This window comes from Dipodomys ordii, unplaced genomic scaffold (assembly GCF_000151885.1).
Source record: "Dipodomys ordii isolate 6190 unplaced genomic scaffold, Dord_2.0 Scaffold46, whole genome shotgun sequence".
In the NCBI taxonomy this organism is placed as follows: Eukaryota; Metazoa; Chordata; class Mammalia; order Rodentia; family Heteromyidae; genus Dipodomys; species Dipodomys ordii.
Window position 1 is genome coordinate 220,940 of NW_012267262.1, and position 71,929 is coordinate 292,868.

Below are 71,929 nucleotides of genomic sequence, written 5' to 3' on the forward strand. Positions count from 1 at the left end.
TCCTAGGATTTGGGAGGTGGAGACTGGGGATCCCCGTTCTAGGCCAGCTGGCCAAAAAAAAGTTTGCAAGACTTCATCTCAAATAGTGGCAGGTAAGCCGGGCGCTGGTGGCTCATGCCTGTAATCCTAGCTACTCAGGAGGCTGAGATCTGAGGATCGAGGTTCAAAGCCAGCGTGGGCAGGAGAGACCGTGAGACTCCTATCTCCAATAAAACCACCAGAAAACCGGAAGTGGCGCTGTAGCTCAAATGGTAGAGTGCTCGCCTTGAGCTGAAGAGCTGAGGGACAGCGCCCAGGCCGAGTTCAAGCCCACGACCGACCAAAAAAAAAAAATAGTGGCAGGTGTATCAGGGAAACACAATGGCTGGCTGCAGTGGCACATACGGGAATAAGTAAGAGATAATAGCCCAGGCAAGCCTGTTCATAAAGTGAGATTCTTCCCTGAAAATAAGCAATGCAAAAAGGGGCTGGAGAGAGGGACAATAAAAGGAGTGACTCAGTTCCTCCAGTAGAAAAGGAATATTGCCTCATCATATAGCGAGAGGCAGGGGAGAGAGCAGAATGAAAAACAGTTGTAATGGAGGAAAGTATGCGTATTGGTATGGTAAGCATGCTCTCCTTTATATTCTATATCCCAGAACCTATCATAGTAGTAGTGGGCACATAGTGTGTGTGTGTGTAAATACTTTGAGACTGTTATGGCATAAAAAATATGAATTCTTACTAAATAAACTGCTCTTTGAGAACATCCACAATTTTCTCAACATCCACACTTACCTTGATACATCACAGGAATAGTGCCAGTAAAATTCAGTAGGTCTTTCTGAGAACTATCTTTAAAAACTAGAAAGAAAAAACAATACCAAAATGTCAATCTTAAATAGATTGCATGAGTGGATGAGTGCATGCATGCATGTACATACACATACATACATACATACAAACATATATATATATGTACCTCACAATCTCTAAATACCAGGATCAATATAAAGGTCAGCAAGAGGAAATCACTAGAGAGCACTTACTTAGAAAACAAAATAGTGGAAAGAACAGAGAATTTTGACACTGAAGTTCTAAGTCATCTTCTCTTAAAAGGAATGTGACTTGCAGTTAATCTATTTCATCTTCAGTTTAATCATTTATAAAATAAAGATAATTGCTTTAGAGTTGTTATAGGAGCAAATGAGACATGAAAGCCCTTAATAATAAATAAACATCATACAATAAAGGAAGTTTTGCTTGTTTGCTCGTTTTTTTTTTTTTTATGACAGTTCTGGGGCTTGAACTCAGGGCTTGGATGCTGTCCCTGAGCTTTTTTGCTCAAGGTTGGTTTTCTACCACTTGAGCCACTCCTCTACTTCCAACTCTTTGGTGATTGTTAGAGATAAGAATCTCACAGATTTTCCTGCCCAGGCTGGCTTCCAACTGTGATTCTAAGATCTCATGTAGGATTATAGGTGTAAGCACTGGTGCCCAGCCAAGGAACATCATTTAGTAACTGTCCCATGTAAATAATTGGTTATATTTATATATAACCAGAAGACAAAATGTTCAAATTTTCTTTAAGCAACCTTCTAGAAAGAACCTTTTTGATTTCTTAACTAATATCTTGGTCATTTTTCAAAGTTTATGTTCTTGAGATTTTAATTTTTCCATCAATAGCTGGGTCATGATGGTGGAGAATCAGGACTGAGTACAATAAACACTACCACTGGTTTCACACAAACTGCCTAGGAATGCAGAAATTTTTTGTGTGTGCTGGTACTGGGCCTTAAACTCAGGACCTTGCACTCTTGCTTGGCTTTTTTGCTCAAGGCTGATGTGCTACCACTTCAGCCACACCTCCACTTAGGTAGGACTTTGATAACCTGGTAGAAAGTAAAGAAAGGACACTAGGCTATGTTATTTTCTCAGGCAGCTATAATTAAACACCATAAGGGGTTTTTTTTTTTTTTGGTCCAGTCGTGGGGCCTGAACTCAGGGCTTGGGCACTGTCCCTAAGCTTCTTTTGCTCAAGGCTAGCACTCTACCACTTGAGCCACAGCACTACTTCTGGCTTTTTCTGTTTATATGATATTGAGGAATGGAACCCAGGGCTTCATACATGCTAGGCAAGCACTCTACCACTAAGCCACATCCCGAGTTCGTAACATTTTGCTTTTGTCTGTCACGGTGCTTGAACTCTGGGCCTGAGCATTGTCCCTCAGCTCTTCAGCTCAAGGCAAACACTCTACCACTTGAGCCACAACACTACTTCTGGTTTTCTGAGTGGTTAAATGGAGAGCAGAGTCTTATGGACTTTCCTGCCCAGGCTGGCTTTGAACTGCGATCCTCAGATCTCAGCCTTCTGAGTAGTTGGATTACAGGCCTGAGCCACTGGTGCCCTGCTAAATTTGTATTTTTAAGGCACAAAATTTGAAGTAGTTTATTCCAGTAGTAATTAGCAAAACTAACATTAAAAAAATACTTAAATTTCCCCAGAAACTGGAAGTAGTTACAGGTAGCTAGATAGCAGACATAAGAAAGAAATAATAAATGATCATTTTTCAGGTTTCTAGGGCCAAACAATAATCATTCAAATAATGCAAGAAAGACTACACAATATCATTCTTACCATAGGTGTCCATGGAGTATCTGAAATGTGGGAAAAATGTATTTACATTCTTCAGTTCTTCTACAGTTAGATCCCTAAACTTGTACTGAAAAAATAAAAATAAGGAATAAAAGCTAAGCTATGAACAACAAAATAATTACAGTAACATCTAAGTGATATTTATTGAATGTTAGGCCCTAGAGCTTTACAAACATGAAGAGTATTTGATTTTTTATTTTTTTTATTTTTATTGCCGGTCGTGGGGCTTGAACTCTGGGTCTGGAAACTGTTCCTCAGTTCTTCGGCTCAAGGTGAGTGCTTTAACACTTGATCCACCAGGCCACTTCCGGTTTTCTAGTGGTTCATTGGAGATAAGTGTCTCACAGACTTTCCTGACCAGGCTGGCTTTGAACCTTGTTCCTCGGATCTCAGCCTCCTGAGAAGCTAGGATTACAGGCCTGAGCCACCGGTGCCCGGTTTTTGTTTGTTTTTGGTTTTGTTTTTTTTTGGCCAGTCCTGGGGCCTGAACTCAGGGCCTGGGCACTTTCCCTCAGCTTCTTTTGCTCAAGGTTAGCACTCGGCCACTTGAGCCACACCACCACTTCCAGCTTCTTCTGTTTATGTGGCACTGGTGAATCGAACCCAGGGTTTCATACATGCTAGGTGGAAGTAGAGCTGTGGCTCAAGAGGCAGAGTGCTATCCTTAAGCAAAAAAAGCAAAAAGGATGTGTCCAGGCCTTGAGTTCAAGTCAGTAAAGGCCAGGGAGGAGCATGCACAGCTTTGGTTTGCCTGGAATTCAAGTTCCAGTACACACACACGCACGCACACTCACATACACACTACCCATTGGTGAGGTGGAAATTGTGCGGGTGGGGGTGATGGGAAAACCCAGACTAAGAAGCAGGAAGGTAGCTTCCCTTTAGACACTGAAGCTAGTCGGATCTCAGAAATGTAGATCAGACATCTGGGTCAGCAACTCCAATCTTTAATCTACCAACACGGAGAGGCAATCATGGGGTTTCAAGTTCCGCATTCATTCCTAAATCTAGTCTGCTCTTTCAGTGATTTAGCACCGATTTGGTCAGGCACAGTGCTGCTGCAATGGCATACAAAAAAGCAAGGGCAGTCACTACCTTCAAAAGAGCCCACAGCAGGGGGAAGGTTAGTAAATAGCCACCTCCCCAAAGTGACCGCGGATGATTTTTAAGGCAGTGGAGGGGGGAAGGGGGAGCTTCGAGTCTTCCAAGGAGTGTCTCAAGAGTCCAGAGAGAGGTGGAGAAGAGGATTTGATCCTAGCTGGACGCCAATGGTTCACGCCTGTAATCCTGACTACGGAGGCTGAGATCGCGGTTCGCAGACTGTGGTTCTAGAACAACCCGGGCAGAAAAAGTCCGCAACACTCGGATCTCCACCTGAGAGGTGGAGCACTAGCCTGGAGCCAAATAGCTCTCGCCTAGGCCCGGAGTTCAAGCCCCAGGACAGATAGACTCACAGACACCCAGACACACAGACTTACACACACACGTCCATTCCAAGAGCCAAGGGCGTGGGCTCGGAGGCGGCAGGGCCGGGAGGGCGCTGCCAGCGGCGGCGAAGGCCGTGGCGGGGGAAGCCCGCGGCCTTGGGGCTGTGGGCCGCCGCCCAGCCCGGCCCGGCCTCTCCGCAGAGCCGCCCCGCTCGGCCGGCCGGAGGAACGCGAGGAGGCGGCAGCCCGTCCTCCCACCCCGAGTCCCCGAGCCCCCAGACAAGCCCAGCCGTCAGATCGCACCTTGCCAAGCAGCCGCCTCACGCCTTCGCAGTCGAACTCCATCACTAGGTAGGTTCTGGAGTCAGATTCCCAGACTCCAGACCTGAGGCCTTCTTCCGGACCAGTCTCTGCACGGAAGCCGCGGAGGGCCAAATGCCGGGAGCGGCCCAAAGCCCCGCCCCTTTCCCGGACTAGAAATTCCAGCCCTGTAGCCCGCTGGGGCATCAGCGGGGGCTCCGCCCGGCGCCCGCGCGCATGCGCGCCTCCAGCAAACCACTCCAGAGAGCTACAGGCTTGGGGCTCTGTTCGAAATGCGTTGGCGGCTGAGGGACCCTCTACCCAGGCTTGCTGGAAGGACACTCGACAGTCCTAAAGGGAAGAATGGGAAGGACCTGTGTAGTAGCAGTAAAGGAGGTAGAAGCAACATGGAAGTTTCTAGAAAGGTGTATTAAATGTAGCATCGTATGGGTAAAAATGGAGGCCATAAGCTTTGGGTAGCAAAACTATAGGGGAAACAGGGTCAAGAGGAACATTGTTAGCTTCGAGGGGAAAGACAGTTGTATAAAGGCTGTGCCCTATAGTGGAGAGGGCTTGTTTCTAAGGAGAGTTGTAACCGGTGGTGGTTGCTTGGGCCTGGTGTGGTGGCTCAAGTGGTGATCTCAACTATGTAGAGGCTATAGGTAGGGTCCCAGGCCCTAGGCCAGGCCAAAACCTGGGGACTCCTATTTGAAAAGTAACCTAAAAAGAAAATTTAAAAAGGTTGGTGGAGCCGGGCGCTGGTGGCTCACGCCTGTAATCCTAGCTACTCAGGAGGCTGAGATCTGAGGATCGCGGTTCAAAGCCAGCCCGGGCAGGAAAGACCGTGAGACTCCTATCTCCGATAAACCACCAGAAAACCGGAAGTGGCGCTGTAGCTCAAGTGGTAGAGTGCTCGCCTTGAGCTGAAGAGCTGAGGGACAGCGCCCAGGCCCAGAGTTCAAGCCCCATGACCGACAAAAAATAAAAAGGTTGGTGGAGTGTCTTAAGTGGTAGAGAGTGCCTAGAGAGCATAGGACCTTGAGTTCAAACCCCAGTGCCACCAACAGTTGAAACAGATAGTAGGTTGGTTTTGTGGATAAGGTCATCTGGAGAAAGAAGATGATTAAGAGATAAAGGATAGGGTTAATTTTGTTTTGTCTCAGACTTGTGAAGCTAGCTATTCACCTTACTCTATGTCCATGGCATTAAGAAGGTGCAAGAGCTCTCATGAAGTTGGTCATTCAAGATGGTGATTGTATGTATAGAAGGAACCAAAGGCAGTGAGGTTGTAACTCAATTGGAAAGAAAGTAAAACACTGGAAGGCACATTCATTTATCCCCCAAAACTTGTTGAGCATCCACTATTTTCCTAGGTCTGAGAATATAGCATGGAACAACAACAAAAAAGGCAAAACATAACTGTTCTTACCTGTAATTCTTAGAAGAGGGAGGACAAAACAGTAAACACTGCAAGTGAAATATATAGCCCGTTTGAAGGTTATAGAAATCCAGCTGTGTTCCGTTCTAAATTACAGTAGCTTTTAGGCTGTGTGTTGCCCTGAGTGACTCCATTTTATAAAATGACACTTTGTTCCATTCTGAATGCAAATGTCTACCTCTTGTTTGGGCAAGTGAACAATCGCCATCTGTCCATCCCAAACCATGAGACACAAACCAATTAAATAATGTTTATGCAAATATAATAGTGCCACAGATGAATTTACCAAATAAAATTAGGAATACTCAGGTATATCATAACCATAGCAGAAAAGCCAGACTGGTGAGCATAATTAACATAGCAGATAGAGGGATACTTCAACCTTCTCACCTGGATCATGTAAAAGGAAAGGCTTCCAACATTGGAGTGCAGGTGGCACTTTCCAGTGCATGTGCATCAAGGATGGACAAGTCATGAACTTGCCTATGAACTCCCAACTCTATCCCCACAGCTGTCTATCAGCAGGGCTTCAGCTCAGCATGATTTTCCTACTTAATCCACTTCAGTTGTTATTTTCTACACTCAGTAAATATGGAACTCACTCTGTGCTTTGACACCTCTGTACCACAAATCCATTACTTGAGGTTATGTTAGAAAATTGTCTTGAGTTAACCATTTGTTTCTGTAGCAGCTGTCTGCTCTTGCTGTTAGTAAGGTCTCTCTGAACCCTACATCTGCTTTAGCTCATTCTTTGCCATTTTGTTTTGTTTTGTTTTGTCGTGGTGCCTAAACTCTGGGCCTGGGCGCTGTCCCTCTTCAGCTCAAGGCTAACACTCTACCACTTGAGCCATAGCACCACTTCTGGCTTTTTTCTGCTTATGTGGTGCTGAGGAATCGAACCCAGGGCCTCATGCATGCCAGGCAAGCACTGTACCACTGAGCCACCTTCCCAGCCCCCTTTGCCATTTTGTAACCTATACTATATTATGTGAAGTGCAATATGTGATCTTGGAATAAAAGTACCTGTGATTATAAGTCACTTTAGCTACTAGATGAAATCAGTAGTACTTGGAGAATTATCACCAACAAAATTGATGTAGCTTCTTTATTTGTTGTCACTCAACAAATTCTAACATTGTAGAAAGACATAAACATGTTTGTCTATGTTTCTGACAGCTTATGATATGAAGAATATTTTTTTTTTTGGTCCGGTCATGGGGCCTGAACTCTCGGCCTGGGCGCTGTCCCTTAGCTCTTCAGCTCAAGGCTAGTGCTCTACCACTTGAGCCACAGCGCCACTTCCGGCTTTTTTCTTTTTGTTTATGTGGTGCTGAGGAATCAAACCCAGGGCCTCAGGCATGCAAGGCAAGCGCTGTACATTGAGCCACCCTCCCAGCCCCGAAGAATTTTTTTTTTTTTTGTCAGGTCGTGGGGCCTGAACTCTGGGCCTGGACGCTGTCCCTCAGCTCTTCAGCTCAAGGCTAGCGCTCTACCACTTGAGCCACAGTGCCACTTCCGGTTTTTTTCTTTTTTGCTTATGTAGTGCTGAGGAATCGAACCCAGGGCCTCATGCACGCGAGGCAAGCGCTCTACCACTGAGCCACCTTCTCAGCCCATGAAGAATATTTTTTTAAATTTTAAGGGGATCAGGATAGATTTCAGAGTTGAGAGAGTAAGTACGCAAATTAAAGAGCAATCATAGCAAAGTCCCAAGATTCCAACCAAGCCCATGCTTGGAGGGGCTCAAACAGCGAGGAGGAGGAGACCAGAGAATAAGAAAGAAGTGAGGGGCTGGGAAGGTGGCTCAGTAGTAGAGGGCTTGCCTTGCTTGCATGAGGCCCTAGGTTCGATTCCCCAGCACCACATAAGCAAAAAGGAAGCCAGAAGTGGCACTGTGGCTCAAGTGGTAGAGCGCTAGCCTTGAGCTGAAGAGCTGAGGGACAGCGCCCAGGCCCAGAGTTCAGGCCCACGACCGGACCCAAAAAAAAAAAAAAAAGAAGTGAGCAAGTAGAAATAGGGGGGCAAAGTCACAGAAGGAAACAAAGGAATAGATGGTTTACAACACTGATTCTTCCAGTGTAGTTTCCAAAACTACAACCTCAGCATTGCCTAGAACTTGTTAGAAAAGCAGATTCGTTTAAAACATGAATTGTATTGAGACAAAATTATATGTTTATTGTTTGCAGCTTGATTTTTTGAAACATACATACATTTTAGAATGACTAACTTGAGTTAATTAACAGAAATGTAGATCCTAATATCCCACCCCAGCCTTGTTCTATCAGAAGTTCTGGAGATGGGCCCAGTATTTCAGATGATTCAAGGGTAATGAAGTCAGAGCCAAGTATGACACCATGTAGATAATTTTAAGGACTTTTTTGTGAGTGCCCTTCAGCCTCAAACTGGAATAATAAGCTCATATAAAAAATACAAAAGGGGGGCTGGGAAGGTGGCTCAATGGTAGAGCGTTTGCCTTGCATGCCTGAGGCCCTGGGTTCCATTCCTCAGCACCACATAAGCAAAAAAGAAAAAAGCTGGAAGTGGCGCTGTGGCTCAAGTGGTAGAGCACTAGCCCTGAGCTGAAGAGCTGAGGGACAGCACCCAGGCCCAGAGTTCAGGCTCCACGACCGGACCCCAAAAGAAAAAAAATACAAAAGGGCTGGGAAGGTGACTCAATGGTAGAGCACTTGCCTTGCATGCATGAAGCCCTGGGTTCCATTCCTCAGCACCACATACGCAAAAAGAAAAAAGCTGGAAGTGGCGCTGTGGCTCAAGTGGTAGAGTGCTAACCCTGAGCTGAAGAGCTGAAGGACAGCGCCCAGGCCCAGAGTTCAGGCCCCATAACCGGACCGAATAAAAAAAAATACAAGAACACATCTGTATTTAACAAATTATTATTCCTATAGTGAGGGAACTGGTACTGTTACCACTGAGCCAGTTCAGTGAGTGTTAGGATTCTATTAAAGGACTTAGATGAGTTAGAGGAGGCTATGAGGAAACAGGCCTTCACTCTGGATTGTATGCTGTCATGAAGTAGACATTTTGGTGACTAGCTAGCTATAAATATGATAAATACTATAAATATCACTATAAATATTATCAGTGTATACAAGTTTTGAGCCAGGAGTCTAATCCTAGCACTAAGAAGGTGAAGGCAAGAGGATGATAAGTTCAAGGCCATCCTCATCTTTCAGCTATACTATAAGACCCTGTTTTTTCTTTTCTTTTTTTTTTTCTAAACTAGAGTGAAGATGAAAGTATAATTGACCAAAGAAGTAGCAGAGGGGAAGATATTTTGTATTTTATGCCTTATCCAATGACCTTGATCTTATCTCTGTTTAGACAGAATTATACAGTGACCCTGTTGCTTCACACATTTTTAGTCAGAGTGACCTTGTTTTGTAAGATTGCTTTATGTCTAACAGAATAACCTGACCAGCATCTAACAACACTGAGGTCAAGCTATGTCAGACATCTCCCTGATCTCAGGACTTGCTTTTTTCCTTTCTCAGGCTATTACTGTGAAAGAAAAAGAAGCTGAGAGAAGAGGTAGAGGGATCGTGATGGAGGTAAGTGAACATGAATTGAAATACATTTATACATTTGCAGTAACGTCACAATGATTTCCTCCCTTTTATAGATAAAGTATGCTAATAAAACAGAAAGGAAGAAAAGAAGGAGAAGCCATTGTAAGGTTTGGAATAGAAAGTGACGTGATTTCTCTGATGATGGAGATTGAACCCAGAACCATTTGCATGTTAGGTGAGCAGTCTCCCATTGAACTACATCCCTAGCACTTGTGATTGAGTGTTAAAAAGAATCATTCTAAATGCTGTGTAGTAAAGAGATGATAGGGCTTAGTGTGAGGCAAGAGCAAAAGCTGGGAGAAAAGGTAGGAGGAAAACTATAGAGACAAGTTGAAAGATAAGATGTCTATTAAGTGTACTTTACCCAAATCTGAGAAACCTTGGAAACAAGTAGGACATCTAGTGGCTCCAAGATCTGATACTTTTTTTTTTTTTTTTCTTTTGGTCAGGCCTGGGCACTATCCCTAAGCTTCTTTTGCTCAAGGCTAGCACTCTACTACTTTAGCCTCAGGGCCACTTCTGGCTTTTTCTGTTTATGTGGTACTGAGGAATGGAACCCAGGGCTTCATGCTTGCTAAGCAAGCACTCTACCACGAAGCCACATTCCCAGACACAGATACTATTTCGTTAGCCAGAAATCTATTAATCAAGGAAAAGGTGTGAAGCTTTCAGTGCAACCTAAACAAGTTTTACATTTTATTAAAGAGACTCTTATGGAAGAGGCCTTCCATCCAAACCACTTAAGTCTAAGCATTATACTTTTTGCATGTGTGTATATATGTGACCTTGCTAAAAGTTTTACAAGCTTTAACCTTTATAAAATTTTATTGATAGAATTATTACCTATAATCTGTTTTCTTGTTTCTGAGATACTGTTTAATGTGTATTAATAATAGTTTTTAGGACATAGAAAAAGTCTATAAAAGTAAATAGTCATACTTATTTTAATGTGAGTACTTGTTTAAAAATACACTTGAATGTGTGGGCTGGCATAGTGATTCAAATGGTGAAGCACCGGGCTGGGAAGGTGGCTCAGTGGTAGAGCGCTTGCCTTGCATGCCTGAGGCCCTGGGTTTGATTCCTCAGCACCACATAAGCAAAAAGAAAAAAGCCGGAAGTGGCGCTGTGGCTCAAGTGGTAGAGCTCTAGCCTTGAGCTGAAGAGCTGAGGGACACTGCCCAGGCCCAGAGTTCAAGCCCCACGACCTGACCCAAAAAAAAAAATGGTGAAGCACCTGTCCAGCAGACATGAAGCCCTGAGTTCAAACCCTATGTAGTATAATTGACTCCATCTTATAGAGAAAAGAAAGAATCAGAGAGCTTAAATTATTGTAGGTAGTATCAGAAACCATTTTCCTAACCTATATGTTATATTGCCTCTCAATATGTATGAAATTGTGATAAAACTTTGTGGTTAATAATAATAATATTTTACAATATTTGCCTGGTATGATGAGGGTACTGGATTTGATTTCTAGCATGGACTACAAATAATAAGTCAGGCACTAGTGGCTCACCCCTATAATCCTAGCTACTCAGGAGGATGAAATCTGAGGATTGAAGTTCAGAGCTAGCCTGGACTGAAAAACTCAAGAGACTCTTCTCTCCAATTAACCAACAGAATACTAGAACTGAAGGCATGGCTCAAGTGGTAGAATACCAACCATGAGCAAAAAAGCTTAGTAGTAGTGAGAAAATAATTTATGAAGTCAGAATTCTGTGTCTATATGTCTTACAATACAAGGAAGGTGAGTAATAAAAACACTGAGTTTTTAATGCTTTCTTAACATCTAGTTTGGCAACCTTTTTCTCTTAAAATGGATATAAAGGATGACGCATTCTCTTTTTCTCTGAGCACTGTGCTTACCCATGATTCAGTGCCTACACATTCTGTATTGTACTGGATACCTTTCTACTTTCTACCTTTCTGTTCCACCTAAGGTCCTGGAGTAAAAAGGTCAAGTCCCATTCATTTTTATTGCCAATGCTGTATATTCTTGAACCTGTGCATTTATTCATTCTACTAATATTTAATAAATGGGATACAAAGAGGACTTAAATAGAAAGTTTACTGAATGAATGACTATATAAGTGTAAGGTGACCAAAGCCTTAGAGGGAAGAAGATATAGTGGATTGGGTCTTTGCTTTGTCTGGGTTTTACACTTTTAATAAAATCCATTGGAAAGTATAGGCTTGCCCTAGACAAAATGCCTATTCCTAAGTATTTAGTCCATATTTTGTGTCCAATCTGAAAAATGTTCATGGATTCATGGATACTGAAGCCCACTGGACCATTTTATTGGTAGTTGGTGGGGGCAGAATTTGCTTACAACCTTTGGTCAAAGTAACCTGACCTACCTTAACCCCACAATCCCATTTTTGGGAATATTTGTCACAAATAAAAATACCTAGGATATATGTACCAAGGTGTTTATTATGTTAAAGGAGGGGTGGGGGGAGAAACGTTCCCAAACTAAGAACATCATGTGTGTGCATGTACCTGCCTATGCCATTTCTAAGGCTTGAATTCAGAACCTGACAGTTGTCCCTGAACTTTTTTGCTCAAGGCTAGCCAAGCCACATCTTCCCCTTGAGCCCAGGGCCTCATGCATACAAGGCAAACGCTCTACCACTAAGCCACCTTCCCAGCTGTGGCTCAAGTGGTAGAGAGCTAGCCTTAATTGGATCCAAAAAAACAAAAACAAAAAAGAAAATATGCTTCTTATTGATCTATGCTTCTTAGATGGGTGGAGCATATTAGGTTTTTTTTTTAATTGACCAAAAATTGGCAAAAATCTGTAGCGTAGAGTGCTTGCCTTGCATGCATGAGGCCCTGGGTTTGATTCCTCAGCACCACATAAGCAGAAAAAGCTGGAAGTGTCGCTATGGCTCAAGTGGTAAAGCGCTCACCTTGAGCTGAAGAGCTCAGGGACAGCACCCAGGACCAGAGTTCAGGCCCCATGACCAACAAAAAAGAAAAAAAAAAGTAACTATCACATAGCTTAAAATATACCTCAGAAGTATCAAATGCCTCCGAAGTAATTTAATTGTGTTTTAGAATAAAATGCAATGCCCTTGGGGGAGGGGGGAGGCTGGGAAGGGATGGGAAGGGTAAACAAAGGAGGAGGCTGCAATGCTTGGTAAGAAATGTACGCATTATCCTGCCCATGCAATTGTAACCCCTCTGTACAGTATGTTCACAAATAAAATAAAATTAAAAAAAATGCAATGCCCTTATAAAGAACACAATAAAATGCGGCACTGGACATTAAAAAAATTCACCAGCTTCAACATCTGCTCTGAAGTTATTAGGCACTTAAAGAAACAGCAAGTAGCACCCACAACAAATTAAAATACCAAAGAAAAATGTAGAATTTACAAAATACTTAGAAATTCAAACACCACAACAATGCTTGATAAGAAATGTACTCATGGGGCTGGGAAGGAGGCTCAGTAGTAAAGTGCTTGCCTTGCAAGCATGAGGCCCTGGGTTCGATTCCTCAGCACCACATAAGCAGGAAAAAAAAAGCCGGAAGTGGCGCTGTGGCTCAAGTGGTACAGCGCTAGCCTTGAGTTGAAGAGCTGAGGGACAGTGCCCAGGGCCTGAGTTCAGGCCCCATGACTGGACCCCCCCCCCAAAAAAAAAGAAATGTACTCATTACCTTGCTCATGTAATAGTAACCCCTCTGTATGGTATTTTTACAATTAAAAAAAAAAGATTAAAACACCAAGGAAGATCAAAGCACCTAGAAATTGCAAAGATAGTAGATTTGCAGACAAGTTCCTTAAAATGTTTATTATAAATTTTATCAATTTCTCAGAGGTATAAAATAACACAATCTGGAGAGCATGAAAGCTAAAATAAAAAGCACAAATTGTGCTTCTGGAGATTAAAAATATATCACTTTGTGTGGGTTTACAGAAGTCAGAAACTAGGGAAAAGATGAGTGAACTTGAAGAGAAGTAGTTAAAACACGACAAAGACTGAAAAATATACAGGACTTTGGTATAGTAGTAACTGTTCATATAAACACAAGGGAAATCTTGAGGTGAGAAAAAAATTGAGGAAATAATAGCTAAAAGTTTTTCCACCTAGGCATTGCTGGCTCACACCTGCAATCTTAGCTACTCAGGAAGCTGAGATCTGAGGATCACAGTTCAAAGCCAGCCCAGGCAGGAAAGTCTGTGATACGCTTATCTCCAGTTCACCACCAGAAAACTGGAAGTGGCTTTGTGGCTCAAGTGGTAGATAAAGCACTTGTCTTGAGCTGAAGAGCTGAGGGACAGTGCCCAGGCCCAGAGTTTAAGCCCCATCATTGCCACACAAAAAAAGGTTTTCCAGCTTGATCCAAGGAATTTACTGGACTCCATATCGAGGAATCATGCAAAAGATACACCAAGGCACATCAAAATCAAGTTGCTGGAGACTACCTCTAAAGAGCATTCAGGGTGGGAATGTGGCTTATTGGTATGCTTGAAGCCTTGGTAAAACATAAACAGAAAAAGCCAGAAGTGGCATATGGCTCAAGTGTAGAGTGCTAGCCTTGATCAAAAGAAGCTCAGGGACAGTGCCCAGGCCCTGAATTCAAGCCCCAGGACTGGCAAGAAGAAAAAAAGAAAGGAAGGAAGGAAAAAAAGGAGGAAGAAAGCTAGCTGGGTGCTAGTGACTGATACCCATAGGCCTAGCTACTTAGGAAGCTAAGATCTGAGGACTGTGGATTTAAGCTGGCCCGAGAAAGACAGTCCGAGAGACTCTCATCTCTAATTAGGCACCAGAAAACTGGAAGTAGAGCTGTGGCTCAACGTGGCAGAATACTAGCCTGGAGCAAAAGAGACAGGGACAATACCCAGGCCCTGAGTTCAAGCCCCAAGACTGACAAAAACAAACAAAAAACCACCCTCATCAACTGTACACTAAGGAGTTTTATATGTAAATTATAATTCAATAGAGTTTAGTATTAAAAACATATGTAAGAATTTTTATTTAATTCAGATGTCAATGACATTGTTACAGGTGTAAAAGCAAGTTATATAGTAACAAGTAATATGATCTCCTTTAATAAAACAACACCTTCAATAAAATTGAGAGCTGGGCCAGGCACTGGTGGCTCATGCCTGTAATCCTAGCTACTCGGGAGGCTGAGATCTGAGGATCACGGTTCAAAGACAGCCCAGCCTGGAAAGTCCGTGAGACTCTGATCTCCAATAAACCACCAGAAAACCAGAATAGGCACTGTGGCTCAAGTGGTAGAGTGTTTGGCTTGAGCTGAAAAGCTGAGGGACAGCGCCCAGAGTTCAAGTCCCACAACCGACCCCCCCCAAAAAAAAGGGTACTCATGGCTTATGCCTACAATCCTAGATACTTAGGAACTGAGATCTGAAGAATCATTGCTCAAAGACAACACATACAGAAGAGTCTATAGTACTCCATCTCTAGTTAAACAAGAAGTCATACTGGAGGCATGGCTCAATAGTAGATTATCAGCCTGGCATCAGCAGACTGAAGGAGTAGAAAATATTGATTTCAAGGACTGGTAAATAATGGGGGAACCTGTGTGTCCTCTGTCTGTGTATATTTAAAATGTCATGGAGAAATCCCTAATGGAAATCCCTAAGTTTTTCCTTATATATCATTGGATGGTTTCATTTTTTACAGTAAATACTTACAGTATTAATCATTAATAATAAAAATGAGGGGTATGTAAAAATGATGTAGATGGAGGTGTGGTGGAGGAAGGTGTCCACCAGTCAGTGCACAGAGGTCAAAGGGAACCAAAGGTGATTGTTAGACTTAATAACAACAACAAATCATCTTTGAGCAGGGTACTGGTGGCTCATGCCTATAATCCTAGCTACTCAGTAGGCTGAGATTTGAGGATAGTGGTTCAAAGCCAGCTTGGGTAGGAACACCTGTGAGACTCTTATCTCCAATAAACCACCAGAAAACTGGAAGTGCTACTGTGGTTCAAGTGGTAGAGCGCTAGCCTTGAGCTGAAGAACTGAGGGATAGTGCCTAGGCCCAGAGTTCAAGCCCCATGATAGACCAGAAAAAAAAAAGAAAAAAAATTTAGGAAGGAAGCTGTAACATCAGTTGGAAGCTTTAGGACAGAGATATTTATAGTTTTGATACTTATAGTAAAGAAAATCAATGAAGACCTGACCAGAGATGTTTAATGTGGTTATTTGTGAAATCATGTTGAGAAATACTTCAAGATGTAAGGGCAGTTGTTGTAAGAACAGAAATAGATGTAATCACTTCCCTAGAACTCAATCTATACCCTCATAGCTGACATAGTAACACAACTTTCCAAATCCTTGTCTGTAATCATTTTTTTTTTCTTTTGTCTCAATACTGGGGCCTGAACTCAGGGCCTGAGCACTGTCCTTGAGCTTTTGTGCTCTATCACTTGAGTCACAGCTCCACTTCTAGCTTTTTTGGTAGTTAACTGGAGATGAGTCTCATGGGCTTTCCTGACTAGATAGCCTTTGAACTGCAGTCCTCAGATCTCAGCCTCCTGAGTAGTTAGGATTACAGGCGTGAGCCATCATAGCACATGGGCTTGTCTTTTAAGAACTCAACTTCCAAGAGACAACTGGGACCAAAGTCTTGACCTCGTCTGGAGCATCAGTGGTATACTAGTGCAAGTCACAGTCTCTCTACCTAGTTTTCTCAGTGAAATGGGATTAGTAATAGTACTTACCTCATAGTGTTCCTGTGAGATAATGTGTACACAGAGGTCAGTTTACTACTCAGCTTCTGTTCTGGGGGTAGTATCCCTAGGTGTTGAGTCCAGGCCCTATGATCAATGATGTCATAATGCCCTACTAGACTCCAACTTCTCCATTAGGTAGTTTTGGATCCTTTGGTGCCAAGGAATGGAACTGACATGTGACACCGCTATCAACTGAAAGTTTTATGAACACACTCCTTTGTCAAGATTTTAGTGAATAGTGTCTCACTGTGCAATTGCGTCTATAGAAATTATTTTACTTTTGATCATGATTGTGATTGGCTGGATGCTTTTTGTTGGACTTACATGTTACATGGGTACATTTCCAGAGTTGGTGGTAAGTAGTGGCCTTGCGTATAATTCACTGGTGATCCATCCTGACTCTGCCTCACCCTCTTGCGGGAATTCTGACCAACGGGGAAAGACTGTTTTGGTCTCAACACTAATTGCAAGTTGGAGACAAAGTTAAGACATATTTCTTTTAAATCATCAAGTCTTCTCACTTTCTCTTTCCTCTCTTTTATCCTCCTTCTCTTGGATATACAACTTGTTTCAAGGCAGCATAGAATTTATAAGGGGTTCATTGAAGACTGCCTGATTTTTGAGTTTCAAGTTGAGAAGTTGCTGTTAGGAAGGGGAATTGGGACCAGGGGGACCTTTGATCAGCTCCTTCTGGTCACCATACAGAAGGCACTGAACAACAGAGAAAGCAATTGTTGTCATCCCTTCCTTTAATTTTCTTTCTGATTCAGCCTCCAACTCTAAAGTGGAAAGAGAGGTGGCCTGTTCAGAAGAGCAAGGCACGACGGAAGAACCAGACTTTGGAAGAAGAGCTGTCCCTGTGAGTGGGTAATCCGGTCTGTTGGGTTAGGTTCCTAATTTCCAGAGAACTCTGCAGCACTCGGGAGTCTCAGGGGAGTTTCTATTCTCTTGGAAATATAGCCAACTATGAAAGGGTAAATGATAAGTATATGGTAGGCAAAGAATTGGAAGAGAACTTCTGGGGATAGAAGGCCAAGGTTCAAATGTCTGTTCACACTGTGATTTTGGGATTATTCTTTTTGAAGACTTCAAACTTTCTCCTCAAACATCAGCACATTTGAAAACTGTTTTGTGTATGTTCATTGTACAGAATAATGGATTTCATTGGGACATTTTCATGCATGTATACAACCTACTTTGATCATATACTTGCTTCCCATTACCCTCTATGTTCCCTTTCCCTTCTCTCTCTGTTCCCCTTCTTCTTCCTAGATATGGGCTTTTTTTTTTTCTCCCTGGTTGCTAGGTTTATAGATATGCCCCACCAGGTTCAACTTACTAAGATGGGAGTTCTGCTATTTTTTTTTTTCCCTACCTGGCCTATAACTGCTGTCATCTTATTCTCAGACTCCTGATTAGCTGGGATTACAGGCCTAATTCACCATGCCTAGTCTTTGTGTGTGTGTGTGTGTGTGTGTGTGTGCCTTTCTTAGGCTTGAACTCAGAGCCTGGGCACTGTCCCTGTACTTTTTTTGCTCAAGGCCAGAGCTCTACAACTTGAGCCACAGCTCTGCTTCTAGCTTTTTTTTTTTTTTTTGGCAGTTAATTGGAGATAAGAATCTTAGGGAGTTTTTTTTGCCCAAGTTGGCTTTGATGTGATCCTCAGAACTCAGCCTTCTGAATAACTGGTATTATAAAATGTGAACCATCAGTGCCTAGCATGCCCACTCTTTACAGACTTTTTAATGCCCCTTTTGGCATATTGTGAAACAAGTTACTATGAACTTGAGTTCATTCTCCTTTTGAAACTTGCTAGCTCTGTGATCTAGTAGCTATACCCCAATTTCTTCATCTATGCAATGAAATCTATATCAGTATCTTATTATTTGGTTTTGCTTTTTTTTTGGGGGGGGTCCAGTCATGGGGCCTGAACTCTGGGCCTGGGCGCTGTCCCTCAGCTCTTCAGCTCAAGGCTAGCACTCTACCACTTGAGCCACAGTGCCACTTCGGCTTTTTCCTTTTTGCTTATGTGGTGCTGAGGAATCGAACCCAGGGCCTCAGGCATGCAAGGCAAGCACACTACCACTGAGCCACCTTCCCAGCCCCAGTATCTTATTATTTGGGAAGATTACATTTGTGAATTTATGTAAGGTATTTAATGTCAATTAGTATTTACTTAACAACTGCCTTAACTGCTAGGCAAAATAATGAACCTATGAACAAAGATTTACTGGGACAATGACCTCAAGCACTTACTCCTACACAACTAGCTCATTGGTATAGGTGGAATACATATACATCCTCTCACACATTCCGTTAGACCAGCCTGCCTATAGATAACATCATAGTATTCTTCAGCAAACCTTAAGGACTTCTTGCATCCCACTCATTTCATTTGGACTTGTGTTTCAGAGCAGTTCCATCATTAAAGAAACTTAGTAGTTTTAACAGTATTCTGTTTACTTGCACAGAAGTGTTTTGGAAAAGCTACTTCAGAAGGTAGGGATGTCAAACCAAGGTCCCAGGTGTACTAAAAGCAGGAAATGATGGTTGGACTTTAAGTTTCCATCTGTGCAATGATTTCTGTGAGCTTTGGCCTAAAGCCAGATATCTGTGAGTGTAGTGATATATATGGAAGAAGGGTTCTTAGTTGTTTACTGAATACTATTCTGAGATCCTGATTAACATTTAAACTAGTGTATTTCTCCTGCTGTGAAATGAGCATAGTAGTCTGTCATCTTCCTTCTCATTCTAGAGGCTGTGAAGTGCCTTGTTCTTCATGAGGTTTTAATTGTCACTTTAAATTACAAGATTTTCCCTCTTTGAACAGCACAAATAGAACAAAGCTAGTTACTTAGTCTTATCTAGCCAGTTCAATAAATCCAATGAGGGCTTTTTCCCCCCATAGATACTTTTTTTTTTAAAGTTTTGTGAATTTTTTAAACTTTATTTATCGTGTTTATGTGGTACCAAGGAATCGAACCCAGGGCCTCATGCATGCTAGGCAAGCACTCTACCACTAAGCCACATTCCTTGCCCTCCATAGCTATTTTTTTTTTATATCTGGTTACTTAAAGCAATAAACATTTTGGCTTGCAATACATTATTAAGGATGTGATTCTAGCTAGGTCCCAAATAGTCACCAAGAATAAGACTTTTCTGACAATCCTGGGGCTTGAACTCAGGGCCTGGGCACTGTCTCTGAGCCTCTCTGTGCTCAAGCACTCTACCACTTGAGCCACAGCATCACTACTGGCTTTTTCTGTTCATGTGGTACCGAGGAATTGAACCCAGGGCTTCATGCATGCTAGGCAAGCACTCTACCACTAAGCCACCTTCCCAGCCCAAGAATAAGACTCTTTTAATAAGATTTTTAACCACAACATTCCTGTCATGCTGACCAGACATCCCATTACTGCTCACCCAGTGTCATAGACCAATGTCATAATTGATGTCTGAGCCCTGCCCCCAAAATGGCCATGAAGAGCCTTTTTAGTTCATACTAGACCACGAGGGTCCTCTGTCAGGAACTGTCATGCTGGGCCACCCACCATCTGGTCTCTAATGAAGACAGCCCAATTCCCAGGACTTAGGAAATAGAACACCACACCTTCCCAAACCACCCACTTCTGCACATATCATCAGCTAAGTAAGAAATCCACAATGATTGTCGTCTTATGGATGCTTCTCATTGCAGGAACAATGTGGAAGGGATATAAATACCCTCCAGGAGGGGTAAGTGTACCTTTGACTTCCTGATATCTACTTTAAAATGCATGTCCAGGATTAACAAGCTAATCATAAAAATTCACTTCCAGTAACTTTAGAAAACTCTTGTGTATTAAGAAGTTATTGTAGTTTATCTATTTCTATTATTTACTCAGAAGTGGGAAGATTCCCACATTCATACGTTCTCTTATACATATTTTAAAAATTCTTCACCTTAAAAAAATAAAAATAAAAAAAATTCTTCACATAAAGGAAATATTTGTGGCCCAGAGTCAGTGGTTTCTGACTTGAGTGAAGTAGTCCATTATGTTAACCAGATGCCTATTTTTTGTTGTTGGTCATGAGGCCTGAACTCTGGGTCTGGGCGCTGTCCCTGAGCTCTTCAACTCAAGGCTAGCGCCCTACTACTTGAGCCACATCACCACTTCCAGCCTTTTCTGTTTATGTGGTGCTGAGAAATCAAACCCAGGTCCTCATGCACAAGAGGCAAGCATTCTACTACTGAGCTACCTTCCCAGCCCCCAACGAGATGTCTTTAATGTTCAGCCATTTATACCATTTCCTGAATCAGTTCATTTCAGCAACCCAAACTAAAGCTCTTCCTTGAATAAAACTTGTTTGTTAATGGTTCTAGGGGCAACAACTAGACACACCTAATCAACTTCTTTCCCCTCAGACTCCTCTGGAAGTAAGCAAGGATGATCCTGGTGAAGTCATGCAGCTCTGAAGCTCACCTGAATAACTGTACAGTTCCTGTTGTTGGTTTCACATAAAAGAATTGCACATTATTTTGTCATAGTTTATGTAAAGTTACTGTACTTTTGAAGACGAACACTTAGCTCCTTATAGGGAGATGATGAAGAGGCAGTTGGGGAGGATAGATCCTTTCTGTTGAGTCTCTTAAGGCTGGGATTTAAAGCTACTCCATGTGTGTGTGTGTCCAGGGGCTTGAACTCAGGGCTTAGGCACTGTCCCAGAGCTGGCATTTAAAGCTACTCTGTGTGTGTGTGTCCAGGGGCTTGAACTCAGGGCTTGGGCACTGTCCCAGAGCTTCTTTTGCTCAAGGCTAGCACTTGAGTCATAGCTCTACTTCCAGCTTTTTGGTGATTACTGGAGATGTCTCACTGACTTTCCTGCCCCAACTGGCCTTGAATTGTAATCCTCAGATCTCAGCTTCCTGAGTAACTATGATTATAGGCACAGCCAGCTCTATTCTTTCTGTGTTCATAAGAATACAAACCTAGAGTACTCTTAGATCGATTTCCCAAGTAATACCCTTCTCCTAAGTTGTGGGGGAAAAATGTTAACAGGGTTCAGGGTTAAACCTGATCTTTGGACATGTCATCCCTGTAGCCTTTTCATAGATATTACTAAGAATCCAGAGCTTACCCGACCCATGTGTGGAAGGTCCTCATTTTAATACTGGGGCCAGATACTAAAATATAACTTAATTCTTACAATTACTTTCTAAAACTGGATAGCCTCATTTTATAAAGGAGCAAAATTGAGACCAAAAGGCCTTAAGTGTCTTGCCAACACACACAGCCCAGGGTCACAGTCAAGATTAAAATTTGGGGGCTGGGAAGGTGGCTCAGTGGTAGAGCGCTTGCCTTGCATGCCTGAGGCCCTGGGTTTGATTCCTCAGCACCACATAAGCAAAAAAAAAAAAAAAAAAAAAAGCCAGAAGTGGCGCTGTGGCTCAAGTGGTAGAGCACTAGCCTTGAGCTGAAGAGCTGAGGGACAGCGCCCAGGCCCAGAGTTCAGGCCCCATGACCAGGACCCCCCCCCCCCCCCAAAAAAAAGGTTAAAATTTGGGCTTTCTCCAATGCATGCCTTTATGTGCCATTGCAAGAATCAATCAAATATGAGGAAGTGGTTTTCCCTCACCTTAAAGCTTAAGTTGTCCAGTGTTGTTGTTTTTTTTTTGGTCCGGTCGTGGGGCCTGAACTCTGGGCCTGGGCGCTGTCCCTCAGCTCTTCAGCTCAAGGCTAGAGCTCTACCACTTGAGCCACAGCGCCACTTCCGGCTTTTTTCTTTCTGCTTATGTGGTGCTGAGGAATCGAACCCAGGGCCTCCAACATGCAAGGCAAGTGCTCTACCACTGAGCCACCTTCCCAGCCCCTCCAGTGTTGTTTTTAAACATCATGTATAAAAACAAAAGCTGCTGGGCACTGGTGGCTCATGCCTATAATCCTAGCTACTCAGGAGGCTCAGATCTGAGGATCACAGTTCAAAGCCAGCCTGGGCAGCAAAGTCTGTGAGACTTTTATCTCCAGAAAACTGGAAGTAGTGCTGTGGCTTAAGTGGTAGAGTGCTCACCTTGAGCTGAAGAGCTGAGGGACAGTGCCCAGGCTGAGTTCAAGCCCCATGACCAAGACAAAAACAAAAAAAGAATAAGCCCTCTAACGGTAGCTTTGGCTTGAGAATTTCTCTCTCTTCTCTCTCTCTCACACACACATGGGAGTGGGAGCTTGGGGTGACTGACACTTGTTCAAGAAAAATGTACCTTTCCCATCACAGCACATTTTTTGGTTTCACAGGAAGTGTTTTGTAGATGGTACATTTACTAAGCTACACGTGTTCTCTGCACTGAATGGATTCCCTTTTTATGGAAAGGAAAATGAACTCAAAATTTATAAACTCAAGTATATGTAAATTCTGAATCTAGGATATTATCATCATCTCTCTTGTATATTGGATGACCTAGACTCAACTCACTCCAGTGAATCAAGCACCTACACTGTTGCATGGCTCTGCCCACCTGCTCATATAATCCTAGGACTAATTTTCTCAATATCTCAAGCTCTATTATGTGGGATTGGAATTTGCTCATTGTGTACAAGAACTACATACTCAGGTCTACTTTCCCCCTCCAATTTGAGTAAACTTCCAAAACTCAAGCCCCAAAACTAGATTCTGCTACTCTAACCACTTTATAGTTCTCCTAACTTGGATATCTTCAGAGCACAAAGGTACTCTAAACTGGTACTGAAAGCAGACATATCAGTGGTAGGAGCTGAAAAGACATTGATGTGTAAGACAGTATGTGCAGAAGTATGTATAGGAAACAAGCCTGACCTCTGAAGTCTGACAAGTTTACTAAAATTTATTAAAATTTCTAGCAGGAAAAATGTTATTTTTTTTCTTTTTTGGCCAGACCTGGGCTTGAACTCAGAGCTTGGGCACTGTCCCTGAGCCGCTCTGTGCCCAAGGCTAGCACTCTACTACTTGAGCCACAGCTCTACTTTTGGCTTTTTCTGTTTATATGGTTCTGAATCGAACCCAAGGCTTCATACATGCTAGGCAAGCACTCTATCACTAAGCTACATTCCCAGCCTGTTAAAACATTTTTAGTCAGTTTTGTCCAATAAAGACAAACCAATAAGAATATCAATAAAATACTTTAATGCCTACAATTTCTTGTATACATAAATGGCAAAACATTCACCTGTATTTGCAAAAGTATATTCTCTTGCAGGTCAACAGCACCAGAAAACAAGCTAAGCTACGTAAAAGGTTTCCATTTAAACTTTTGATTTGTCCATTATGCAAAAGACATGGATTTAATAACTCCAAAGAAATCTATATTCCACTCTTAATCATATACTACACACCTGAATATTTATCACATCCATTCACAAAATAAATAGTAGTCTAATCAGCACACTGAAAATAAAATGACCAGTCTTTCTTCATATATTTATTCTCTTTCCAAAAATGTTTTGGTCTTCTGCTATATCTCAGAAATGTAGTAATAGCTGCTGTGAAGTTACAAAATACAAAATAATTTATTTCTTGGAGAAAATCTTGGGGATTACTTTTTGAAATTAAGTTTTGAGTTCCCATAGACTTTCTTTATAGTCTTTGAACTTTCTCATGGCACACATGTAAGGCTGCCCATGACATGTGGTACCCTGGCCTCCAAATGGATATATTTGCATTTGTAGTTTACAAAAAATACACAGATAAGTCCTGAAAGTAGCCTTAAAAGAAAGTACCCTTTGCTTTGACATATAACATCAGAAGCAATTGGGACTGTGCAATCAGAGCTGTGAGTTTTATGAAAACTACTTTCCTTACACATAATTTGTGTTAGAGAATACCACACCCATGATCATGTAACATTACAATTGTGAAATAACATTACTACATTCGTGAATTAATATTACCCAATAAAAGGCACATCTTCAAATATTAAGAAAATCTGAAAATCAAGACAGTAGAGAATATACTAAAAACCAAGCACTTAATTTGTAAACCTTGATAAAATAACAGCCTATTCCAGTTTCTTCGAAGGTTGTGTGAAGAGTGGTCAGGAAGTACAGAAGGACAAGATGGAAGACAGGATTTGAAAACAAGGCCAAGATTAAGACATATTTTTAAAAAAATAAGTCCTTTTATAATATTGATGCAAATTAGCATCTATTATAGAAGAAACTACGTGGGACAGACATTACAATCTGACTCTTCCTACGAAGTTCTGTAACTTTAGCACAGATTCCTTTCTGTACAAATAAGTGTACCATATCAGTAAATGCTAGTAAACTTTAAAAGCCATCAGAAATCTTTTGGCTATGACAAGCACTTGATTGTAATTAAATTTCAGTCTTACTATTGAAAAAATATTCAATAATTCTCAAAAATATATCCAATAAAGATCATATAAGTAGGGTGGGAGGGGTGGAAGCAAATAAATGATGGCAAAGAAAATGTTCTAAACCTATATTATCAAATGGAGTATCACACTATCCTTAATTTCATTGAAGGTATTTGAGATGGCTGAGAGTATAGGATTTTCTAGTACTACTGTAAAAGATCTATGTGGAGAGTTAGGGTGTTACAACTAGTGATTAAGACAACTTTCATATGGTATTCAATTTTAAAATTAGATCCTTGTACTTTCAAAAGTCAAACAATTCATGAATTACTTCTAGACTGTGTCACATGGTCCCATTGAGGAAGGCTAATAACAATGGTAAACTACAATTCCCAAACTTTGAAAAAAAAAAGATTTTATGGATAAAAATATACAAAACAGCTGGACTTGTTGAAAAGTAAGGATTCTTAGTGGGACATTCCCTCTAATTTCCTATTCTTTTTCCAATGGCTTCAGATAGCTAGAACATTTATTGTAGAATTTTCCTACAAGCTTAGTTCTGTCTCCAATCCTCCATATTTAGAATGAAGGACAAATATTCTTAACAGCATTATCGCATTTTCTGATGCTGACCTTGAGACTTGGCTTCCTTCCAGCTATGTCTGGAACTGCTTGGACTTGAGGCCAAAGTGATAGAAAGTCTGTAAGTCTGACTTAAAGAGTGTGAAACTAAAGTCCCAAGGCCCAATAAAATACCAGTATAGGAAACACTCCCTTTTTTTCTACCTGGGGAAAAATTCTCTTCACAGTGCATAGTTTGAAACAAAAGTGCAATATGGGCACAAGGAGAAGGTGGTGCTCTTGAAATACACAAATTTAAACGTTTTTGGTTTTTGCCATTTATATTAGGGAAGTTAAGCTAAAAATGCAAAGTCAAGAGGGACAGGGCACACTGGGATTCCAACATATCTTTATGATGGGAAGGTTATCTTTTTGATTGTGAGGGAAACCTCACATGTCACTTCCTTAGTTTTTAAACTATAACTTTTTCAAATCTACTGTTTGAATAACTTTTTCAGTATAAAAATGAATTTTTAAGATTTAAAATTAATCAGCACAATGACCTTGTCTATTTTATACTAAAACCAACATAACAATCTCTGAAAGGAAAACTTGGAAAATATTCCTATACTGACATTTGTATTTTTAACTTGGAAACTTAAAAAAACATCGCCAGATTCCCTAAATTAGTAAGAATGCTCAGCATCCAATCCACAAATAATGAAGAATACAATATAATTTATTCTATTTTGCACTTCTGAGTCACAAGGATGACACCCATGTGATAATTATAAAGCCTACTCTACATTTTGGAGTTCTCAATCTGAACACAGATTAGGACAGGCCACTTATTGCTGACAACATTCATGAAGGGTCAAGTGCTTCATAAAGACAGTAAGTTTGACTAGAAGTTGAACAGTATCCTCCTCACACATCAGTGGAATTGTAAAAGGTGGAGACAATCTTTTTTTTTTTTTTAACCTTAAAGCAGCAAAGGAACAATAAAAGATTGACTGGTGAGTAACCCCACAGAGTGCATAGCTCATCAGGACAAAGGTTAACATCTGTGAACAGGTGACTTCATAAGAGCACACAGCAGACATTTTACCATCTACATTAAGATTTCACCCTGGAGTATTGAAAATACTTTATGCTCAAATGACAGCCTGCATTGACAGTATGCATTCCTTCTCCTTGAGTACCCAAGTACAAATATAAAATGGTAAGGAGGCTTATTCAGTCTGAAGGCAGGAAATCCTTGCAGCAGTCTTCCTAGAGTTTTACAAAAATAAGCAGCAGCTAACGTCTCTTCAGCTTCTTAACCTTTCGACGTTTCATTTCTTCTTCCTCACGTCTCATTTCTTCTAAGTCTTCTTGCATACCTAGTCTTAAGCTGTTAAAAAAATTTAAATAGTATTTAATATACATGAGATTGCTACTTTAAAAGCAACATGAAATTTCAACTGGAAGCTCACATGGATTGTGCTGCTAAACCATTACTGTTTTAAGATGCCTTGATATAAATTTATCTCCAAAGTATTTAAAAATAGGCCTGGGGATTTAGTTCAGTGGTACACTATCTACTTAGCATGCACATGGTTCTAGACTCAATCCACAACACCAAAAAGACTAAAAAGCAAAAAAGAAACAGTAATATTTTTTCCCAATAGCTTATTCTGGCATTTTATCTAGTTAGAGGAAAGGAGGTCTAAGAGGAAGAAAAGAGGCTTCCTACTGTAGATTAAGACTGAAGTGAATTACAATAATGAAAATCCTAAGCAAAGTCATGAGGGTACCCCCTCATCCAGACAGCCAAACATGAATTAGGTGGAGGGAATCTAACAACCTGAGGCTAGCAAGATTACATCTGAAGTGGAAAGAAAAAAAAAAATCACAATTAGAATTAGGGGAGGCTTCTAATTTTCTATAATATACATGTGAGGCACTATAAGCATCTTGTATACATATCACCTCAATCCACTATCTCAGCAAGGGACAGTACAGTTTCATTTCACAAATGAGAAAATATTTGTAAGAGTTAATGCATTTCACAAGACAATAGGTTGGAAATAATCTGTACAACTCAGAGTGCGAGAAAGATTAGAGGGGGAGGGAAAGTGAGAGAAAAATAAGGGAAAGGGTAAAAAGTTTGACAAGAAATGTACTTATTACCTTACTTATGTAACTATAACTCCTCTGTACATCACCATGACAATAAAAAAAAAGTTAATGCAGTTGTCTAAGGCCCTTACAGCTAATTGACAGGATGATAGTTCAGAACTGTGTAGGCCAAAACACATTTCCAATATTCCAAATGTAGCAACAAGCAGAATTATTTATGATTTTGGTGCTGGTCCTGGGGCTTGAACTCAAGGCTTGGACACTGACCCTGAGCTTTTTTGCTCAAGGCCAGCATTTTACCACTTGAGCCACAGCTCCACTTCCAGCATTTTTGGCAAGAGTCTCATGGGACTTTCCTGTCCAGGCTGGCTTCAAACCGTGGTCCTTAAATCTCAGCCTTCTGAGTAGCTAGGATTATAGACGTGAGCCACTGGCACCAGGCTGAAAAGAACTTTTAGAACATCTGTGCGTGAATGTATTATTTTTTGCTTACCTCTTTGCTTCTTCTTTTTGCTGCTCTTTCCAGCTACTTTCCATGTAACGTAAGGCATAATCACTTTCATCTTTGTATCTGATAAGAGAAAATCAAAATTGTAAAAAATAAAATAAAATTCAGTTTTCTAAAAGATCTACATCCTCTCATTTAAAAAAGAAATCTTGGCTGGGGTAGCAGAATTTGCCTAAAAATATCACTTTTAGTGTAGCTCACACCTGTCATCCTAGCTACTTAGGAGGCTGAGAACTAGGGGATTGTTTCAAAGCTAGGGAGTGGAGGTGTGTTTCAGATGAGAGCCAGCTAAGGACTTGGACCAAAAAAAAAAAGAAAAAAAAAAAGGTTCAAAGCTAGCTGGGAAAAAAAGTCCTCAAAATTCCATCTCCAATCAACCAGCAAAATGCTGGACTGGGGAATGGGAAGGTGGTTCAGTGGTAGAGTGCTTGCCTTGCATGCATGAGGCCCTGGGTTCGATTCCTCAGCAACACATAAGCAAAAAGAAAAAAGCCGGAAGTGGCACTGTGGCTCAAGTGGTAGAGCGCTAGCCTTGAGCTGAAGAGCTGAGGGACAGCGCCCTGGCCCAGAGTTCAGGACTGGTATTGTGACTCACGTAGAAGAGTACCAGCTATGAGCAAAGAAGCCAAGTAAGAGCACAGGTCAAGTTCACACTCTTGACAGTGAGGCATGCACATACACACATACACCTCTTTAAAAGAAACACATTTTTAGTATCATTCCTCCTTGCTTGGTGGGAAGAGAGCGGAGCAGATAATGGGTATAACTGGATCTCTGCAGTACAGACATTCAATGAGCTATTATTACCCCAAGAAGTGACATTACCCTGTGAAGTAATTATTCCTGAATGTAATGTAGTGTTAAGTAAAGCACCAATCCATAAGGCTTTTTCAACTCAATCAGCTATGTCCTTGATAATTCACATTAAAATCGAGAGAGCACAATGAAATTTTTTTTTTGGTGGGTTGTGGGGCTTGAACTCTGGACTTGGGCCTGTCCCTGTGCTCTTCAGCTCAAGGTGAGTGCTCTACCACTTGAGCCACAGCACCACTTCTGCTTTTCTAATAGTTTATTGGAGATAAGAGTCTCACCAACTTTCCTGCCTGGGCTGGCTTTGAACCGTGATCCTCAGATCTCAACCTCCTTAGTAGCTACAATTGTAGGTGTGAGCCACTGGCGCCCAGCTTGAAAGTTGTTTGTATATATCATCTCATCTAACACACACACACACACACACACACACACACACACACACGCATATATGTGCATGCACACATGCCAGCCCCATTGTCAGAGATCGATATGTATATATACACACACACACACACATACATACATACAGTAAATATGGCAATGGTTTGACCAAGAACATGTAGCTAGGTTAGTAACAGATTTTCTATTTTCTTTGAAGACAAGGTCTTGCTATGTTGCCTCGACTGGCTGGCCTTAAATTCACTACCTTCCTACTTCAGCCTCCCGAAGGCACCCCTCCACTACACCTGGGCTCAGATGAGATTTTTTTTTTTTTTTGGTTAGTCATGGGGCTTTAACGCTGGGCCTGGGTGCTGTCCCTCAGCTCCACCTCAAGGCAAGTGCTCTACCATTTGAGCCACAGTGCCGCTTTCTGTTTTCTAGTGGTTAATTGGAGATAAGAGTCTCATGGACTTTTCCTGCCCGGGCTGGCTTTGAACTGCAATACTCAGATCTTAGCCTCCTGAGTAGCAAGGACTGCAGGCGTGAGCCACTGGAGCTTGGCTCAGATGAGATTTTTAGATCGGAATTTTAACCTAGTTCTTCTGTCCACTCTATAAGGTTTTTTGGTTGTTGTTGCTTGGTTTTGGTGCCAGTTCTGACTGAACTCAAGGCCTAGACTCTGACCTTAAGCTTTTTTGCTCAAGGCTAGCACTCTACCACTTTGAGCTACTTCCAGCTTTTTGGTGGTTAACTGAAGATAAGAGTCTCTTCGACTACCCGGCCCAGGCTGGCACTGTGATCTTCAGATATCATCAGCCTACTGATTAGCTAGGATTACAGGCTTGAGCCACTGGTGCCTGCAAGTGTTTTTTGTTTTTGTTTTTATTCTGCTGGTCCTTTGGCTTGAACTCTGGGCCTGGGTGCTGTCCTTAGCTTCTTTTGCTCAAGATGAGCATTACCACTTGAGCCACAGTGCCACTGTCAGCTTTTTTGAGTAGTGTATTGGAGATAAGAGTCTCTGGAGTTTCTTGCCCAGGCTGGCTTTGAACCACGATCCTCAGATCTCAGTCTCCTGAGTAGCTAGAATTACAGGTGTGAGCCACCAGCAACTGGCAAGTTTTTTGGCTTTTTTTTTTAAATGACTTCAAGATATTACAAATTCTCAGATCCAGGAGCTTATAAAAATTCTAACAACTACTTAGATAAAGAATTGTGATACATTTTTTACATATACACTGCCTAATTTAATCTTTCCAAAATATCATTTAAAAAATAAATTACTGGGGGCTGGGAGGGTGGTTCAGTGGTAGAGTGCTTGCTTTGCATGCATGAGGCTCTGGGTTTGATTCCTCAGCACCACATAAAGAGAAAAAGCTAGAAGTAGTACTGTGGCTCAAGTGGTAGAGCACTAGCCTTGAGTTGAAGAGTTGAGGAACAGTGCCCAGGCTCAGAGTTCAAGCCCCACAACTGACCAAAAAAAAATAAACAAAAACAAACCTCAATTTTACCTAGCTATTAAGTGGTAAAATTTTATTTCAAACCCCTGATATAACAGTAAAAAGTTTTCTAATATGCACATTTATGAATTGGATTCAGTAATGCAGACTGAAAAGCTTGCATCGTCAACAAGCTTAGTTACATCAGAGCTGCCAGTCCTATACTGCTGTCCAAAGACCACATTCTTGACCTGTACTATCTTTTATACAATTAGAAAAGCCTTTCTAATTAGAAAGTCTTTCTAACGGGGCTGGGAAGGTGGCTCAGTGGTAGAGCGTTTGCCTTATATGCCTGAGGCCCTGAGTTCGATTCCTCAGCACCACATAAGCAAAAAGAAAAAAGCTGGAAGTGGCGCTGTGACTCAAGTGGTAGAGCGCTAGCCTTGAGCTGAAGAGCTGAGGGACAGTGCCCAGGCCCAGAGTTCAGGCCCCATGACTGGACCAAAAAAAAAAAATAAAGAAAGAAAGCCTTTCTAACTAGAAAGGCTTTCAACCGTTAGAAAGGCTTTCAACCTGGCTCTGTAAAAAGCTTTCTGACTCCAATGCCAATCTACTTCTATTATAAAGCTGCTCCACTCTCCTAAATGTTTAGGAGAGTTCTTTTATAAGAACAAGTTTAAAAGTGCTATTTTTTAGCTTTTATGCAAATAACTATACAAACTATTATTAATTAAAAATACTGTGTTAAAGAATAACTATATTTAAAATAACTATGACCCAAGAGTTTCTAATTAAGCACTCTATTCAATAACACTACTATGAATATTTCTCCCTCATAATGTGAATTATTCAAAATAAGCAAGCCATGGTAGTACATAATTGTAATCCCAGAGCTTAGGAGGTTAAAACAAGACCACCTCAGCTACATAGCATGACCCTATCTCAAAAAACTAAACAACGACAGCAATGAAATATACCATATTTATCTAAATCTTTAGACTTACTTTTTTCGGTCATAACCAAAGATTTCCCGAATGTGCTTGGATATTTCTTCCTGAGGTTCTCCTTCATCCTCAATAAAATCATCCATTTCAGAATCATATTCATCATCTTCTTCCTCTTCATATTCTCGCTGCCTTTTGTAACCAGGAAAGGGAAGCCTCTGAGGACCTAAATACAGACAAATATTTGTAATTAAACCTCAAAGTATTTCTAGTAGAGTTCTATATAAATTGGGATCTTTAAAAATACCTAAAAATTAGGGCAAGCAGGCTGGCTCTCAGCATGGTGTCATGTTATTCATGCTGCATATGGGATCAAGAAGGAACGGAATGCCTAGTCTAGGGCTTATTAGAAATGCTTTGCTACATATATTTAGCTTAGTAGTACTGTACTTCTGGGATTTAAAAGATTAGCAGAATTTCTAAAACAATAAAAGTTATAGAATCATGAAATTTGTCTTTGTGTGTGTATGTGCCGGTTCTGGGGATTGAACTCAGGTCTTGGATGTTGTCCTTGAGCTTTTGTGCCCAAGACTAGAACTCTATCACTTGAGTTGAAGTGCCATTTCCAGCTTTTTGGTAGTTAATTGGAGATAAGAGTCTCAGGGACTTTCTTGCCCAGGCTGACTTCAAACTGCAATCCTCATATCTCAGCCTACTGAGTAGCTAGGAATTCAGGTGTGAGCTACTGGTCACTGGCAGAATTAGGAATGTTTAGTTATGTCAAGGAAAGGCATCAAAGTAACACATGTCTATTTTGATCACCATAATTTTGTCTATAAATTTCAAGTCCTGTACACACATAGCCCCAGCTATCAGAAGGCTATGACAAGGAGGATCACTGTACCCAGGAGTTCAAGATCAGCCTGGAAAACATAGCCAAAAAAAAGAAAGAAAGAAACACAGTAGGAATTATAGAAAATTGTTCAAACTGAGCAATTTTGGAAAAACTTTTAACTATTTTTGCCAGTTTGCTAAAAGGATTAAAAAAAAAACAACCCCAAACAAAAACAACTCCGCAAAAGATAGGCATGAGCCAGTAGGCCAATACTGGGAACAAGTGCATTCTAGTCTTTGACTAGACACTCCTTTTGTTGTCCTATGATGGTTTTTAATATGTATGGCCTGTCCTCCTAGCTCAGTTTCTTCATCTTGACATTATATAACATTATGGCCAGATGATTCAGTGTTATAGGAGGCTGCCTTGTGCTATTGTGTTAGCAGCATCCCTGCCAGTAACATGCCCTGTTCTGAGCTGTGACAATTAAATGTCTCCAGATATGTAAAATGTTACTTTTGGGTGTCTAGCTGAATTAAGATTATTTTTTAAAAATTACATCACTTGGTTCTTCTCACATTCTACACAATGTTTAACAAGTGTTTTAACAAATGCCTAATAGCATGTAGACCAAGCAACTAGCAGGTACTACCAACAATCTTGTACCTTGGTCCTAACCAGTGGTTAGAACCTTGATTACTATCCTTGAAGAAAAATAAGGACAGTCTAAAATAGTTCATGGTACATAAACAGGTGCTTAACACATTTTTGGTGAGTGAACAACGCAATAAAGGCTTCAAGCTTGAAATTATATTCTCATAGTTAAGGACAGATCTCTTTATGATAAAGATCTCTTCAGGACAAAGAATATTTTATCTGTTAAATCACATAGGGCATGTACAGTCACACAATCTCACAAATGACAAAACCAAGATTATTATCTTGGGGATACTGCAGGGATCAACAAAGAGGACCCTACATAAGCCTTCTTTCTAAACTCTTACCCAAACCACTATCATTAAAGGAATTCTTAGGTACAGAGCAGACAAAGCATCAAGAGTCTATCAGCACTAGCACACATTAATGGGTCCTTGGTTACATTAAATGAAGTACTCTCTTCCTAGTACAAATATGTATTCTATAAAATGAAGGGCACAGTCTTACCTTGGGCAGATCTATAGCCAGGTAGAGGAGGCCTCATTCCATTCATCTGTCCACTGTTGGATCGGCTAATAATATTCTTTGAGGAAATTGTTTCTGACACAACAGTACACTTGGGCTTTGTGGGGGGATCTGGGCTACTAATTGTTCTCCCAGGTCCGAGGCTGCTCACTGGTCTCCCAGGACCTGAAGTACTGACAGTTCGTCCAGCTGGAACTGAACCACTTATGGATCGCCCAGGGCCACTTACGGACTTCCCATGGTGGCCTGGGCCACTCACTGGTCGTCGAAGTTCATGTGTACTGCTTCCTGGCCGCCCAAGGCTTCCAGAGTTGCCCACAGGTCTTCCAGAACTACCTGAACCACAGCTGGGTTGACCAGGGCCACTTGAGCTGCTTGTAGGTCGTCCAGGACCACTTGTACCACTCACTGTCCACCCAGAGGCATTTGTGTTACTGGCTACCTTCTTGGTCCCACTGACTGATCGCTCAGTTCCTGAGCTGGAGCTGCCATTCTGGCGCCTGGGAACAGGGGCAGAACCATGAGTGGGCCGAGTTGTTCCTAAGCTGGGCCGCCCAGGGGCTAAGTTGGAGCTGCTGCCAGTCTGCTTGATACCTGAACTCTTAGCTTTATTGTTTGGAGTAACCATGAGCCCAGGCTTGGAATGGCTAGGATTAGGAGATTTTTTGGCTTTGTGCTCAGTGGCAGATTTCTGAGTCCCACTAGCAGAAGTCTTTGGGACACTTGGTGAATAGGTGCTGGAGTGAGGCTTTTTTGCCCCATTGAAAACAAGTCTGTCATGACCCTCATGAATTGAGGGTTGGGAGCTACTGCCAGATCCTGACTTGGTCCTCTCTGCTGGCGTGAATTTGGATAAAGACAAAGCTGAGTGTTTCCCATTGGCTGGGCTGGGTCTGGATTTCTTCTCAGGATGAGGAAAAGGTACTCCCTTTGAAGAAGGTTGCCTGTCCCCAGAACCTTTGCTAAGTTTTGTCACCATACTTTCTTTCTGAATGGGTACCTTTTTGGACACAGTTGGAGGTAGTTTTGCATCTGTCTCAGGTTTCTTTTTCCTATGCTTTCGTTCAAGGAATTCACGCTCCCTAAGTTCTTCTGCAGTCATAGGCCTTTCTTCCGATTTCTTTACTACTTTGATCTCCACTGGTTCAAACTGCTTTTTCTCAGCCAGTCTCAGTAAATCAGTGAAGTTCATAGGTGGTGGGGCACTTTTAAGGGGGACCTTTGGTTTGCTTTCAACTTTGGGAGGTTCCTGCTCTTCCTCATACTCCTCCTCTGATACTGCTTGATTGTATTCATAGAACGCATTCTCTTCTTCCACCTCATACTCCTGGTCTGGACGATGGCTGGTGTGGCTGTCCACTGTTTGCCTCTTCTTTGACTTTTCCTCAATAGGAATCCCATCATAACCATGGAAATTATCCTTAGTCCTTTTGGCCATAGCTCTTGCTTTCTTGTCATGTTTGAGCTCAATTCGCTTTCTCACTAGGTCTTCTTTTCTCTTTTTCTCTTCTAAGGCTAAAAGGAACAAAATAAAAACATTATTTATTTCAAGGTCTCAAAACAGCAGAACACTCATGTGGCATTGGTAGGTAGCCAAAACAATCTTCAAGTTATACTTTGAAGATATCTAGGAATCAAATGAGGAAGTTGCCTGAACAAATACCAATTGAGTCATTTTTTTTTTATTTTTATTTTTTGGGTCCGGTCGTGGGGCCTGAACTCTGGGCCTGGGCGCTGTCCTTCAGCTCTTCAGCTCAAGGCTAGCACTCTACCACTTGAACCACAGTGCCACTTCCGGCTTTTTTTTTTCTTTTTGCTTATGTGGTGCTGAGGAATCGAACCCAGGGCCTCAGGCATGCAAGGCAAGCGCTCTGCCACTGAGCCACTTCCCAGCCCCTTTTTAGTTTTATTTTTTAAATTTAATTTTATTTTATTTGTGAACATACTGTACAGAGGGGTTACAATTGCATGGGCAGGATAATGCGTACATTTCTTACCAAGCATTGCAGCCTCCTCCTTTGTTTACCCTTCACATCACTTCCCAGCCCCCCCCCCCCCCCAATCCCCCCCCCCGACGTTGTAAAGCTCGTTTTGGACATGACAACTTGTACTTCTCATTGTTGCAACAGGTCCTACATAATGAATAGATCATGAGTTTTTCTATATGACTAAGCAATTGGGGGACTTGGTTTTCAGCTTTAAGTACACCAATCAATTAGTACCCACTTAGAATTTTGTTAATAATTACAAATATTCAAGCTTTTTGAATAGCTATTTACATTAAGTACAACTTCTTGAGATTACTAGTTTAAAAAAAATCTTTTTTGGCAGGGGAAAGAGGGGTCCTGAGACTTGAACTCAGGACCTAAGCTTTTGCTCAAGGTTAGTGCTCTTCAGCCACAGTGCCACTTCTGGCCTTTTCTAAGTAGTTTATTGGAGATAAGAGTCTCATGGTACTGGTAGCTCAGGCCTGTCATCCTAGCTACTCAGGAGGCTGAGATCTGAGGATCATGGTTCAAAGCCAGCCTAGGCAGAAAAGTCTCCATGACTCTTATCTCCAATTAATCACTGAAAAACTGGAAGTAGATCTGTGGCTCAAAATGCTAGAATGCCAGCCTTGAGCAAAGGAAGTTCAGAGCAGCACCCAGGCCCACAACCAACAACAAAAAATCTCATGGACTTTCCTACTCAGGCTGGCTTTGAGCCATGATCTTCACATCTCAGCCTCTTGAGTAACTAGGATTACCACACCAGCACCTGGCTAAAAATTTTCCTATTTTAATTACTGAGCTCTAAAAGAAGTTATTAATTTAAAAATGTAATATGTACAGTTTCAGAACCAAAGTTGAAGAATGACATTGTTACTGGGGGCTTATTATGGTCATAATCACTAACTCCAATAACCTTTTTTTTTTTTTGGGTCCGGTCATGGGGCCTGAACTCTGGGCCTGGGCGCTGTCCCTCAGCTCTTCAGCTCAAGGCTAGCGCTCTACCACTTGAGCCACAGCGCCACTTCCAGCTTTTTTTTTTCTTTTTGCTTATGTGGTGCTGAGGAATTGAACCCAGGGCCTCAGGCATGCAAGGTAAGCGTTCTACCACTGAGTCACCTTCCCAGCCAACCTTTTTGTTTTAAATGGTGGCTTACTATGTTATCTAGGCTCATATCAAGGTCCTGGGCTCAAATAACTATCTTGACTCACATTCCTTAGTAGCTGGGACACACCACTATGCCTGGCTCCAAAAACATTGAAGGCAGATTAACAAATAAACAAAAAGCAAACTTCCATCAAATAATCAAGACATGAACACATGTAAAGCTATACAAAGTCAATCCAGAGACAGATAGTCACGCTCACTATCTGAAATCCATGGCAAGTTATGTTTTTTTGTCTACAAACAACCACTGGTTAAGTACATACTAGATATGAAAATGGGAATCTTTAAAATGGAGAATAAGGCATACATACCTTTTCGTCTAAGCTCTTCTTCTTTCCTTCGAAGAAAAGCTTGTACTGCCTCTGATTGGACACCTTTAACTTTTGGGTCTTTCTTGGGAGGTCCCACTGCCAAACTGTATCTTTTCTAAAAATAAAAACAGAGTAAAAACAATAAGCAAACCAACCTTACAAAATATATTGTCTAGGGGCTGGAGGGGAGTGGTGGTGGCAGAGATATAGCTTGTAGTAACAGTGCTGGTATAGAATGCCCCAGGCCTGGGTTCAATTCCCAGTGCGACTAACCTCCCCTTTCCTCAGAAATTAAGTGTTTCCAAGCCCAATTTTCTTTTTCTTTTTTTGCCAGTCCTGAGATTTGAAATCAGGCCCTGGGCACTGTCCCTGAACTTCTTTTGCTCAAGGCTAGCATTACCACTTGAGCCACAGCACTACTTCCAGCATTTTCTGTGTATGTGGTACTGAGGAATCGAACCAGGGCTTCATGCATGCTAGGCAAGCACTGTACCACTAAGCTACATTACCAGTCTCAATTTTCATGCCAAAAAATGGCCATGTCTCTATACGCTATTTTGTGGCAAGATCTTATAACTTCATAGGTTACTTTGCTTAAAACAAGGAAACATAAATTTTGAAATTTGTTAGTTGCAAACCATAGTTTTATCACAGCAAGTTATAGCCTAAAAGCATTTCAAAGAAATTTAGGGGTACTATTTAGCATTTGTGAAGCATTGGGTCAATTCCTAGCACTGCAGAAAAATAAAAATAGAAGGAAAGAAAGTAGAAGGGAAGGAGGGGGGAAGGGAAAGAGGGACGAAAAAAGGGAAGAAGGATAGGGGAGAAATGGAGGGAATGAAATGTAAACAGAAAGGACCTAATTCTCAGTAATCTTTAGCTGCAGCCTTACATTTATTAAATATTTGCTGTACAAACTCTCATTTATATAGGTTTCCATATCATCTAAAAAATGCTGGTTCTATCTTGGCACAGATGATATTCCTCTGAACTTTAATAATTTAAACAAGGGACAAACAATTTGCTTCCAGGGCCATTCACATTAAGTTTATGAGCTAGGAAATAAAGGTGTTATTTTTGGTTTATTTGTTCTGTTGTTTTTTTGTTTTGTCAGTGCTGGGGCTTCACACAGTAGGCAAGTACTATATACTACTAAGCTTTAGGCTCCTCCATCCTGGAAATAAGATTTAAAAAGTGTTCTTCCTCTTTTGTCTTGTTAGGCAGATATCATTCTCATCCACCGCATCTGTTAATGACCTAGTAGAAAATGAAGTAGTCTCTGAGAACAAGTAAGCAATTTATAAACCTAAAACATATTCCCACTATGCGTATGAAATCCTTGGAGGAAAGCCAAAGGCTCTGTGCAGTAAACTAAAGGTTGCTAAATACAAACTATCTTGAAGCAGGCTCAAGTTCCAACTAAATTAGCATACCAATAAAACAGCTGGCCAAGGAGGTGGGCCCTAATCCAACCTGAAAATCCTGCATGATAGCAATGCTAAGAACTTAAACATCCCTGACACAGAAGTCCCAAGACAGTATCCAAAATTTTTCCCCAGTTATGCTGGCCAGGACACAATGAAATCTCTTAGTCTACATCTTTGTAAATTGAATTGTAGTATCTTTCAATAGAGGACAGAGAGCAGACATTTAAAGGAGAAAAAAAAAGGGAAGAGAATGAGATGTAGAACTAGATATGTTAACATTTTCATCATGGAAATTCTACCATCAAAACAATTCCTGATTCAAATTAAAATGTATGAAAACTCGTAATACACAGAGTCACAAATTAATTCCAGTTTATCTCATCAGGAAGTTTTGAAAGAAAGGAAAGGTTTAAATTTTGTTGCCAAGACTGTAAGATTTTTTTGTTCCTGGTTCAATTAATATATAACTCAGAGGGCCAGGGATATATAGCTAAATGGCAGACTGCTTGGCCTAGCAATCAGTCAACCTTAGCTATCAATCAATCAATCATAGATTTACCTGCCAAATCAAAGCTGACAGTTCCCTCCAGAAAAATTAAAACATACATATTATCAATACTTATTTAACAAGACAAGAATGTTATCTAGGTAACACAGCACCAAGCATCACACAACATGATTATGAGACATCTTTTGTCCTAACCTGGGACTCCAAGGGATAAAAACTGGGATATTATAACAGAAAAGCTGTTTGGAACTGAGAAGCCAAAAAAGAAAGTATGAGACAAAGTTGAATGTGTTTGCAAAGTTTTGGTCATTTACCTAATACATCTTCCATGAATTTTTACTTTTTCAATATACTTCCTGAACTACTACTACGAGCAAATGAACCTAACACTTTGATCTATTAGTGCTGAGATAGAGCTCAGAATATTGATGAAATGCCTCCGTTGAAAAGCTATAGTTTTCCATTTTATGTCAATATGTATAATAACTACTGAAATATAAAATACCCCGTTTTATCACCTAAAATCATGGTTCAGCCAGTCCTTTATGGAGTGCCTTCGAAGAAACAGTGACTTAAGAGACAAAAATATAGAAAGGCAGAAAAACAAGAAACAGTGTTCTTGAAGTCAGCTCTGCTCTGAAAAGAATTACAAAGACTATTTTTTCCTAATTTTCCCTCTGTCATTTCCCATGTAAATATTAAAATTTTCTTTAAAAAAAAAGTACTATAAATTTGCTTTGGTACTTGGGTTTGAATGCAAGGCCTTTACCCTTTAAGGCACAGCTCTACTCCTTAAAAATTACTAAGCTTGGGTTGGGAATATGACTTAGTGGTAGAGTGCTTGGCTAGCATGCATGAAGCCCTAAGTTCGATTCCTCAGTACCACATAAACAGAAAAAGCCAGAAGTGGCACTCTAGGTCAAGTAGTAGAGTGGTAGCCTTGTGCAAAAAGCAGCTCAGGGACAGTGCCAAGATGCTGAATTCGAGCCTCAGGACTGTCAAAAACAAAAAACAAAAAACAACAACAAAACCCAAATCAAACCAAAACAAAAACTACTAAGTTTAAGGTTATGTAAACTACAGTACTTGTGATCTTTTCCTAGATCTCTCCTATAGTGCAAGTCTCTCCTTAGTTCCTTTGCCCATTTAGTGATTGGCTTATTCATTTGGGAAGGGGTTAATTCCTTGAGCTCTTTGTATATTTTGGATATTAGGCCTTTGTCAGATATCAGGACTTATTACTTCCTCTGAAACTTGAAATGCACTCGAAGACACAGATGCAAAGAAAATAGTAAAACATTCTCTTAGGCAAAATTGAGATTACAACTTAAAATCTGGAGGAGTGGGAGCTGGGTCACCACAAACTTCTTTTTTCTATTTTTTTCCCCTCTGATATTGGGGATTAAACCCACCATCTGCAAATGTGAGCAAATATTCCACCAGCCATGATGCCTTCCCTTTCACAAAACATCTTTAAGATGCAATCCACATGCCATAAAATCCAGTCACTTAATGTATAATATTTTTGTAATATTCAGCAAATATATACCATGTGATATATAACCATTACTACTGACTTCATCATAAAAAGGAATGTGGGGGCTGGGAATATGGCCTAGTGGTAGAGTGCTTGCCTAGCATACATGAAGCCCTGGGTTCAATTCCTCAGTACCACATAAACAGAAGCCAGAAGTGGTGCTGTGGCTCAAATAGTAGATCAAAAGAATCTCAGGGACAGTGCCCAGGCCTTGAGTTCAAGGCCTAGGACTGGCACACAAAAAAAGAAAAAAAAACAAACCCACAACAACCCAACACCACCAAAAAATCCCACTTCCTATTGTTGAGTGATATTCCTGGTGACCACTATGTATTTTTTTAAACGCTCTAGATTTACCCATCCCAAAGATTTCAAGGCAAGCGCTTTACCACTGAGCCACCTTCCCAGCCCCATCCCAAACATTTCATATAAATAAAAGCATAGCATGTATAGCCATAGTTAATTCTGTGTATTAACTTGTTAAACATAACAGCATCCAGTTATTTAACCATATACTAATCTAGATGTTGCTGTGAAGGTGTTTTATGGGTGTTATTAACATCTACAATTGATTTTAGATAAAACATATCCTTTGTGATATGAACCAGGTTATACCATCCATACATGAAGAACTTCTAAAGCTTATTACAGAAGGTTACAGAATTAACTCCTGTCTCATTTTTCAGCCTACTGGCCTAGCCTACTAATTCTGGACTTAGCTGGCCAAATAATGAATTCCCTAAAATAAATCCTACTGGTTCTATTTCTTTGGAGAACTCTGTACTCAGCTTCTTTCATTTTGGAGCATGTTGTCAAGATTCCTATCGTAGCATGTGTCAGCATATCATTCATCTAGTGGGTGAGTAATCATTTCTCTTTCTCTCTCTCTCTCTCTATATATATATATTTATAAATCTATATATCTGTCTCTCACATATAACTTCTATTAACTATTCCTCAGCTAGATATCCGAATTGTATATGTTTGGGCTAGTATGAATAATATTGCTGTTAACATTTGTATTCAAATGTTATGTGGACATATGTTTAGACCTTAACCTTGAGCTGGCTGGTCCTTTGGTGAGACACTGCAACAATGGTCTTTATTTCAAAAGATTTTTAATAATGGAATATTTTATAACACTCCAAGCCTACAGGGGTACCCTAGTAGAGAATGACTTTTGTTTTTTACGGCCTCAGGCTCGGAGTACATCATATTTTATTTAATAAGGCAGAGGGCTGGAGGTGTGGTAAGAGTGATAAGAGTGCATGCCTAACAAGCACCAGGCCTCAAGTACAAACCTCAGTGCCACAAACAAACTGATCGATAAATAAATATAAGAAGAAAGCAGAACGACTTGGCATTTTCCCATGCCAGTAGTTATATGTAGCTCTAATAACAGCACATCAATTCTGAATCTGATTCAAGCACCAGGCTGCTTCATTGTTTGAGGTTCATGAGAAGCAGCTGGACAAGTTTCTTTTATACTAAGCCTATCTATTCTGTTACACTGCAAACCAACACTCATTCTGTTGGACCCAAATGAATAATCCACAACACTGGTGCTTATACCATTCAAACAAAGCACTAGAAAATTTGCCAAGATTTTTAATTCTGAAGCCAATGTATACAAAATATCAGTCCACTTTAACATATGTGTCTCTTGCATTGAAACTATCACACCTGTAATCTTAGCTACTCAGGAGGCTGAAATCTGAGGATTGTGGTTCAAAGCCAGCCTAGGCAGGAAAGTTCATGAAACTCTTACCTCCACTTAACTACTTAAAAAAAAAAAAAAAAGAAAAGAAGAAGAAAAGAAAAGAATGAAAAGAAAAAGAAGCCATAAGTACAACTCTACCTCTTGAGTGTAAAAGCCCAGGGACACTATCCAGGCCCTGAGTTCAAGCCCCAGTACCAACATAAAATAAATTAATTAAAAAAATTAAAGTGCTTTTGGTCTGGAAATATATATTCACCAAATGTGTTACAGTTTTCTTGAAAGCTACTCTTTACTCAGGAGGTAACATATTTTTGTAATTGTAAAACATACATATTTCCTGATAACTTAGAGAAAGAAACAGCAAAAGGAAAGAAATGTAATATCTGATTTGTAAGAAATAGTTTTATTGTTAAAGTTTGTAGAGTTCACAAGCTTTGTAGATTAAGATAGTGATGATTGTTATTGTGAAGGTTAAAATATGTTTGTGACTTTAGCTAAATATAACTATGCCAATACCAGTATTGTGAAATTTATGTAGTCAATGGTCACTTTCAATTCTCATTTCTTATAGTAAGAATATTTAAAACTTACTGTCTTAGCAACTTTGAAATATACCATTACTATATGTATTCACTACACTGTGCAATTGACATTTACAAACCAAAACTTATTTTGTACCCTTTGACCATTATCTACTTATCTTTATCTACTATCCTCTATAAATATAAATATCCTTTGCACCTATAAATTCAATTGTTTTAGATTCTACAAAAAAAACAAGAACATTTGTCTTTCTGGGCCTAGGCTTACTTCACTTAACAGTGTTCTCTATTCTACCTACATTCTCACAAAATGACAAAATTTCCCTTTTTAAAAAGATTTTCCTCTGTGTATGCATGTGCAAGCAAGCATGCCAGCACTGTTGCTTAAAGTCAGGTATCTTTTTCCTGTTCAACTTGTTAGCTCAAGACTCCAATGTGGCATTTTTTTCTTGTTAACTTCGGAGATGGATTTGTATTGGACTTTTCTGCCCAGGTTGGTTTCAAACCAATCTTCATTCTTCAGATCTCAGCCTCTTCAGAAGCTAGAAAAAAGCTGTCTCAGGCACTGTACATATCATCTTTAGATCTGAGTGAAGAACATCCAATTTACAGATAAAATATTACCTATAGGAAAAAGTTTCCTACAGAAACTTTTGTTGGCTCCTTCAAAATAAAATGTTGCTATTAAAAAAAAAAACAGAGACTTTTCATGCTATTCTATCAAATAACTACTACTTTGTTTTTGTTATTGAAGGGGGGGGGAGGTAGGGAGGAGGATCAAGGGCAAGGTTACCAAAAATATCTTTTCTCCTCTAAATAAAACAGAGCCTGTGAGAATGACTAGTTACATCACCTTTGATCAGCTGTTATTTGTATTCGGATTTCCACAGGGAAATAATAGTGAACCTAATATTTCTAGGCATGATGCAATCCTTTGTTTTAAACTAAAGCATTAAGAAGTAACTATTTCCTTTGAAAGAAAGAAAGAAAAAAAAACAATTTGGGAACCTAGTTGAGCAGCTCTATTTCCCAAATCCAAAATTTTTAGGTACTGACATAACATCACAAGTGGAAAATTGCATACCTGACTTCACACAATGGTCAAAGTCTAAACAAAACATACTAAAAATACTATATTAAGACTGTATACAAGATACTTTTAATATAAATGATTTTTTGTTTAAGGTTGGCTCTCATTTCCATTATATATCATATTTATGCATATATTATAAAACGGGAAAGAACCTAAAATCCAAATTACTTTTAACCATAAGCATTTCAGATAAAGGATACTCAACTTGTAGCTCTAAGCCAGATATATACTTCCTTTCCAGAGTGGAAGTCTGACCTAAGAATTCTGAAGACCAAAATCTATCAGCTGTAATAGGATCCAAATGGGAAGTGAAAATGAAAATAGATAGCTAAAAGGTGAAAAAGAAATAATTACGCACAAAAATGGAGTGACAAAGAATAAAAAAATACAGCAATGGTACTCAATGGACACTATGTTGAAAATGAACCACACAACTGTGGGTAGGGATGGGAGGGGAAAACTGGGAGAAAGTGAGGGAAGGGGTGACATTACCCAAAAGGAAATGCACTCTTTACCTGACTTATGTAACTGTAATTGCTCTATATACCTTTATAATAACAATTTTTTAAAAACCCAGAAATACGGCTAGGCGCTGGTGGCTCATGCCTATAATTCTAGCTACTAGGAGGCTAAGGTCAGAGGATTGCTGTTTGAAGCCAGTCCTGGCAAGAAAGTCCATATGAGATTCTTATTTCCAATAAACCTCCAGAAAACCAGAAATGGAGCTGTGGCTCAAGTGGTAGAACCCTAGCCTTGAGCTGAAGAGCTCAGGGACAGAGCCCAGGCCCAGAGTTCAAGCCCCATGACCAACAAAAAACAAACAAACAAAAGAACACACACCAAAAAAAAAAAACCTCCAGAAATAATCACTAGAAAGAAATGTACCTTTGCTATCAATTACTGAAAAGCCTCAGTGGCTCCTAGACCACTGAGTTTCAACCAAGCAGAATCCATATAGGGCAAAGAGGATGCCTCTTGGAGTATGAAATTGCTTGTTTGTAATAATCTGTTACATGTAGGATGTCTTATATTTTTAAAAAATGAAATAGGAAACAAGACTTCAACTTTACTAATTACATATTAGTTTATTCTAAAATGTAAGAAGGCTGCCAGGTGCCAGTAGCTCATACCTATAATCCTAGCTATTAAACCGGGCGCCCGTGGCTCACGCCTGTAATCCTAGCTACTCAGGAGACTGAGATCTGAGAATCTCAGTTCAAAGCCAGTGTGGAGGCAGGGGGCAGGAAAGTCAGTGAGACTCTAATCTCCAATAAACCACTAGAAAACCAGAAGTGGCACCGAGGTTCAAGCAGTAGAGCGCTCACCTTGAGCTGAAGAGTGCAGGTACAGTACCCAAGCCGAGTTCAAGCCCCACGACTAACAACCCCCCCCCCAAACCCTAGCTATTTAGGAAGCTGAGATCTGAGGATCACAATTCAAAGTCATCCTCGGTATGTAAGTCCCTGAGACTCTTATCTTCAATACATTACAAAAAAAAAAGCTAGAAGTGAAGCTGTGACAGTGGTAGAGTACTACCCTTGAGCAAAAGCTGAAGGGCAGTGCCCAGGCCCTGAGATCAAGCCTCAGGACTGGCACAAACAAACACATACACACAAAAGAATGTAGAAAGCTTGGATTAGAGCTCAGGGATGGTGGACCACTTGCCTAGCATTTGAGAAACACTGGGTTTGATCTCCATCAGTCCAACAAATGAATGAATGGATGAATTAACTAATCAATCATATGCAAATTAAAAATATGGTTTTTGTTAGCATTTACAAAATATGAAGTATGGGTAAATGGGGATGTGAATACTCTTCATATTGGCAAGTGAATTATCTTCTTCAGACGGTGTATAAGATATATGATAGATAGGGCTGGGAAGGTGGCTCAGTGGTAGAGTGCTTGCCTTGCATGCATGAGGTCCTGGTTCGATTCCTCAGCACCACATAAGCAAAAAGATAAAAGCTAGAAGTGGCACTGTGGCTCAAGTGGTAGAGCACTAGCCTTGAGCTGAAGAGCTGAGGGACAGCGCCCAGGCCCAGAGTTCAGGTCCCATGACCAGACCCAGAAAAAAAAATTTAAAAAAAAGAGAGATATATGATAGATGAATTAAGTTAAAGTAAGATCATGGATTAAATTTAACAGTCATTTACTGTTTTATTCCTCAATAGTTTTCTTTTGTGACTTTCATGACGTATGTGTGTATGTGTGTGTTTAAAGTTTTGTTTTTTAAATCACCCCATTAGTTAGGAAATGGAAAGACTTGGAAAAAATTATATTAAGTGAAGTAAGCCAGGCCCAAAGAAACATAGGTCCTATGGTTTCCCTTATTTACAATAACTAGTGTATATCTGGAACAAGCAGAAAAGGTCAAAAGCTATGTACATATGACCAGATAAGATGATGTTAAGCGAAATGAACCCCAAGATAGGGACACAAGTGATTTTTTTCTTTCTTGCTATTGTTCCTAATGTATTTATAATGTATCATGTGATTTTTTTGTTTCTTTGTATGTTCCTCCCCCACGGTATAACCCTTGTTTTCACTGTATTTGATGTTGGTGCCCTGCATCTTGTATATACATGTCTCTAGCTTGGGGAGGGGAAGGGAAAAAAACAAAATGCTTAAATAGAGATACAGGTTGACCCATTACAACAATGAGATGTACAAGACACTATGTTGAAAAAACCAACCTTACAATTTAGGCGGGGAGTGGATGGAGAGGGTAGTGTAGTTGTGGAGGTGGGAGGGAAGGGATGGTAGGGGAAAAACAAAGGCGGAGGTAACAATGCTTGATAGGAAATGTACTCATTACCTTGCTCATGTATCTGTAACCCCCTCTGTACAGTATTTTTACAATAAAAAGGTATTAAAAATTGTATTAAGTGAAGTAAGCCAGACCCAAAGAAATAAAGGGCCCATGGTTTCCCTCATTTTCAGTAATTAGTAAACATTTAGGATAATTTTATCAGATGAGCAGAAAAGCTCAAAAGCTCTCTCTATATATAATGTATATATATTTGTACATTATATATATACATTATATATATAGAGAGAGACCAAATAAGATCATGCTAAGTGAAATGAACCCCAATATATGGACAAGAGATCTTTCTTTATTGTTGTTTTTAATGTACTATGTGATTTTTTTTTGTTTCCTTTGTGTGTTCTTCCCCCTATGGTATACCCCTGTAGGCACTGTACTTTATCTTGGTACTTGGCAGCTTGTATATACATTTGTCTAATTTGGGGAGGGGAAGGAGAATATTAAAACAGAATGACCCACTGAAACAATGATACCCACAAGACAGTATATTGGAAATGAACTTTACAACTGGGGGGGGGGAGGTCAGGGGGGGGGGGGAGGGGCGGGATAGTGAGAGACCAACAAGGGAGGCGTTAACAATGCTCAACAAGAAATGTACTCATTGCCTTACTCCGCACAGCATCTTTACAATAGAAAAAAAAAAAAAGAAAAAACGTTTTGTTTTGGTGTGTGTGTGTGTTGCCAATCCTGGGGCTTGTACTCAGGGCCTGGGCACTGTCTCTGAGCTTCTTTTGCTCAAGCCTAGCACTCTTACCACTTTAGCCACAGCACCACTTCTGGTTTTTTCTGTGTATGTGGAACTGAGGACTGGAACCCAGGGCTTCATACATGCAAGGCAAATACTCTACCACTAAGCCACATTCCCAGCACCCATTTAAGGATTTGAATGCTAACTAAATCAAACTTCTAGGTTTACTAGCTTTCTAAGATTGGGAGCAGGAAGCATGATTCATAAAATATATGCCTGTTATTTTTCTATTAAAATTTAAATTTAAATTCATCAATTTACCTTTTTTTCTTTCATTTCATGTTATTGCAAGTACAAGTAGATAGATAACATACATACCTTAAAAGACACATAATTTGGAAATACCTGTTTCTGATTACCTGTCTTTTCTACTGGAAGCTATTATTGACTTTTAAAATAAGAAATTACTAGCCTTGAGACGGAAAAAAAAAAAGCTCAAGGACAGCGCTCAAGCCCTGAGTTCAAGCCCAAGGAAGGAAGGAAGGAAGGAAGTACAGATCATTATCCTGGGCATCAAAGCTAGTATTATTTATCTTTGATCTCTACCGAAATTCAGGAAGATCTGGAGTGAAATTCTAAGTCTACAGCACGATTTAAGACTCAAGGCAGGTAGGCACCTGAATCCTAGCTACTCAGGAGGCTGAGATCTGAGGATCACAGTTCAAAGCCAAACCCGGGCAGAAAAGTCTGTGAGACTTATCTCCAATAAACCACTCAGAAAAACGGAAGCGGCACTGTGGCTCAAGTGGTAGGGTGCTTGCCTAGAGCTGAAGAGCTGAGGGAGAGTGCCCAGGCCCAGAGTTCAAGCCCTCCATGACCGATCAAAAATTAAAAAAAAAAAAGACTCAAGGCTTGGGGAAATAATTATTAGTATGCAGAATATGAACTACATAACCATTTGTATGTTAAGTAAGTAGACCTAGATTTTTTCACTCCTTATTTTATTATTTTCAGATCAATACTTTCAAAAGGGTAAAAGAACTAGCCAGCTATGACAGGAAAAGTAACAGGAGAGAAAAAGTGCTGCAAAACATCTAGGAAATGAGAACCCAATACATTCCAATTGAATTGACTTTGAAAAAATGTTTCGCACCTCACTGCCCAGACCGTGGGTATCACAATGCAATTCGTCGGTTTACAGCTGTGCTGCGGGACCCATCTGAGGTTCCAGCTATGACTAGTCCATGCAAAACAGGTGTAACTCCATGAAGCAGACTGACACCCTCTACCACTTTAATAGTTAGCTTTTACACTAGACACTCCACTGCGATTATGAGCTTATCGGCAAACGTTCATGAGCTAATGGGACCTAGATTTTCAGCAAAGACTAAAATCTAGAAGGCCACGAGTAAAAATGGGAGCTGAAATAAACTCACATTACCCCCCCCCTTCCACTACCCCCTCCCCCACCCGCGCACTGGGGACGGAACTCGGCGCCTCACGCTAGCTAAGCAAATGCTGTAACCTCACTCAGACCGCTAGCTCCTCCGTCGTTAGACCGAGGATTTCCTGGAATACGCTCAACAAATGTTCTTTTCTCTCTCTCTCTCTCTCTCCCAACAAAAAGGGGATCACTTCTCCCCCAGCCCCAGCAGGTGATTCCGTCGCTGGTTCCTCCGTGGGTGGGGCCGCGAATGAGAAATCACTAAACCTTTCACCGACGATGGGCGACAGATCGGCCCGAAGGGCCCCCCCGCCCCCAACGCTCTGAAATCAAGTCCCCGAAACAGACATCCTTCCTCCTCAACCCTGGGCTGAAGTTTGTGCCGAGCCCCCCCCCGCCTCCGCTATCGACCACAGCTGGAGCCCACTACGGCGCCAGGAGCGCCTGGCTCCCCCCCGCGCTCTCCCATCAACTCGGAAACACCCAGGTCACCAAGTCACCAGGAGACTCCCATCTTGTCCCTCCAACCCTCCTTCACCGCACGCTCCCAAGAGCAAACACCCAACAATTGGGAAGGAGGGCGGTCCCGCTCTTGGATCTCTCGGGAGCCCACTTCCAGGCGGCTGCGCCCAGAAGTTCCAAGCCTCGTCTGAACTTGAAGCCGGAGGGGGGGGTCTCGCACAGGGACGCCCCGGTGGCTACTTACCGGTACATGGTTGACACCTTGTCCTTTGGAAGCTATCAGGAGAATTTCCCTGAAGTCCATGTTTTGTCGAGGAGAGAGACTGGGCTGGGCTCTCGGGAAGGAGGCTGAGCTTGCCTCGCCGAGAAGCCCCGACGCCCTAAGTGAACTTCCTCCGCAACCCCTCCGCTACCCCTCCAAGACGCGACCACTTCCGGCGCCTGCCAATGCGGTCTGACCGCCCCTCTTCCCTTCAGCTGCCTTGTATCCTCTCAGGGCCGCCCCACCGACCTCGCGAGTCTTGCGTCACTTCCGCTTTCTGGTTTGAGACACGTAAGACGTGGTACGTGGCTGCTGGCGTAGGCTCAAGAGGGCGGGACGAATCCTGTTATCCACCAAAGAGAGGCGGCCTTGGCAGGCTGCGGGGGTGGGGCTAAAGGGTGGGATCTTCTTTGGCAGCTTGGGCTCCGGGCTGCTCATCTTGGAGTTCCCTCTGATTTCTGGTAGGGGAAACGGAGGGGGTCTGGGGTTACTTCTCACAATGAGGTTCTCTAGATGTCATTTTCCAAAACCACGACGTGTCAACAGTAGAAACGACAGGGTTTTTTAAAATTATTAATTTACTTTTTGCCACTGTGGGAGCTTGAACTCAGAGCCTGGGCACTGTCCTTGGGCTTCTTTTGCACCAGGCTAGTAGCCACAGTGCCACTTCCGACCCTTTCTGTTTTTGTGGTACTGAGGAATCGAACCTAGGGCTTCATGCGTGCTAGGAAAGCACACTAAACCACATTCCCAGCCCGAACCTACAGGTTTTAAGCCCGGGATTTCGGTACCTGTGTCTAGGCTCTCGCGAAGTTGCTCAGGCGCACAGGGATCGGCAGGTCCTCTGCCACTCTGCCACTAATCATGTCCTGGTACAAGCTGTACTAATCATGTACTGATACAAGCTGTGCGTTACGGCACGCACTTTGGACATAGAGGCAAGTGCTGTCTGCTTTTGCTTGGTTTAGATAATGCCACGTCCAGCATCTACCCTGTGTTTTTGCTCAGGGAATGGCTTGAGAGATTTTTCTCACGTACGGACTCTGCTGTACTGATAAACACACATGGCCATGTTCATATTCATTGCTTCCACTTGAGGATTACCTTGAATTTGTAAGGCTATTTTGATGACTCGGTGAAAGACACAATAAGGCAAATTAAATCTGAGGGTGGGATTGACAGTAGGTGCTAGGGCGCAGGGCGTGTGTGTGTGTGTGTGTGTGTGTGTGTGCTGAATATACCTCCAAATTGAATTATGGGGAATAGTTGCTCCATCAACAGTCCTTGTATAGGTAGAAGCTTAATAGGTGCTTAAAGCTGCATTTGCTAAAAAATCACTCACGACTTGGATCCACAGATCAACTAAATAAGTTTCCCAGCCTCTATTTATTATCTGTTGTCTTTTGCTCAGAAACTTGCCCTTCTTTCCTGCAGTCACTTTACAGCCATCTTGAAAGCCTGGAAGGAGTCTGACCTAATAGGCATTAATAACTCTTACTATAACAGCTCCCCATCCCTACCTCAGATAATGGCTGACCACCTCTGATCATTAGAACACCAAAACATTAGAACACCAGGTCCAATTGGGTCTGTTTATGCATGCCCTTTGTCCCTTTCCTCCAATTTCTATACTACATCCAGGTTGAAGATGAATTTAATCTCCATTCTCTGTCTCTTTATTTGGTGTGTAAGTGGGTCTATGGTCAGACTTGACATAGAATCCCAGGAGTATTGGCCTTGGGGCCCAAAACTCCATTTCAAATAAAGTTATATAAATAAAACTACTGAAAAAAATATATGTATTTTTTGTCAGTCATGGGGCTTGTACTCTGGGCCTGGGCGCTGTCCCTCAGCTCTATCAGCTCAAGGCAAGCGCTATACCACTTGAGCTACAGCGCCACTTCCGGTTTTCTGGTGGTTTATTGGAGATAGGAGTCTCACGGTCTCTCCTGCTGGCTTTGAACAGTGATCCTCAGATCTCAACCTCCTGAGTAGCTAGGATTACAGGCGTGAGCCACCAGCACCAGGCAAAACTACTGAAAAATATTAAGCGAAGTTCTTGGGCCCTATTCCTTCGATTAATGCTTTAATGCTGAATTGACATTTCTTTGCTTTAGGCGTTGTAAGAAACAGACTAAGAATCCAGGTGCTGGTGGCTCATGCCTGTAATCCTAGCTACTCAGGAGACTGAGATCTGAGAATCACGGTTCAAAGCCAGCCTGAGCAAGAAAGTCCATGAGACTCTTATCTCCAATAAACCACTAGAAAACCAGAAGTGGCACTGTGGCTGAAGTGGTAGAGGGCTCGCCTTGAGCTGAAGAGCGCAAGGACAGCGTCCAAGCCCAGAGTTCAAGCCCCACAAAAAAAGAAAAAAGAAACAGACTAAGATTAAGCCTTTGGCCTGAGACAGAACTGAAATTCTGAAGTTTGCTATTGCCTCTGGGGAAACCCAGAATAGCATACAGCACCCACTGTGGTACATCTCCCATCCACATACATATTCTGCTTATTTAAATAGTTCACACTTGCTACAGTCCATTCCTACCCATGTTGTACCTTTAAGAATTTTGAAAGCTGGGCATCGGTGGCTCATACCTATAATCATAGCTACTCAGAAGGCTGAGATCTGAGGATCATGGTTCAAAGCCAGCAGGGGCAGGAAAGTCCCTGAGACTCATCTCCAATTAACCACCAAAAACCCGGAAGTGGTGCTGTGGCTCAAGTGGTAGAGCTCTAGTCTTGAGCTGAAGAGCTGAGGGACAGCACCCAGGCCTAGAGTTCAAGCCCCATGACCAACTGAAAAAAGAAAAGAATTTTGAATAATATGGAGGCTTCACCAGAGTGTACTATATTAGGTCAAATCTCGGATTCCTCATTAATAAGAAGTGCAATGAAAATCCCTGCACTTGCTGTATATGGCTGTCTCAAAGCGGCAATCCTAGCTAATTAAGAGGCAGAGATCTGAAAAACATGACTTGAATCCAACTCAGGCAGAAAAGCCCACAAGACTGTTTTCCTATGAATCAGCAAAACACTGGACTGGAGGTGTGGCTCAGGTAGTAGAGAAACAATTATATGTGTGAGAAAAACCAATCAAAAGCGCAAGGCCCAGAGTACAAGCCCTGGTACTAGCACACACACACATACACACACCCCTATATTTTTTACTTTCCCCCATGGGTTCTCTATTCAGCAGCTAAATGATCATTCAATAGGTTCTCATTGTATTTAGGATGAAGACCTAAATCCTAATCTTGACCTTGACCATTGCCTATAAGATCTGGCTTGAAGCTGGGGGTCGGTGGCTCACGCCTGTAATCCTAGCTACTCAGCAGGCTGAGATCTGAGGATCACGGTTCAAAGCCAGCCCAGGCAGGAAACTCCGTGAGACTCTTATCTCCAATAAACCAATAGAAAACCAGAAGTGGCACTGTAGCTCAAGCAGTAAAGTGCTCACCTTGAGCTGAAGGACTGAGGGACAGTGCCCAAGCCCAGGAGTTAAAGTCCCAGGACCGACAAAAAAGAAAAAAAAAAAACTGCCTTGATCCTCTTTAGCATTGTTATTGTAGATCTTTTCATTTTCTTTCTTTTTTCTTTTCTTTATTTTTTTAAATTTTAGTTGCCTCCTCCTTTGCTTCCCCTTCCCATCCCTTCCCATCTACCCTCCCACCCCCGTACATCTTTCATTTTCTTAAATGACTGAAACTAGATTCAGACAAAAAGCCCTGGCTTGAGAGGTCCCAACTGGACTAGACTTGACCACTTGTCCCTGTACTTCAATAAAAGAGACCAACATTTTAAGGAAACTGAGTCCTAAAAATATCCAAATAAAGAAAGAGCAGAAAGCAAACTCAATAGACTTTTATATCAAGAATAAAAATCTGAGAGGGATGCCAGTCTTCCAGCCAGACTAGAGAGACAGTGATACACTTACAACTGAGGTCTCCTCTCTTATAGGGGGAGAAGGAGAAGAAAGTTCTTTGTGTGAGCTGGGAGAAATCTTTATCTTGTGCCACAGGCTGAGGGTTGTCAGCAGAGGTGTCAACAAAAGATGTGAGTAGAATTTTGTAAGATCTATGGTCTCAGGTATGGGACCTCAGGATGTTCCCATTTGGGGAATTTTTTGGGGGTGGGGGATTATTTGATTTAGAGGAAGGAGGACAGTTAATCTTTTAGCTGCTTGTTTCAGTAGGATCAGCTTGAAGGCAGTTTATGGCTTATTTCCCATCAAAAATTTCTGGGTATTGGTAGCTCATGATCCTAGCTACTCAGGAAGCTGAGATGGGAGTATTAAGATTCAAAGCCAGCTCTGGGAGACAATGCTATGCTAAGAGACATGTGTCTCCAAATGAGCTATCAAAAAGCTGAAAGTGGAGATGTTGTTCACGTGGTAGAGTGAAAAAGCCAAACTGAAGCAAGGACCAGAATTCAAGCCCCATTGCCAGTACACACACACACACACACACGAGGTTTAGTTAACTCCAATTAGAAAGAATTCAGTGCCTAGAATTTGCTTTAGAGTATTGGAAAAAATCTTAAGTAGAGAGTGAGTTAGGGGTAAGGATGATGAGAAAGTACGTAGTTAAAGTAGTCCTAAGTCATAGATATGTTCCCTAGTCATTGGGTGCTACAGACAGCAACCACTGGTAGTTGGTCAGGGTTGGTCAGATTGGGCCTTATCATAAGTTTTTGGTGCCTTTATGGATTCCAAGATGGTTGTTTGCTTCCTTTAGAGCAGTTTTGCCTTTTGCCACTGGATAATAAGGAAGCAGTTTGCCTTACAAGATGCTTAATGTTAAGTCCTGTCCCTCCTGGAGATGATTGTAAAGTGACTGCCAGAGAGAATGGCTCACATCAAAGGCAAAGATGTGAAGGTCAGAGATTGGGTGCCCAGCTTTTCTCTTGCTTTTAGTCAATGCACAGGACCAGCAAAAGCAACTTCTGAGTTGCTTCCTACATGACAGGCTGTCTTCCACTTCAGTCTTTTTTGCATATACTTCTCTCTGGAATACTCTCCCCTAATCTATTTACTGAGCCAGCACCAACTTCTTCTCCTTTCATTTTTTTTTAAAGTGTTGGTCCTGGGGCTTGAACTCAGGGCTTTGGTGCTGTTTGGCCTTAAGCTTATTTTGCTCAAGGCTAGTCCTCTACCACTTGAGCCATAGCTATACTTCCATCATTTTGGTGACTAATTGGAGATGAGTTTCATAGACTTTCCTGACCTGACTCACTTTAAACTGTGATTCTCATATCTCAGCCTCTTGAGTAGCTGGGAATACAAGTAGGCACTACCAGTACCCACGCTGGACTCCCAACTCATTCTTCTTCTTCTTCTTTCTCTCTCTCAGTCATAGGGCTTGAACTCTGGGCTTGGGTGCTGTCCCTCAGCTCTTCAGCTCAAGGCTAGCACTCTACCACTTGAGCCACAGGGCTACTTATGATTTTCTGGTGGTTTATTGAGATAAGTATCTCATGGACTTTCCTGCCTGGGCTGGCTTTGAACAACGATCCTCAGATTTCAGCCTCCTGAGTAGCTAGGATTACAGGTGTGAGCCACTGGCCTCTGGCCCAATTCATTCTATACAAGCCTTTGGTTGGTGGTTATCTGGATTCGGGTCCCTCCTCCACATGCTCCTGCCATGTGGGAAATAGCAATCACACTTAGCAAATAAAAATATACTCAGTTGTCTTAGGAATGTAACTTAATGGTAGAGTACTTGCCTAGTATGCATGAAGCCCTGGGTTCGATTCCTTAGTACCCCACAAACAGAAAAAGCCGGAAGTAGTATTGTGGTTCAAGTGGTAGAGCATTAGTCTTGATCAAAAGAAGCTCAGGGACAGTGCCTGAGCCCTGAGTTAAGTCCTGGCAAAAAAAAAAAAAGAAATATATATATATATATATATATATATATATATTCTCAGTTAAATTGGAAGACATACATAAACAGTTGTTCATATGATATTCAAATTTAACTGGATCTTCTGTATTTTATCTTGCAAGCTTATAAGTGATAGAATTGTAGTTAGAACATGAATAAAGACAGAGTTATAAAAGGATATTAAAGGCTTTGAGAATAAGTGGGTGTATTTAGGAGAATGATAGGAAATAAGGTCAGAAAAATAGGTAAAGTAGGCTGAGAAGGTAGCTGCCTTCCCAGTAGAGTGGTAGAGTGCTTATCTTGCATGCATGAAGCCCTGGGTTTGATTCCTCAGCACCACATATGCAGAAAAAGCTGGAAGTGGCACTGTGGCTCAAGTGGTAGAGCTGAGGGACAGTGCTCAGGCCCCATGACCAACAACAACAAAAAAGAAAGAAAGGAAGGAAGGAAGAGAGAGAGGGAGAGAGAGACAAATAGGTAAAGCATTTTGAGAAAGTCTTGAAAGCCAGGGAAAAAGGGAATGCAAATTAGAATTGGTGGAAGTGGCGCTGTAGCTCAAGTGGTAGAGTGCTCGCCTTGAGCTGAAGAGCTGAGGGACAGCGCCCAGGCCCAGAGTTCAAGCCCCACGACCAAAAAAAAAAAAAAAAAAGATATAAAACAGTTATGGGCTGGGAAGGTGGCTCAGTGGTAGAGCGCTTGCCTTGCATGCTCGAGGCCCTGGGTTCGATTCCTCAGCACCACATAAGCAAAAAAAGAAAAAACTCAGAAGTGGCGCTCTGGCTCTAGTGGTAGAGTGCTAGCCTTGAGCTGAAGAGCTGAAGGACAGCGCCCAGGCCCAGAGTTCAGGCCCCACGACCGGACCAAAAAAAAAAAAAAGAAAATTAGAATTGGTGAAAGAGCAGTTAGAGAAGTAGGAAGAAAATTATCATCATACATCATGATGCTTTTCTCACTCATCACATTGACAAAGTTCAAAAAGCCTGAAAATAGTAATATGATAAGGTCAAGAAAGTAAGACAATCTATTGGGAATATAAATTAACCTATTTGAAGGCAATTTGGCAAAATGATACAACACAGCCTAATGTTATGTATATGTATGTGTGTTTTGCATACCAGGCACCCTCATAAGCAACTTTACATACTAACAAAGTGAACTTTTACAGCAACCCTTCAAAGAGGAGGTGCTATTACAGATGCGAACACTGTGGCATAGTGGTCAAATGACTTGTCTATGTTCTCTTAACTAGTAAGTGGCTGAACCAGCACTTGACTTTAGGCTGCATTCTTTTTCTAGATTTATGTTCCACCAGAATATGCACAGAGCTGGGAGCCCATACATCACACCTGTAATCCTAGCTGCTCAGGAGGCTGTGATCTGAGGATTGAGGCAGAAATGGAGCTGGGGCTCAAGTGATTAGAGTGCACTCATAAGTAAAAAAAGGTAGGGGAAGAGTATCTTGGTACTCTTGGTACTCAGGGTACTCTTGGCCTTGATTTTGTTTAAGTACAAGCACACAAAAAATTCACATATACTGTATATGCAAAAGTTATTAATTGCAGCATGGTCTGATAAAAAGCATAAGATTAAAAATAACTTGATTGTCTATTGTGAAAGAGACTTTAGAGAACTACATAGAATCTACAAAGAATGAGATGGATCTATATATGGGATGATTACTGAGATAAATTAAGTTTTTTTTAAAAAAAGCAAGGAGCTGGGAATATGGCTCAGTGGTAGAGTGCTTGCCTAGCATGCATGAACCCCTGTGTTTGATTCCTCAGTACCACATAATTAGAAAAAAGCTGGAAGTAGTGCTGTGGCTCAAGTGGTGTTAGCCTTGAGCAAAAGAAGTTCAGAGACAGTGCCTAGACCTGAGTGCAAGCCCCCAGAATTGGCAAAAAACAAAAAACAAAAAAACCCAAAAAACAAAGAACAAAAACAAAAACCACATCCCCTTCCCTAAAAACAAGATATCTTTTGCTATTGTGTGTAAAAAATAATTATAAGGAGCTAGGAATGTCACTCAAAGTTAGAGCATGTGCAGGACCCTTGGCTCAAAAAGAAAGTGACTTTAGTAGTTATATGAACACTATAAATGCTGTATATATGTAAGTTTTATCTAAAAGGATGGGTGCTAAGAAAATGATCTAGAAAAGAATCAGTCCCAATGTTACCAGACAGTCTTCAAGCGTGGTCCAGGTTCTCGGTGTCTCAAAGAATTGGATTTGGGTTTCTGCTTTGCTACAAAGGAGTGGGCCTGACCAAAGGCCCAGAGGAATGTTGTCTAGGACAATTTTAGGTTGGTTTAGTCTGAGGGGAGATCCTTCTTAATGGACAGTTCTGATTGGCAGGTGGTAGTTACCTAACAGTTTCCCTACCTGTCACAGTGCATGCATTCTGGTAGAATGCTATTAATGACATACAGTGCATAAATATGAAGCCTTTATTAGAGTCTCTCCCAAAAGTTCCTTTAAGGACAGCTAAGTGCAGAATTGCGCATTTATCATTAAGTGGAATTTTATTTTATTTTTCTGGACAAACATCCTTGTTATTAGGATGTGACACCCATTTGGCTTAAGGGACATAAGCTAGTACTATCCCCTTCCCTAATACTGAGATCCTCCTATTCTTAGCATCCCAAGTAGCTAGGATTACAGGCACAAGCCACCAGTGCCACAGTACCACTTCCTGTTTTCTGGTGGTTAATTGGAGATAAGAGTCTCACCTACTTTCCAGTCTTGGCTACCTTTGAACTGTGATCCTCAGAGCTCAGCCTCTTGTGTAGCTAGGAATACAGGTGTGTGTCCCAGTGCCTGGCTTACAGATTTTGTTTTATCTACCTGCCTCATCTTTGATGTTTAGATGGCTTTACCTTGTGAGCATATAGCTGTTTCAAAAGATTTCTTTTTAGGGCTTGAAAAAGGGGCTGCTCATATAACTTTCTTTGAACTTCAAACATCTTCAATAACAGCTAGATTTGCCCTTTTCTGGGAATCTTCAAACCTGAATATTCTGTTGGAGATCTCTGTCTGAAATAGATTCCATGGAGTGTCAGAGCAGTGGCCAGGGTGGTTTTTATTATCAACAGGAAGAGCCAGAGGCTTGGACAAAGCAGAGCAGGCCCTGTGTGTTCAGCTGTGTCAGCGCTTGATTCTTCTGCTAGTTAAGCAACCTCTCCTGGCTTAGGGCTTTTATAAGCAGCTCCAACAGCATGATGAGGGCAAAAGAGAGGACTAGTTTAATGAGGTGTGGAAAACAGGTGAGTGTGTATTTCAAGCTATTTGGTACTGAATCAATGAGGATAGCATGCAGACACTGTAGGGTGAAATGTAAACTGTGTGAACAGGAAAGAATGGAATAAACATCCCCATCCCAGGTATTTTGGAGGCTGAGGCTGGAGGATTAAGAGTTTGAAACCAGCCTGGGCAACATACTAAGACCCTGTCAAAAAAGACAGGAATACAGTGTGTGTGTGTGCGTGCGTGTGTGTGTGTGTAGACTTATTTAAGCTTCTCCACCCATACTGTCCACATTCATATTGAAGTCAGAGATTTATGTGGAGATAGGGCCCTTTAAGAGGTAATTACAGTTAAACGCAGTCACTAGGCAGGTCCCTAACCCATAGGACTTGTTATTAGAGAAAGTCACACCAGACAGGCGCATATTCTCACTGGTAAAGAAAGCCAAGTGAAAATACTGACAGAAGATGATTATACACAAGCCCAGGATGAAGGCCTCAGGAGAGACCAACCCTGTCAGCTTTGACCTCAGATGTTAACATCTTTTTGCTCTAGCAGATTGGGATAGTTTGTAACTTAAAAAGTTATTGTTTTTTCAGTTTAAAATATACAAGGGACTAGGGATGTAGCTTCTTGGCAGAACACTTACCTAGAATGTTTGAGGCCTTCAGTTCAATCCTCAGCACCACAAAACATAATAAAATATGTCATTGCTCTTTTCCTGTCACTACAAATTGATTTTTAAAAAAAACTAGTTGCTACATATATCTACAATATACATTTAGAATAGTTTCACCACACCATTAATATATTGTAAGGTTTCTTACAAGTTTTAACCATTGTGAACAATGTTGCAATGAGTATCTTTGGACATAGTAAGCGCTGACCCAGAAAACTACTCAGACACACAGTCACATAGAAGAAAGAAGCGTGTATGTCAGCTAGAGGCCGACAGGATATCTCACGGGACAGAGAATAGCAAACTGCTCTCATTGTCTCAGATGTAGATATAGTGTCAGGAGTCCGAGGGAGAAGAACGAGCTTGGACAGGAAATCTTTGTAGTCATAGCTGGACACTGGAGATATCAAACAGCCAGGGCAGGACATTCTATAGCTTTCTTGCAGCCAGGGAAAACATCCTATCACAGAGACAATACATTCTATATCTAGCACATAGCAAAGTCAATACATCTTATAATTGTCATGTAGTCAGAGAAAACACTATAGCAGAGACAATACATTCTATAACTGGCATCTTGTGATTATACACTAGAACCAGTGTGTGACTGGGACCGAGCATCTGGACTCTGTTGCTGATGCAGCCAGGGCCTGTGGGAATAGGCAATTGTGGCTGGGGCTGGCTTGTGAATGACCCAGGGTGAAGGCTGTCAACCCAAAATGAGGGTGAATAAGCTTACAGACATGCAAATAGTGATCATGTTTCCCTATGTCAGGTGTTTAGATACCTAGAATTTGGTTTGCTGAAATGGAAGAATACACTCTTAATTTTTTTTTTTAAGGCAAGGTCTAGCCATGTATTCCAGGCTGCCTTCAAACTTGCTATTTAGCCGAGGCTTGGCTTCTAACTTATGATGATCCCATTTTGGTCTCCTGTGTGCTGGGATTATAGGCATGTGCCACCACACCCAGTTATATCTTAATAGCTCTTTCCAAATTGCCCTATAAAAAGAGCATGTTGGGCCTGTGAATGTGGCTTAGTGATAGGATGCTTGCTTACCATGCACGAAGACCTGGGTTTAATTCCCCAATACCACATAAACAGAAAAAGCCAGAAGTGGTGCTGTGGCTCAAGTGGTAGAGTGCTAGCTTTGAGCAAAAGCTGCGGGACAGTGCCCAGGCCCTGAGTTCAAGCCCCAACACTGGCAAAAAAGGATAAAAAGAAGATCATGTTAATTAAGATTCCTATCAGGAAAATATTAGAACTCCTTTTTCCTCCTTGTTAGATCTGGAGATTATCAAGCAAATGCCAATTTTATGTGTGAAAAATGTCTTCATTGTTTTATTTTGCATCTCCTCGATTGCTAACCCGTATCTTTTTATATGGTAACTATTATTTGTTCTTTGTCTTCTCTAATTTGCTCACATCTGCAGCCCATAGTTCATCTCTTCTGCATCCCTGTCATTTCCTCTCCCATTGTTTAGCAGAAATCCCATCTGAATGTGCTGGACCCTATCATTCCCAATTCCAGGGTAGTCTCCAGCCTCTCAATCTCATTTACAAAATAATTAAATCAATGGGATCATCCCATGATAGCCTCTATCAACTAGACGGGAAATATGTATCTTTTATTCTTGGTAGAAACAGTGCATGGTGTCCACAATCCTTCAGGGTACATTAATTTGGGCTTGAATGCAGTGCCAGGGTGCTCTCCCTTAGCCTTTGTGCTCAAGGCTCTACCACTTGAGACACAGCTCCACTTCTGGCTTTTCTCTGGTTAACTGGAGATAAGAGTTTCACAGCAGACTGGCTTCAAACCTGAATCCTCAGATCTCAGCTTCCTGAGTGTAAGGTCCACCCTGGAAAGGCTGGGCAGACTCCTCCCTCCTCTTGGCTAAGTCTCCACTCTGTACCTATGTCACCTAGGTAACGGGCACACCTGGAGGCATTCACATCCCCCTTCTCTGAGGTCACATCTGCATCCCCTGAGGTCACATCCCCATCTGTCCTGGCCACACCTTCTCCCCCCTCCCCCCAGATAAGTCCTGGGCCAGGGGTGCCTCACCCCTTTTTTTGGTCACTTTGGCCAGAGGCCAGCTAGCAGTTCGGAAATAACCCTTTTTCCCTGCCTGAATACTGCGTGGTATTCTCATTCACCGACAACCTATTTAATTTACCTAACACTGAGTAGGATTTATAGAAATGAGCCATCTTGTACCCAGCAAATCCCTCACCTTCTTCAGTCCAAGTCTTTAAAACAATGGTAGCTTCTCATACATTTTCTCCCTCTGGAGTAGTCCAGACACTAGCTTTCACACTAGTTGATAGGAACAAGGGCCAATACAGGCTTTTGTCATCACAGGACTTTGGTTATCACAGAATGACTTAAGTTTCAGTCTCTAGCAACTGACTGCCAGATAAACCAATCAGCTACAGCCCCACCTTTCTCCTACAGCCTTGCTCCTCCTCTTTGTTAAAGCCCTTAAACCCTCCCTTCTTCCTTACAACATTCCCTCATCATCCCCCCCCCCTCCTCCCTGCTACCTTCTTCCCTCCCCTTTCCTTCCCTTCCTTCCTCTCTTTTCTCTCACCCACCCCACCCTCCCTCTTCCTCCTTTCCCTTCTCCCTTTCCTCCACCCCATGGTCAAGACCCCAGAGGATGAGAGGCCCTCTCAGGTTTTGTCTAATAAAACCTGACTGTGGGCCTGGGAAAGTACCTTAATGGTAGAGCCCTAGTCTAGCATGTGTGAAGCCCTGGGTTTGATTCCTTAGTACCACAGAAATAAGAAAAGCTGGAAGTGGTGCTGTGGCTCAAGTGGTACAGTGCTAGCCTTGAGCAAAAGAAGCTGAGGGACAGTGTCCACAGCTGAGTTCAAACCCCAGGACTGGCCAAAAAAAAAAAAAAAAAAAAACAAAACCCAGCCCTCCCCCCCCCCAAAAAAAATCCAAAAAACAAAAATCCGGGGCTGGGAAGGTGGCTCAGTGGTAGGGCGCTTGCCTTGTATGCATGAGGCCCTGGATTCGATTCCTCAGCACCACATAAGCAAAATGAAAAAAGCCGGAAGTGGCGCTATGGCTCAAGTGGTAGAGCGCTAGCCTTGAGCTGAAATGATGAGGGACAGCGTCCAGGCCCAGAGATCAGGCCCTATGACAGGACCCCCCCACACACCAAAAAAAAAAAAATCCTGCCTGTGAAGCTTCAATCTGGACTCTCCTTGTTCACTCTAACCTTAACTCTCCTTGCTCACTCTAACCTTAAACTTTTCTTACACTAGGTACAAAAGATTTGATTATTTTGAGGGCTTTTTTTTTCACTGCTAAGGATCAACCAAGACCTTGCTTGTCTTAGTAAGTGATATACCACTCAGTTATACTCCTAACCCTATTTTTGAACTGTTAAATGTCTGAAAATATCTCCATTTGCTTTCATCACTTAATCATTAGGATGAAGTTAAAAGAAGCTTTTCATAAACATACCTACTATATAATCCAGTCGCAGACATGCATTTACTTAAGTGAAATGAATACGCATGTCCACAAAGGGATGTACAATTGGTGTTCATAGTGCTTCTACTTGTAATGGCCTCAAATTGGAAACAGTATCACCAACAGTATTCACCAATAGGGGAATGGATAATCAATTATGGTATATATCCATCCAATGAAATACCAAGTAAAACACAAAACAAAGAATAGTCTAGCTTCAGAACTGCTTTTGCTGAGTCCTTGAATTAGCTAAAAGTGGGCGAACAGCTTGATATTTCTGTGTCCGTTTTGAATGTGTCTGCTTTCAAGCCTTCTATCTGCAGTTGCAATCAACATGGGCTAAGACAAGGACAGGATTTATCACTGATCAACAACATCTTCATAATAGTGACTGAAACTATCCCTAAGGAACAATAGTGCTTCCAGGACACACCACCTACCAGACAATGATGACTTGTTTATTCTTACCAATGATAACAGTGGTGAAAGCTCTGGGACCTTTCTGGGACCCTTCCCCAAACAATGCCCAAAGAATGCTCATCCAAAAAAAAAAGCTCATCCAGACCCAACCTGTAACTCTTAAACCATGCAATGCCTTTTGCTTTCTTGTCACCGGATGGAGATGAGGTTTAATGAAGCTTCCCTTTAAATGTAGTAACTCTTCACTTAGGGATCTTGACTTTGATCACAGAATAAGAATTTCTGGAAAAGTCACAATGGTAAGAAAACTTGGCAGAGCTTTATTGAGTAAACAAGCAGGCAAGCAGACAACAGACGAAAAAGCAGACAGAAAGAAGGGCAGGGACATACTCTAGCAGAGAGTGGGTGTTCTCATAGGAAGATAGTGATACAGAGAGACAAACATAGAGAGACCCAGACCCAGAGAGAGAGAGAGAGAGAGAGAGAGAGAGAGAGAAGCACACAAGGAGACAGACAGAAACACCCAGCTTCTTGGGCTTTTGGGGTATTTTTGGGTAAAGGCAGGGGGTCTGACTTCGGAAGTTATGCAAAGCACACCAGGTGTTATTCTTTGAGTTTCCAGGTAAGAATGCATCTTGCCATAAAACTGATCCTTATCCTTAAGACAAGGAGGTGTCCTGCTATCTGCATTTTGGGGCATCCTGTCAGAAAGTTGCTAATCCTTGGTGAGAAATGCATTCCTCAGGGAGGAAATGCATCCTGTTGTCTCTCCCTGAAGCCAAGATAGCATTTCTATGTTTCCAAATACCATATTTCTGAATTGCTTTCACCAGGCCTCAGTTTTCTTAAGTTATCCTGTTTCACTCTGTTCTCAGTTCCTTGACTAATTAAGCATATAGCTCATATCTGTGCCCTGAAGACGACAAAAGATGTAGCAAAAGTGCTGTCTTCCCATGGCTGCCATGTAATAAATCTCTTTTCTCTGCCCTTCATCATGTCTCTATTTGGTGGATAGGGGTAAGTGGTTGAACCTGAACATGGAATTCCTGGAGTTTGAGTCTGGGGTCTAAAAATTCTGGTTCTAGCTGGGCACTGGTAGCTCACGCCTGTAATCCTAGCTACTCAGGAGGCTGAGATCTGAGGATTGCAATTCAAAGCTGTAAGCACTATGCCTACCCTTGGTCCTCAGCTTCACCCAGACCTGAGCCCCTCCCATTCCTGGAGTTCCCACCAGACTGCTGGCCCCTCCCTCTCTCCGCCCAGACCCACCTGAACTCCCATCTACCTCACTTCCTACCCCTCAGATGCTGCTGCTACCGAGATAGTGGAAGCCGCCAAATGTTCTCTCTCCAGGGGAAATATGGCTCCTCTAATAAACCTTATAATAATCTTTCTCCTGTGCCTGCCTGCCTCGGTGTGGTCCCCTGGGATGGATGTGAGGGATCCTTTCAAAAGCCAGCCAGGGCAGGAAAGTCTGTGGGACTCTTATCTCCAATTAGCCACCAGAAAAACTGGAAGTGGCACTGTGGTTCAAGTGGTAGAGTGCTTACCTTGAACTGAAGAGCTGAGGCACAGTGCCTAGGCCCAGAATTCAAGCCCCATGACCAAACAACAACAATAACAACAAAACCCCCAGCCCTCCAAAACCAAAACAAACAAAATAAACCCAATTCTGGTTTCAGTAGAGTAAGGTAGTACACACTTGTAGTCTCATCACTCAGGGACAATGCCCAGGCCCTGAGTTCTAGCCTCAGGATTGGCACAAAGAAAAGAAGGAAGTAAGGAAGATAGGAAGGAAGAAAAGAAGGAATGTTGGGAACATGGAGAGAAAGGAAGGAAACAGGCCAGACTCCATCTTCCACAGGCAAGGACTGTTTATTGAGATAGAACAGCAAAGGACACAGTCTTCCCGTGGGCTTGGAGACTGTGTAAAGCTGGGACAGGAGCTGGGTTTTATGAGGTCTGAGCAAGGAGGCAGAGGTTAATGAAAAAGCCGCTAGGTCAAGGGAGGTGGGGGAGCTTTTCGGTTGGGCCTATGATGGAATGTTTACAGCCAGGCTTAGATAGATTGTCCTGCTGGAGTCAGGCAGTCTGCACTTATCTTTGGTGGGTTGCCTGGTATCTGTGTGCACCTGGGAAAACGGTGGGAGTCAGTCCTTCAAGGAAGGAGCGGGGAGAGAGAATGAAATTAATGAATAGGAACAATTAAATCACTCTAAAAGACTTGTGAACATTACTTCAACTGAAACTTGATATACCCTGTAACTCCAGACATCTGAAAGATGATGGGGTGGTTGAAGGGTCCCACACATCCATCCCAGGGGACCACGCAGAGGCAGGCAGGCACAGGAGAAAGATTACTATAACGTTTATTAGAGGAGCATATTTCCCCCAAGAGGGAGCACATGGCCTCCGTCCCCAGCCAGGTAGCAGGAGGGTCTGAGGGGTAGGAAGTGAGGTAGATGGGAGTTCAGGTGGGTCTGGGCGGAGAGAGGGAGGGGCCAGCTGTATGGAGGGAATGCCAGGAATGAGAGGGGGGCCAGGTGTGGGTAGAGCTGAGGACCGAAGGTGAGCATAACACTAACAGTGGTTGTATTTTTTAAATTGAGATTTATGGCCAGGTGCCGATGGCTCACACCTGTAATCTTAGCTACTTAGAGGCTGAGATCTGAGAATCATTGTTTGAAGCCTGCCTGTGCATGAAAGTCCTTGAGACTCTTATTCCCAATTAACTAGTAAAAAGCTGGAAGTAGATGGAAGTGGAGGTGTGGCTCAAGTGGCAGCACACCGGCTTTGAGCAAAAAGCTAAGCAAGAGCTTACGGCCTTAAGTTCAAACCCCTGTACTACACACACACACACACACACATGCACATCCTTCAAAAATCCTTTGTACCACTTCTTAATTAAAAGACATACCAATAGAAAAAGGCAGAGAGTATGGTTGAAGTGCCTGGCAAACACAGGGCCCTGTTAATACCCCAGTACTGCCTCCCAAACCCAATAATAATAATAATCACAATAATAAATTTTTAGTTTCTAAATATCATTGTTACTTTGTTGTACTTCAAATCATATAAATCCAGTCACAAGAAAATAGAGAAGCCACATTTTGAGAGGTCAAATGTTGGAGACTTTATTGGAATGCTAGCGATTTGCAGGCAGCCAATTGTCATAAAGACCTGCATCCCTGATAAGAGCTTTCACCAAGCTTTTAAAGACAACAACCACAGGTTTAGGTGGAGACCAAGCCTCAGCAAGGCATTATACATAAACACAACACAAGGACCTGGGCTTCCCTGGGGCTAAACAGCATGATGTAGCTATATATTTCCCAAAGCAGGACCCTCCTGGCTGTACCCACTGAGCCAGGTATCCACAATTCAAAGGATGTCTTGTCTCACATCTAGGCCTTGATGCTGAGTGGACTGCCCCTATCTCTTGGTTATGTGCCAGGATAACTGTGAAAACAACAGTCTCCATCACCTGGCCTGGCACTGGGATGGCTGAGATATTATTTGAACTCAGTTTCCTCACTTCAGTCTTTTCTGACAGAATAGTAGGGAATTACAGAAAAGTATCATTACTGACTTAAGCAAAATCCCAAACCTAATTTTATATTCCCTTGGCTGTTTAGAATCCAATTTTTTTTCCAACCTCAATTTCTTACAGGGATGTGAAGTCCCATAAACTGACTGAAACTGGTTTAGGCCCCACATGCTCCCTACTCAGGTTCTTACTTGATTGGAAGTTCACAGAGGACAGGGATTATGTCTGCTTTGTTTTTAGGAGATTATCATTGTGACAGTCACAGTAACCTTCAAGAAATGAATGACACATGTGCCTAGACAATTTTATAACCTATTCCCAATTCCAGAAATCTGAAGTAAAAAAAAAAAAATATCTGTCCCAGCAAAGTGCTATGTAACCTTGTTCTCAGAACAGGGTGTATGTTTATTTCAGAAGTACATAATTGCTAAATAAGTTTTGTTAATGACTAGATTTGTAGTGGGGGGGTGCAGTGAGACCACTCAGTCCACAATGAAAATGTAAAAGATTTTATTGAGTGAAAAGTGCTGACACGCCAGGATTGTACCTGGACTCAGGATCCCAGGAAACAGCCCTGAGTGCCAGCCCACTCTGCTTTTAAGCTTTTTGGGCTAGGGCCAGGAAAGGGGGAGGCTGGGCGTTGGTTTTAGCCAATGATTGTTACAAGAAATTTGTACCTTAAGTTTTGATTTTCCACCAAAGTTTTGCTGGCAGGAAGCAGGGGAATAAAATAAAGGGTGGTGATGGTTAGGGCTCAAATTGTTCAAAAAGGGCTGGGAAGGTGGCTCAGTGGTAGAGCGCTTGCCTTGCATGCATGAGGCCCTGGGTTCGATTCCTTAGCACCACATAAGCAAAAAGAAAAAAGCCAGAAGTGGTGCTGTGGCTCAAGTGGTAGCGCGCTAGCCTTGAGCTGAAGCGCTGAGGGACAGCGGCCAGGCCCAGAGTTCAGGCTCCACAACTGGACCAAAAAAAAACAAAAAACAAAAAATAAAAAACAAAAAATCAAATTGTTCAGAAAACAACAGAAGCGGAGTTACAGAGTTACAGGGTTATGGAGTTACAGAATTACAATTACAGTTACTAGCTAAAATAGCTAGTTACCAGGGAAGTCTTATCCATAGCACCTTATATTCATATCTTAAAATCGTTCATTATCAATTTTACACAATCCAAGTAAAATATTATATTCCATCTTTACTTCCTCCACCATATCAGATTGAAGTGGGGAGACTGGGTCTGGCCAGTGCCATCTTGGCCACATAGTGGATGATAGGGTCTGATATCTTGTTTTCATGTTGCGGGAAGGTGAAGCCCCTGCCTCCCAGGTAATGGGCATGCCAGAATCCCTGGAAGCAGGGGCGGGTACTTGGATGATAGGCTACTAAACCCATCAGTCTAGTGCCTGAGACTGGAATTTCCTGTGACCCTGCCATCTGACTGGACCCTATTTAGGCCTGGACCAGCTCAGGCACCATTATACCATGCCATGTGTCTCTGTGTTTTGTGTCCTGTCTCCTGTCTGCTGGCTCTTCTCTGGTCACCATGGCATCCCACTTCAGCTCTCCATTGGAGCTGAATTGGTTTGCTGGAATTGTTTTTATTCTTTCTTTTCTCTCTGGATTTCATGGCTCCATTTTCTAACTGTTAAGCGTATTTGCTGGCTGCTGATCTTTGAGATAGGAGTCCACCATGCAGTTGCTGGCCTTTTAATAAAGACTCTAAAATTTGACCTTCCCAAATGTGGCTTCTTTGTTTTCTGGTCGTATATCAGTAATAGGAGGCATTTACTAGTACCACTAGTATTAAAATATTGAAATACAGATCACCATGAAGCATGAGATGGGTCCTTAGATTCGAGTAGTACCTAATTTTGTTGACTTCATGGAGGGAGAGGCTCTTCTGATGGAGCTAGGAGCCCAATTAAAGTAAGAGCTGATTAACAACAACAAAAAGCATACATTAAAAAATACTTTTACATGTACAAGGGGATCTTCAGAAGAGTATGGAGTTTGAGGAAGCGACCAAAGCATAATGCTTTTTATTGTTGTTGTTGTGGGGCCTGAATTCTGGGCCTGGGCACTGTCTCTCAGCTCTTCAGCCCAAAGCTAGTGCTCTACCACTTGAGCCACAGCGCCACTTCTGGCCTTTTCTGCTTATGAGGTGCTGAGGAATCAAACCTAGGGCCTCATGCATGCAAGGCAAGCACTCTACCACTAAGCTACCTTCCCCGCCCGCATAATGCTTTTATACTTTTTAGACAATACATTTGTGAATAAACAACAAGACAAATGGACATCTGGATTAGGCTAATACATTCTAAGGGTGTTACTAAGAGACAGATGCGAGGTTAGAGAAGACAGTGGAAGATAAGGCTGTGTGACTTTTGGTCTGTGAAAAACACCCTTCCTAAAGGAGTCTATGGCTTGCAGCACTCAGAAACACGGGCCAAATGGCCCAACTTGCAATTAGTTCCCCAAATAAGTTCAGCTTTAAAGAATTTATATACCCATTTGATATCTTTTGTCCTACCTCCTTCAACTTTCTAGATAATATTTTCAGTAGAAATAGCATACTTCAACATGGGAGAGGCAGTTTAGAGTTTAGATTACAAGGGGAAAAGGGAAAATGAGACCAGAGAAAGCAAGGCAGTGATGCTTGGCAATAACGAAAACAATATCAAAAACAGTAGTGTGAGAAAGCAGCTGGGTCTGGGGAGAAACTTTTGGGAGGAGATAAAGGCACTCACGTGCTTTAAGAAAATACAGGAAGTGGAATGCTGAAGAGATAAAGCAGAGGTCATAGGAAAACCCCCCACAAACTCCAAGATGAGAGATAAAGGCCCCGTGTGTTCAGGGACTGCATTTCACTTTTGTTCACCTCCCTTTGTGTGTGTGTGTGTGTGTGTGTGTGTGTGTGTGTGTGTGTGGTTGTACTGTGGCTTGATCTCTGAGCCTTAAGCTCTTACTTGGCTTTTTCAATCATGATGTGCACTCTACCCTTTGAACCAAGCATCCAGTTCCAAATTAAACATTTTTTTCATGTGGGGATCTCTCTGTCTCTGTCTGTCTCTCTTTTTGCTGGGAACCAAACCCAGAATCTCACAATGCAAGATAACCATTGTCTTTGGAGCTACACTCCCAGCCTCTGTTCTATCTTTGGTGTGTGTATGGGGGTGGGGTGGGAGGGTGGAGGAAGGGGTTCGTGGGGCTTGAACTCAGTGTAGGCACTGTCCCTGAGCTTATCTATGCAAGGCTAGCACTCTACCATTTTGAGCCACAGCTCCACTTCTGGTTTTCTGACAGTTAATTGGAGATAAGAGTCTCACAGAATTTCCTGTCCAGACTGGCTTTGAACAGTGATCCTCAGACCTTGCTTTTTGAGTAACTAGGACTAAAGGCATGCGCCACCAGCACCTGGCTCTTTTTGATAATAACGTTCTTACTCCGATGAAGTGTTATCTCATTTCCCTGATAATTAGTAATATTGAACATTTTTCATACACCTTTTTATATCTTCTTTTGTCTGCATGTATATATATATCTTTATATCTTCATATAGATATATATATATATTTGTATATCTTTTGCAAAATGTCTATTCAGGCCTATTTACCCTTTTTAATTGTTTTTTGTTGTTGTTGTTATTGTGGTTTTGTATTTGTGGTAGTTCTAGGGTTTTGAACTCAAGGCTGCAGAGCCTCATACTCGATGGATAAGAGTTCTACCACTCGAGTATTTATTTTTATTTTTTAATTTTTAATGCTTTACTTTTCAGATGAGTTTTTGCCCTGGGCTTAGACCACAATCCTACCAATTCCTTCCTGTAAGGTATATTAAATAGGTAGGTTTCATTAGGTAGCCGATGAAGAGACTACCACAGGCTATTCAGGCAGGAAAAGAAGTGTGCAGTGGCTCACACCTGTAATCCTAGCTACTCAGGAGGCTGAGATCTGAGGATCATGGTTCAAAGCCAGCCTGGGCAGGAAAGTCTGTGAGACTCTTATCTCCAATAAACCACTAGAAAACCGGAAGTGGCACTGCAGCTCAAGTGGTAGAGTGCTGGCCTTGAGCTGAAGAGCACAGGGATAGCGCCCAAACCAGAGTTCAAGCCCCATAACCGACAAAAAAAAGTTTATTTACCGAAATGCTGCCCCTGCCATACGTGGTGGAGAGGCATGGATAAGTCCTGGGCCAGGACTTATGTAGGCCAGGGACAGGAAGAGGTGTGGCCAGGTGGGGGAAAGATGTGGCCACTCAGGATCCAGATGTGACCTCAGGGTTTGGGATCCTCCTAAGGGTCCCAGATAGGAAGCATGTGACCAGAGGTGGCCCAGGATGTGACCTAGCAGGAGGGGAAGGTGACTGCTTCCAGGTCTGCCAGTTACCTAGGTAACAGATAATGGGTGGAAACTTAGCCAGGAGGTAGGGAGGTGTCCCTTTGCAGACCTTACACTTCCCAAAGCAAGGATTACTGGTGCACACCATCACTTAATTCTTTTTGTCTAGGCTGACCTTGAACTAGGGTCTTCTCAGTTTCTTCATCCTGAGTAGCTAGGATTAAAGGTATTTCCAGTAACATCTAGCTGCTTTCTTTTTTTCTTCAGTACTGTCATTTGAACTCAGGGCCTTATGCTTTCTAGGCAGATATTCTACCACTTGAGCCACACCTCCAGCTCTAAGGTTTTTGAGTTCTATACCCGTGTGAGTGTGCATTCATGCTGACGCACACGTTTGCGTACACATACACACACACATACAGGCATGTACACCCCTCCCCACTGGATGTTAACTCTTATCAGAGATATAGTTTGGAAATATTTCTTCTCATTCTATAAGTTGCTTCTTCCCTTTTATTATCTCCTTTGCTGTAGAAGCTTTAAGTTTGATGTATTTCCCATTTATCTACTTTTGCTTTTGCTCCCTGTACTTTTGAGATCTTAGCCAAAAAAATCATTGTCTTTCTAGTTTCCTGAAGTGTTTCTCCTATGTCCTTTTCTAGTAGTATCATGGCTTAATTAATGTTGAATTAATTTTTGTCACTACCGAGAATTAGGGCTCTAACATTCTCATTTTCATGTTTTCGCATGTGATGACTCAATTTTCCTAGCATCATCTGTTGAAAAGACTCCTTTCTCCAATGCATTTTTTTTCCAGTTCTGGAACTGGGCCTGGTCACTGTTCCTGAGAGCTTCTTTTGCTCAAGGCTAGCACAGTGCCACTTGGGGCCTTTTCTGTTTACATGGTTCTGAGGAATCGAACCTAGGGCTTCATGCATGCTAGGCAAGCATACTATCACTAACCTACATTCCCAGCTCCACCCTTCCTTCCTTCCTTTCTTCCTTCCTTCCCTCCCTCCCCCCTCCCTTTCTACTCTGCTCTCCCCTCCCTTCCCCCATCCTCTCCTCTCCTCCTCCCCATTCTTTTTGTTTGTTGTTGTCAATTGTGGGGCTTGAACTCTGGTCCTGGGCTCTGTCCCTCAGCTTTTCAAC

The 71,929-nt window shown here is 41.8% G+C and overlaps 2 protein-coding genes across 3 annotated transcripts in view; both read right to left on the bottom strand.

The window, feature by feature from the left end:
- Positions 1-4,497, bottom strand: part of Uevld (UEV and lactate/malate dehyrogenase domains) — a 46,604-nt gene extending 42,107 nt beyond the window's left edge. Inside the window, exons 1-3 of the mRNA XM_013019532.1 lie at positions 4,366-4,497; positions 2,618-2,702; positions 778-843 (exon numbers count right to left, since the gene is read on the bottom strand). Coding sequence (XP_012874986.1) covers positions 778-843; positions 2,618-2,702; positions 4,366-4,407 — 193 coding nt within the window. The 5' untranslated portion in view covers positions 4,408-4,497. The remainder of the gene's footprint in view (positions 1-777; positions 844-2,617; positions 2,703-4,365) is intronic.
- Positions 4,498-23,211: 18,714 nt separating this feature from the next.
- Spty2d1 (SPT2, Suppressor of Ty, domain containing 1 (S. cerevisiae)) lies at positions 23,212-49,464 on the bottom strand. 2 transcript variants are annotated; one of them, XM_013019638.1, is made up of 6 exons: positions 49,170-49,464; positions 36,675-36,789; positions 33,190-34,722; positions 31,251-31,416; positions 27,602-27,679; positions 23,212-26,380 (listed from the first exon to the last, which is right to left on the bottom strand). In XM_013019638.1, the coding sequence occupies exons 1-6, from the start codon at positions 49,227-49,229 to the stop codon at positions 26,287-26,289; spliced, it is 2,046 nt and encodes a 681-aa protein (XP_012875092.1). In that variant the 5' UTR covers positions 49,230-49,464; the 3' UTR covers positions 23,212-26,286. The 2 variants fall into 2 exon arrangements, with proteins under 2 accessions (XP_012875092.1, XP_012875093.1); XM_013019639.1 differs by lacking the exon at positions 23,212-26,380 and having other exon boundaries at positions 27,607-27,679; positions 31,247-31,416.
- Between the last annotated feature and the right edge of the window lie 22,465 nt (positions 49,465-71,929).

Excerpts from the sequence above, each read along its gene's own strand:
- Spty2d1 (XM_013019638.1), bottom strand. The coding sequence starts at position 49,229 with ATGGACTTCAGGGAAATTCTCCTGATAGCTTCCAAAGGACAAGGTGTC. Across the intron at positions 31,417-33,189 it reads TGGCTATAGATCTGCCCAAG|GTCCTCAGAGGCTTCCCTTT; the intron begins GTAAGACTGTGC and ends GTCTGTATTTAG. Across the intron at positions 27,680-31,250 it reads TTTGGTTATGACCGAAAAAA|ATACAAAGATGAAAGTGATT; the intron begins GTAAGTCTAAAG and ends TTCTCTTATCAG.